Source organism: Pavona decussata, unplaced genomic scaffold (assembly GCF_977016875.1).
Source record: "Pavona decussata unplaced genomic scaffold, jaPavDecu1.1 SCAFFOLD_4, whole genome shotgun sequence".
NCBI lineage: Eukaryota > Metazoa > Cnidaria > Anthozoa > Scleractinia > Agariciidae > Pavona > Pavona decussata.
The window spans coordinates 966,474-1,038,562 of record NW_028145428.1 but is presented as its reverse complement, the minus strand read 5'-3'; the positions used below and the strand labels follow the sequence as shown (position 1 = coordinate 1,038,562).

The 72,089-nt window shown below is 39.2% G+C and overlaps 2 protein-coding genes and 4 pseudogenes across 2 annotated transcripts; 5 read left to right on the top strand and 1 right to left on the bottom strand.

Annotated features, from left to right (window-relative positions):
* The first annotated feature begins 1,797 nt into the window (after positions 1–1,797).
* Positions 1,798–4,930, top strand: LOC146489665 (uncharacterized). Its single transcript, XM_085104833.1, has 4 exons — positions 1,798–1,935; positions 2,077–2,264; positions 2,855–2,915; positions 3,440–4,930. The coding sequence occupies exons 1-4, from the start codon at positions 1,798–1,800 to the stop codon at positions 4,928–4,930; spliced, it is 1,878 nt and encodes a 625-aa protein (XP_084960959.1).
* Positions 4,931–12,264: 7,334 nt separating this feature from the next.
* On the top strand, positions 12,265–13,436 carry LOC146489664 (uncharacterized). The gene is made up of 2 exons (XM_085104821.1): positions 12,265–12,768; positions 12,876–13,436. Exons 1-2 carry the CDS (start codon positions 12,265–12,267, stop codon positions 13,434–13,436), a joined length of 1,065 nt encoding a protein of 354 aa, XP_084960947.1.
* Positions 13,437–17,330: 3,894 nt separating this feature from the next.
* LOC146489663 (uncharacterized) lies at positions 17,331–33,023 on the top strand (annotated as a pseudogene).
* Positions 33,024–40,513: 7,490 nt separating this feature from the next.
* LOC146489662 (uncharacterized) lies at positions 40,514–44,829 on the top strand (annotated as a pseudogene).
* An 11,747-nt stretch (positions 44,830–56,576) lies between these two features.
* LOC146489661 (uncharacterized) lies at positions 56,577–57,289 on the top strand (annotated as a pseudogene).
* A 3,676-nt stretch (positions 57,290–60,965) lies between these two features.
* LOC146489660 (putative ATP-dependent DNA helicase Q1) lies at positions 60,966–62,874 on the bottom strand (annotated as a pseudogene).
* Between the last annotated feature and the right edge of the window lie 9,215 nt (positions 62,875–72,089).

The window sequence follows — 72,089 nt, the reverse complement described above, 5'->3', positions numbered from 1 at the left end:
GTTGCTTGAGGCGTAGCCGAGAGCAACTCTAGCTTCTTGAGTGCCCTGCAAACCTCCCAAGTGCTTCATATCTCGATGAATGCACAGCTGACGCATGAATCAATTGTCTTATAACATTTTCAACGCGGTAGTTTTTAAACCCGTTGATTCTAGGTTGGCCAGAGGTTTCCCAAGCATTCAGCCAATGTGCAAAATGGTAATAAACAACCCCATGTTCGGTAAAAATACACATCTTACAGGGTAAAAAAGGCAACACCCCTTTAGTCTACAGTAGTTAAAGTTTCTAATTATGGAATAAAATACACTGGTTGCCAATTAAAAATTTTCCAAAAAACAAACTTGAAAATTTGATCCTCGCGTTACATGGGAGAATTCTTTCCGCTTGCGAGGACATGTCGGTTTGTTTACGCAAGATTTACGCAGTTGTCACGTCTCAAGAATGAAAATAGAAAGAAAACAGACAACTGAAGCTTCCCTAAATGAAAAATTTATTCAATTAAGTCTTTGTTCTAAGAAGCAAAGGCGTACAATTTTTAATCCGAGATGATGAACACGCAAGTGATTTGAAGGAACTGCAAGTCCATTTTGAAGTGAATTTATCGAACCGTGTGCACGGTTTTCAAAAGGTTAACAAAACTGTTAGGAATACGAAGAAGCTTTCAATTAGAAAAGTATTTAAGTACAAATTCACAATCAAACCTGTAATTTCTTGTGAATTGAATTCCCACAAGTACTCGAACGTTACCAAGAAAGTTCGTGGCGTATAATCAGCAAATAATGATCTGAAATGTCCCCTTGCTGATCGTCGGCTGGATAAAACAACAATATCTCCTTGAAGCACAATTTCTTCGCCGTTAATTATCGAATTTCCGCTTTTGAAACTAGCGAGTATTCCTTAGCAGTCTTTCTTTCAGTTTCTCGTTTCGAAAAGGTGTCTTTTCCCTCTGAGAAAGCGAAATTGGCGCCTGAAAATTAATAGTTTTGCGAGACACGATGTCACGGGCCTTGTTCTCTTTTTTCTTTTTCTTCAGGTTTTTTTCGGGAGTTAAAAACTCCAATCCCAAAGAAAAAGTGGGAAGAGCTTCTTCATCAGTTGGTTCCCTTGTTGTCATCTGTAGTTAAACGTTTTGCTGAAGATTTCTCCCGTTTTTGAATGCAAAATGGAGAAAGTCACTTACCGAGTTCTCGAGGCATTTGTTTGCTGACGTCATCAGCGTGCACAATAGGGATATGAAGCACCCTCGCGCAATTGAATTTGATTGCACGAATTTACTAGCTATGTTATAATAGAATATTAAAGACAATTTACCATATATGTACTCTATTTCTGACACTGCTCATAGATTGCACTGGGAATACTCAAGTGTGTAGAACCTGCGAGGAAAGCGGCCAATCCTTTGTGGAGGCTCCACTTTGAGCGTGTCATCGTTGCATTGCATTCAAAAAACAGTGCATTAGTCTGTTTATTCCAGTGTGTACTGCTGATTATAAAGAGTCCAACAAGCAAGCCATGCAAAGGTTAATAGAAGTGAAGAAGAACGGAACAGTTAGTGCTGAGTTGCAATTTCTTTTGCCTTTACCAGAGGCAACTCATGTTGCAAGTCCCAAAAGGTAGCTTTGCGAACTGGTTCTTGGTCAAAGCGGGAGAAAGATTCAACCTTTCCAACTTGAGGGTTTTGTCCAATGATCCAGATGTTCAACTGAGAAAAAGAATGTGAGCTGTTGTTACTTTGGCTGCTGTGAGAAACCGAGAACGAATGTCAGTCCCTGACCTGTGCGAGGTATCTTACAAGAGGTATGACATACAGTCCAAACCCTGATTCCCGAGCCCTACCGACTCTACAAAGGAAAGGCGAGAGGAGTTTTAATGTGGTCGCCGGTACTCAAATATTCACGGAGTGCAAGAGAGGCTTCAGTGTCATGAAGAACAACAAGGCAAATGTCTGAAAGAGCCTCAAAGAACACGATTTTATGGTCATCCAGCCAGAGTCACCAGCTATTGAAAGTTTTGATCCTACTCAGGCCATTCACTTTTGGAATCAACAGGTGACAAGAGCATGACGCCCTCTCCTCAAGGATGCTAAGACGCTACAGCGACAAGCTCCTGTTCTGGAAACAGAAGTGAGGGAGGCTATTGAAGTTGATGCTCCAACGGCTGCTGAATCAGAAGAGACCACTGCAATGCAAGAGCAAGAAGAAGCACGAGTTGAAGCTAGAAAAGGGACCGATTTTGCACACAGTGGGATGGAGTCAGCAGAGTCAGAGTGAGATGATAACGGAGAAACAGTTAACAGGAAATTGATACAATTTTAATGCTTTCAATCTTTAGTCTTAAACTATAGCTTCCCTTTTTTATGGGTTGTCTTCCATTAACCAATACATGGTTTCTGGAATCTGATTTGTTGGCTGTTTTTGCAACTGTTTCTAGTTGAAGTTCCTAGCTGATAAAATGAGATAATTGTTTCAGTGATCATACAAGCAACTACAGGAATGTTTTAAATACTGTTCATGTTCTGTTTTAACACAAATGCCTCCTGTAAAAATGATATACTCTGGAGCTCCTTAACGGCATCATATGTATAAACATAGTATTTCATTCAAACTAAACTATGTCAAGTGAATACAGTAGTTGAGTTGTGTTCTTCTTTTAACCCTTTCCCTACCAAGACCCTCTATAGTGGGTCCTGATCTCATAACTTGGTCAGCATTTGTTCAATTACAGTGAAATTTTGTCAGCAAATTGGCCTTGGCAAGATCTTTGCATTTCAAAGGAAAAAATGCTACCCTCTGGTATCTATGATGTGGTTTACCACCCCTATGATTTGTGGAATATTTTCATTTAATGCATTTACAGACTCTCGCATATCCCAGAGTGTTCTATGCATTCAAAGCTGCAAAACAAGCTACAGTTACGTGTATAGCTATCATATGAGTTGATCAGTGAAATTTTGTAGTTTTCAATTTTTTCGTCTTAAAACCATTTCTATCAAAGACCTGACTTCCTTCAGTTATCTTGATTTCAGGAATGAATTAAACTCATCAAGACCTTTTAAATGGTATATTACATTAGCAAGCTGGGTTTTTCTTTACTGTTTTGGAAAAATGGGCCAAAAAACTCGGTAAGGAAAGGGTTAATTATGTTCTTTAATCTTAATTTTTTTAAATCTTTATTAGCATTCAAATTCGGCACTGAGGTCAAGATGTCTGAAAACACAAAAAATGTAAAATATCACATATTAGTATCACTATCCTTTATAAACAGTTCAAGCCACGCTTATTTTGTGCTGTAGAAAGTAAAATAGATAACCTTTGTTTACCCTCGGCAGTGTTTATAGCACAAGTGCTAGTGGGGCCGAGCATTAAACTTAGTTAACCTGTAATTAAGAGCGCTAAGAAGACAAAAATTGATGTTTTATGAGTAGTGCACTTAAATGTGTAGGTTTTTAAAAGAGATTTTGAAAGTGTCCCTTGGCATGTTATTGAAAATGAAGATAACATTGACGATGCCGTATGCACTTGGAACAAGTTGTTTTTGGACATTGTGGATTCTCACGCGCCGGTAAAAAAATGCAGAGTGCAGGGCACATTGTTGCCTTGGATGAATACCAAGATAAATGAAGCGATGCAAGACTGTGATTATCATCACCGCAAGGCTATCAGATTAAGCTCGTCTTTCCACTGGACCAAATACAGAAGGCTTCGAAATTTGGTGAACCGTGAAATAAAGTCTGCTAAGACCAATTATTATTGTGACTTAATCAAAGAAGCCAAAGGAAATTCAAATAAATTATGGGCGGCTGTAAACGAAGCATCATCCCGTACCCTCAAGTCCTCTAGTCCACAATGCATTATCGCTGATGGAGCTCAATTTACATCTCCACGGTCTATTGCTTCTGCTTTGAATTCTCACTTTGCTTCAATAGGAAAGATTCTAGCTGACAAAATAAGACCTGCAGCTCCTGTTTCGATGTCCGCTGCTAACCATTCAGGATCGTTTCAATTAAAAGAAACTAGCGAAGCAGTAGTTCTGAAGCAGTTACAAAGTCTCAAGACTAATAAAGCAATTGGATTGGACAGTATAAGCGCAAGGCTTCTGAAGTGTGGCGCTCAATCAATTAGTCATTCTATCACGAAGTTGTTTAATTTATCTATTCGCTCAGGGAAATTTCCTGGGATTTGGAAGTGCTCTAAGGTGTCAGCCCTGTTTAAATCAGGCGACCGAACCAATGCAACGAACTACCACCCAATCTCTATACTGCCCACTCTTAGCAAGATTTTAGAAAGAGTGGTACACTCCCAGTTGCACGACTATCTGAATTCAAATAATCTGCTTTCAAACAATCAGTTTGGTTTTCGTTCGAAACGCTCAACAGCCACTGCATTGTCTAGCTTTGCTGATGAAGTCCTACTTAACATGGAGAAAGGGCACATTTGCGGTGCGGTTTTCCTGGATCTCACTAAGGCGTTCGACACGGTGGATCATGGAATCTTGATGTCCAAGCTGTCATCAGTTGGAGTCTCTACCAGTGCTTTGGAGTGGTTTACATCGTACTTGAGTAATCGGAAACAGCGAACTTCTTGTGAGAATGAATTATCTGAAGCTCTACCCGTCACTTTCGGCGTTCCACAAGGAAGCATCTTGGGTCCGCTGCTCTTCCTTGTATATATTAACGAGCTCCCTGCTGTTATTGAACACTGCGAGGTTTCACTGTATGCTGACGACACCGATCTCCACTGCTTTTCAAAAGAGCCACACCAACTGGAGAGCAAATTAAATGAGGATCTTTATAATGTAGCATTGTGGCTAAAGGAGAACAAACTTACACTAAACCTCTCAAAGACCAAATCTATGTTAATCGGAAGCAACAGAAAATTAGTAATGTTCCCTCGCTGTCTGTATCTATATTTGATTGTGATCTTGATAGTGTAAATAAGTTTAAGTATTTAGGGATTATGCTGGCCTCAGACTTCACATGGTCTGATGATGTAGATTATGTAGTTTCTAAAGTTAATCAGCGACTAGGTCTTTTACGTAGGATTAAACATTTGTTACCTTTCACCGCTGGTCTACTATTCTACAACAGTCTCCTTCTTCCAGTTTTTGATTATGGCGATCTTGTGTGGGGCGACAAGAACAACGTGACTCTTATGAACGACCTACAGGTTTTGCAGAACAAGGCTGCAAAAATTATTCTAGACAGGCCACTTTATTCGTCAGCTACTGATGCCCTGGTAACTTTAAAGTGGCTGAACCTAGAACAACGTAGATCTTACCATTGTTGTATATATATTTACAAGTGCATTAATGGACTTATGGACCACTCTATGAATTTACTAACAAACAGTGACATTCATTATTATAATACAAGGAACAAAGACATGCTCAGACTACCCCGTGTTACCAGAAATTGGGGAAAGCAGAGAGTTTGCCATCACTCTCTAAAAGACTGGAATGAACTAGAGAGAGAGAGACCAGAAATGCGCCGAATATTGCTACTTTTAAGCGAAACATGTTTGCCAGGTTTTTTAATTAACCCTATCGGTAAGAATTTTTGTAGTTTTAACTTTTTTGCTTTTATCATTTTTATTTTTTATTTTTTATCACTTTGAAGTTTTTAACCCCATCGATGATCATTAAGTCTTTGAAGTTTCAGCTTCAGTTTTCAGTTTGAATTGCTGTTTTTATCATTTTGTAATTTTGTCTTATGTATTGTACTTTTTAATCTTTTGTACATTTAATCTTTATAGGACCTTTCTGAAAACCACATTTAGTGAACGAAAGCTTCCTAATAAAAGGTTATTATTATTATTATTTTTCAAATGGGCAACCAAGGATTCATAAGAGCAACCAAATTCACCGGTTTGGTTGCCTGGCCTTTGAAATAATGACAATCTATTTTTTTTTTAATTTCGAGCACTGGGAGGGGTCCAAACTTGTGCCTATTAATCAGTGTGTAACTGTTGAAAGCTCACCTTAGCTGTACCTTTCTTAGTGGTTTCACATGTTCTATAATTTTCCCTACCATCATATATGGACATAAATTACTATTCATTAAGGAAACAGTTTTGAAATATTCCCCTCTTGTAGGTGATGAAATTTGTAGAGCTGAAAGCATAGATTAATTTCATAAATCCCTCAGATCTAATAGTGGGAGCTCCAGATATCACTGTTGCTGTCCCCAGTTTAAAAGCCCGCACTGATGATAGTGAGCTAGGAAAAAAGTCTGCGAGGTCAACAAAACATTGAAGAAATTTTGTCACCAGAACAGTTGGGGTTTCATTGATAACTCCAACATTATCACCGATAGACACCTAAACCAAAGCCTCTACATCTGAATAGAGCAGGAACCTCTCTTCTTGGTCAAAATTTTATCTCTTTTATTAATAACCAGTAGGGATTTGCCGTCGTGGAGTCTTTGATATCCTGCTGATGGGCGACAAGCGTAAGTTTGTTCATTTGAGTCCTGGCCTCGTTATTGCTTGTTTAAATGTTAACAGTTTTACAGGACACGTTGACGAACTCGGGGTCTTTATGAGTGATGCAAATATTGACATCCTTGCCATTAACGAATCTTAATTAGACAATACGATTAAGGATTTTGAAGACATACCTGGTTTTGAAATTGTTTGAAAAGATTGAGAAGTCAACAGTCGAATGGGTAGTGGGGTCTGCTTTCACGTACGTAGTAATTCTAATTATACAGTACAGGAGGATCTACAGAGCGATAGGCTTGAATGCGTTACTGTTGAAATAAGTAAACCTCACTCTAGACCCTTCCTTGTTTGTACCTGGTATAGACCTCCTAACTCTCCCGCAGACTTGTTCAATGAGTTTGAAAACAGTCTGAATCTAGAGCTTTATCTTGTCGGCGATATGAATGTCAACATGCTACCAGGCAAACTTCGTAACAGCTTTGATACTTACAGCTTAAATCAATTGATTACGGAGCCAAGGAGAGTCGCTGTTCAGTCTCAGTCTCTGATTGATCTATGTCTCATCAATACTCCAGTTAAAGTGCACAGTTCAGGAGTCTTGTGTAATAGATTGTAATACTGCGCATCGTAGTTAATAAGTGTGAATTCAAAATATAAAATAGACAGTGTAAAATATTTTAAACTCACGTTTTGGCGATGCTGCCTTCTTCAGGGCACAAAACTATACTATTAAAAAGTTCGTTAAATTTGCTCGCACGCCCAGATTCATGAAAGCGCGCGTGCAGACAAAACATGTGACACCGCATGCCAGCGTGCGAGCAAGTAAAAAACGGAGTCAGGAGTCTTGCCGCTAGGTATAAGTGAACACTCCCTCGTCTACTTAGTACGCAAAGCCCATTATTCAAACTGTTGGAGTGTTAGGACAATCACTATTCGAAATTTTAAGAGCTTCGATAAGGATGAGTTTTGATTAGACGTTGAACAAAAGCAATGGGATGCCATTGGCCTTTTCTCTGGTTCCAATGAAATGTGGGAGTTTTGGAAAAATAACCTTCTGGACTGCATTGACAAGCATGGCCCCCTAAAGAGAAAAAGAATTAAAAACAAAAACTCTCCCTGGATTACGTACGAGTTAGTGAAAAAAAATGCGTTAAAGGAAGGCCGAACAGAGTAGAGATCAGTCCTCCTGGGCCACCTACAGGAATGAAGTCAACAATTTAATTAAAGCTACTAAAAGAAAATATTTTGAAACTAACCTAGTCAACAAAAGTAATGATCCTCATAACACGTGGCAGCTAATTAATGAATTGAGCTCTCGCCAACACATAAGGAGGGGCATTCCTGAGATCGTAATTGGGGAAAGCAAAATTAATTCTGTGCCTGAAATGGCTGAGACCTTAAATCACCATTTTGCAAACGTTGGGCATGATCTGGCCAAAGGCATATCCCGGGCTGTTAACGAACCAGAATATTACCTCAACCCTACTAACAAAACATTCTCCTTTAACAGGTGTAGTGTTAGTGAAGTCCTTAAATTACTAGAAAATCTAGCTGTCCAGGCTGCTTAAATAGCCACATGCATTCTAGCACCTTTTTTGACATTTATTTTTAATCAGTCTCTCTGTTCTGGTATAGTTCCTTTAGACTGGAAACTAGCCAGAGTTACCCCAGCGTTTAAAAAGGGCAAGAGACAAGATGTCAATAATTATCAGCCAATTTCGATTATCCCTGCCATTGCTAAGGTTTTTGAAAGATTAATTTATGATCAATTCTACAAGTACCTTAATGATAATGATCTTTTAGCTAACTGTCAATCTGGCTCCAGATCTCTTCATAGTACACTAACAGCATGAGAGGACACAGGTAACTTCTACTGTAAGTATTGCATCACGCTGGGATTTTCCTCTGCGGTTGTTAAAGGCGTCATAACCTTCAAATTCTGCGTTGCTAATCTGTCATCTCTTCTGTCGAAGACATCTGGAAAACGTTTTCTTTTAATCTCTTCAGTAGTATCTCATTTCACGTAAAACAACAGTTTCTTATTTCACGAAGAACAAAAGTTTCTTGTTTCACTTCGTGATCTGACACGTGGCGAGGCGATCCGTTGAACAGGAAAAGAAAATGGCGCCAAGGAAGGGGTTTACTCCCTTCACTTGGGTTGTCAATCCGAAGCTACTTTCTGTGGGAAAGAATTGGTATGTTTTGAGCAAAACCGTTTGTCAGCGATAAAGCGATATTAACAAACTCTGCAGCAAGCACAGGGAATCTCTTTCAACAGTGCTTTCTTACATGTGTGCTTTTGGTGACGAAGATGCAACGGCCATCCTAAATGACGTTGTAGAACAGGTCTCTGTCAAGAAAGGAGTCAAGAGAGCTGTGGAAGATTTGGTGGGAGAGGACACGTATGTAAAAGTACGCGGAAAGTTTCATGTTCCCGAATGGGTATTGATTTACTTCAAAACCAAAGGAGACCACACCCTGTTAAACTTTTTGGGAATAAGCTGTTCACTTTGCATTAAGCTTGCATACAAATGGCATGTGCCATGTGCCATATCTAAACATTTTACCCTTTGTTTCTCTTGTTTTGCTGATAAAGATTAATTTGAAGGCAGAACAGTAGTTTAATTCACGCTTGGATTCCAGTGATTTCCAAAATGCAGCCTAATTTCTGCTTAAAAATGAAGATGAACTGTTGACTAAAATTGGAAAATCAGGGCAGCAGGCTTGACTTAAGTTTATCAATTTCCTGAACTTGTTATCTTTTACGTTTTAGAAATCGTCTGACATCCCTGTTCTTCTTAACACGAATCAAATGAAGGCGATCAAGAAAGTAATCTTCGGTGTCTGCAGGGACTACATGGGTGTAAAGAGAGTGGCCCTTCCTTTAAAAGGATTTGCAGTTGATATAGTCCCTGTTCTGGAATTGCTCATCGGGGAACGGATTTAACATAATGTATAATTTTGGGGCTCACGGATTTAGAGCCCCAAAATTATACATTACACACCTAGCGGTAGGATTTTTGTAACATCCTGCACATATGTCTGTGGGTGTTTTTGCTGTTCACACCCTAGTGGAACGTCATTTGTACTGTAAAATTTAGGTATAAAATAAGTTCCCCAAACTTCCTGTTCAATCCCTGACGAAGTGTGTAGTTATCACACGAAACCGGTCGGATAATAAAACAAGTTAACAAGATTCGTTGCTATGTGCTACTCACTAGTACTCATTTTTAAAAAATTAAAAAAGCACCTACGCCCGTGCGTACAGCTGAGATCTGACATAAAACTTTTTTTCTCATTCAGTTTGCTGGGTAATTATTTCATATTTTCACATTATACTGGCGTTTTTTATCAGAATTCCCATTATCTAAGCATTAATAATTCAGTGCTGGCCACTAATAATGGCAAAATGCATTCGAGTGGTAAGCAAAAATAGGAAAAACGCCTCACAAGATGGAGGCACAAATGGAGTGGCATGGATCCGAATACGACGCCGCAGACTTTGGTTAAGACTCTTGATCATGCAAACTCCCAATTTTATCCCGGTGTACTATGTTGCTCTCGTAACATTGTTAACTTATTCTGTGTCTACATGCACTGCCGCACGTGGCTCCAGTAGCATGAAGAGACTAAAATCTCCTCTGCGAAGTACAATGACCGACAAAAGATTAAGCTCCCTAGCAATCCTTCATATATATAAACATAAGAACGTGGATATTGACAGGTTGGTAACGGAATTTGCCCATCTTATGGGTCGACGCCTTGCCCTTTGCTTGTGACCTGTCTTCATTGTCTTTTCTGAACACTGTAGCTTACAGAAATCACCAGGGAAACGGTTAAAATAAACAACTTTCTACTGCATTTTTGTTGCATTACTAATTGAAAATGCCCCGCAGAAAAACCAGGAGATGGCATTTCCGCGACCCTTAATTTCAAAATTTTCTGGGGGAGCATGCCCCCAGACCATTTATAAATTATTGAGCATACACAGTAACACAGAGTGCTTTTATGAGGTTTGCTAGATTTATGCCCTCATTTTGCGGACTCTCATGTTGACAACAATAATTCCGGCCTCTGGGTACATGAATTTATGGACAATGAAGCAATAAAGAAAGAGCCTAATAATAATACAGTTGTGTGATGTTATGCCAAAAAAAGTACAAGCTTTTGGAGCTTTGTCCTATTCTTTCAATGGACTATTACGTTTTAAGTAATTGTTTATTGTTTAAAATCATTCTAGGTCGGTGCATCACTGCCACACCTTCAGGAAACAACTCAGGTACAGTTGCAGTAACATTGTGTGATTATTGCTTTTATTCTAATTGATTGCTGATTTGAATTCATATTTGATGTATATGATTGTCTATTTTTTAAACATACCTAAACTTTTAGACTTGATATTTTCTTAATTTTTTTGTTCATTAGCTCATTCCTCTAAAGAGCAATCCAGTGAATGTATAGCAGGTAAGTTATTAATAATGTTCATAATTAGCCATTGCATAATACAACACTGATTGTGATAACCCACTGTCAGTAAAATACACCCATAATTTATCAGTCAGTATAAAATGCAGACTGCAGATTGCAGACTGGGTATAAAATGCAGACTAGGTATAAAATGCAGACTGCAGACTGCAGACTGGGTATAAAATGCAGACTGAGACCAAAACCGCCTCTTCGTCAAATACAGGATACATTTTGAATTTTTCAACTTAACTTACGCTAGTGTCATACAATCGTCTTTCGAGATCATTTCCCATGAAATTGACAGTGTTATAAATTATTCTTTTCGAAAAGCGTCAACCTCGAAATAAACAACCCCAGAGCATGACGTAAGCAACAACGCGGACACATGACCTTTACTTCGCACGTGGTTTGGCAGGATCAGATATAAATCAAAAGACTGTTAAAAGATTAAATGAGACAAATAACAACCGGTACTTGTTTTGTAAAACAATGCATTGAAATAGCACAACATCACAATAAAGTGGTTAGCAATATTTTGGACTTACAGACATTTATTCTATTAAGAGATATGGCGGTGAATCGATATATGTCTACCCAGATTTTTTCTTAGTGCCAAGAACATAGGGTTTTTACCCTCCCGCTTTTTTGGCTTTGCATGACAAGAGAATTCAGGATATCATGACAGTTGCACGTGAGAGTGGCATGTCATTAAACATGTTGAGTGAAACAAGAGCATAGCATATTTGAGACCATGCCACATACTTCTTTAAAATTTTTCATTGTGTAATTTTTATTCATGCTGAACATAAACCTGCTGGTGATCTCTACAATAGAATAGAATAGAATAGAATAGAATAGAATAGAATAGAATAGAATAGAAACTTTATTCCACACCTTTTAGAACTCCACTTAATTGTATAAATGGGTAATGGTTAGCCTTAAAGGTGAAAGGGATCAAATGTACTTTAGTTGGTGTTGGTGGACACTCGATCGACAGTTGGTTAACGATCGACTGGGTGACAACTGACTGTCGATCGAGGATCAGTTGATACACCAGTAGCTATATCGACTGACACCAACTATGGTAAACTTGATCCGCGTTAACCTAACCAAATGCTGGGTGGTAGTGTTGCTAAGTATAACTATGAATCATCAGATGTTGAAACCAGATAAAATCGACACAAGTATGAATTTTAGAGAACCAGGAGTTTCTATGTTGCGAATATTATTTCATTCTTTTTCATCATATTACATTTTTAACATCCCATTTATCACTTTAGGAAGTAATGGGTATTGCTTTATTTACTCGTAGGCCATTCTTCCACACCCTCTTCCCTAACTTCTGAAGTTAAGTCTTTCAGCATGTTCAAAAAACTGAAAGCCCATCAGTGGAAATCAATTGTAAGCAAGAAGACTGCAAGTGAGAAAGAGATTGATGTCCAAATCAACATTGGACTCATGGCTTGGAATGAGAAACAGATGGGCATCGAACCCAAGAGACGCAAGCGTCTTGCTTTGAAAGTGTCCAACAAAGCCCCTTACAAAGTCATCTTGCAAAAAGCTGAGGAAAAGTGGAAAGCATTTCACAGTGACCTTTATGATGAAACGGAACAGTACGTTCTTGTGTTTGAAAGTGGTAACGAAGCACAGTTTCTTCCAGGTACATCTGTCAGTACAGATTTCTTTTCCCTCAAACGGTACAAAGAAGAAACCAGAAAGGACTACAATAAAATTGTGTTGTACCTGTGCACGCTAAGTGACTTTAACTTTGACAAAGATACTAGTCAATCAGATAAAGATATTGAGGAGCTGGTCGAGGAGCCCGAGACGAAGCATCTGAAAAACACAACAGATGAAAATCCTAAGGTATCCGATGTGGTGATTAGTGATGAGAAATTTGAATATGGAGGACAGAAAAGATGACATGTCAATTAGTACTACCCATTAAGACACCCCCTGTTTGATTTGGTCAGTTTTTTATTGTTTCCGGGAGAGGGTCTCCATTTCCAAGAGTTTTGTCCCTGTGGCAAAGAGAAGCCAGCAGATCATCTCCTGAAAAGGTTCTAAGGGTGCATTATAGTGGAGAGAATGGTGTAGACAGTGGTGCATTATCCCAAGAATTCCTGGCACAGGCGATCACTGGTATGGGGCTAGCAATGTTTCCAGATGGAGCACCCATAAATTCATTGTTCAATATTCATAACAAGAATTTCAAAACCTGTGGCGAAATCATTGCAGTGTCTTTGGCTCAAGGAGGACCATCGCCATCTTTATTGGATGAGAGTGTGTACCAGTTGATGGTAGACCCTGAAGTGGACATCAACAACCTAGATATTGAAAAGGACAAAGAGCTCTTCAATGCAGTAAGGGCTTGTGATACATTTGATGATGCTTTGTGTGACGTTATTTTAGAGCATAGTTACACTGGCGTCATTGGTATCGATCACAAAGAGGATATTATTGGAACAATGCAAATTAGCATTTGGAAATGCATAGACTCTGGACAAAGTGGGTACGAAATGATTTTGACTTGAGTCTATCAAATAATTTGTACTGACCGCATGTTGTTATCGGAGGAATTTTAAATGGCATGTAAACCCCCAAACACAAGTTTATCTCATATTACGTAAAAAGTGGTGCTAAAAACAGTTTTGCAACTTATTTTAGCCAATTCGAAATATTTAAGGAGAAAAAGACATTTACTGCGGGAAGTTCTCTTCCGGTTAAAACAATAGCGAGTGCTCGTGACGTCAGCGGTTGAACACAAACATTGCGCAATTGAGAATACCACTGTAATTATAATGGCAGCGAGAGAAAATAGTAGCAGTTTGGAGGAGATTTTATCCGATGAAAACAGCTCAAATGAATGTAATTTGTGCGACAGTGATGTTGGTGAAGTGTCAGAAACTGGCGTGAATGTCGGAGCTCGTCCATTTCGCTTTGAGCCACGCAGAGTTCGGCGTGATATGCAGCCTGAATCAAACGAAGAAGACGGTGAAAGCGAGACGAATCGTCTCGGAAAGACAGACTGGTAATTTTTTCGAGTTGTGATTCATTCGCATTTATATGATTTTTGCGCCTTTGAAAGACAGAAATTGAGTTTTTTCACTGAAAGTTACCGTGAATCTTGTTTATTAATGCTGTTGTTTTTCTCTTGTTATAATATGGTGGGAAACAACGACTCTCGAGAGCGTTCGCTGTGTAGAAATCGGCCAAATTTGGCGAAAGGTAGAGGACCAGAAACCAGCAGGGCAAATGCACTGTATAACCAAGCATCCAGGATTTCGGTACAATTGCCTTGATGCCTGGGTTCTTAAAACTGCGTATTACGCATTCCGACAACAGCATGCCGCAGACAATCGTACAGGACATGAATTTGTTTACTTTGTACACTTATCACATTACCTTTCTCTGTGAACAGCACACTGTAAAATCACAAAGTTAATAGGGAATCGCGCAGTTATCAGTTATTCCTTTTGTCTCGTGTAGGAAATTTCGTTACATTGCCGTTCGTTGGTGTTGGGGCTATCTCGGCAAAAATGTGATGGCTGCGCTCCTGTCCTGTGAGGTCAACAAAATACGGAGTACATTTCTAGCGGATTTGGGTTCTTCGTACACGGAGTTAACGCAACCAAACATACGAAAAAGACGAATAAAACCTTTTTTAGTTATAACAGATTGCCCTGATTTTATGCCGTTTTTGGGTTCGATTCCAACTTTCACTGAGGTTTCTTCGGTATTTCGACACATTAAAGAGATACATGTCAAAAAGAATGATAAATGTGAAAGTGTCTGTTTATAAATACAAGAACAATTTAATACAAGCGTCTCTTACTGTCTTGGCGTTATTTCCGAAGCGATTGCGAATTTTGATATAGCTCTGCTCTCTCGTGACCTTTCCAGCCGTCTGCTCTGTTTCCTCGCTTTCCATTGTTCGCTTACGCATTTCTGACGAGGCTTTCTGCTGTGGGGTTTGTTAAATTGTCGGTACAGTACTGGGAATTAAATCCTTCTACTTTTTAAAACCCATTTCTCATATATATATACACCCTCGAAGCAGTCCGATGGGAAATGAGCGCCACAAATTGCTGAATGTTTTGTCGGCTCTATAAAATCATCCCGCTTCTTGAACAAATTTAATCCACTGTCGCCTTGACTAAAGTCTCTTGGAAACTTACACGTGCAATATCCTGTTTTGTTTAAATGCCACAAAACTGGACGACACAGCGCTTTATCATATTGGAATAAGAGGATAAATGAATATTTGCTAGAATTTATGTAGACATCGTGTGTATTACAAAAGGTCGGGAAGGGAGAATGTTCACTTCCTGTCGGCAGAGATCCACTCGTGACGTCACGGAAAAGATGGCGTAATCAAAATAGCGGGCGCTTCGAATTTGCATCAGCCTTTTCCAACTGAAAACGCGCTCGTTTTAAAAAAAGAGTTACATATTCCGCATTCTGAAAATGTGTACTTTGACTATGTGACCAGAAAAATTCGCGTTTTGGAGGTTTACATGCCCTTTAAGAATATACATTCGAAACTTTTTTGAAAATTCCAAAGATTGCATATACCAAAGGCGTCTGACTCCTTCAACATAAGAATGGTTAAAAATGCCAGTAGTTTTGACGTCATTGATTTTCTCACTAGTAAGGATATGGGAAATACGCCACTCAGGACGCGGTGCAGCTTCATGTGAATTTTATGAGTGGTACATATTTCTCAGTAGAATATTTGTCTCTATCAAATTATAAAAATAAGTCTGCTTTCACTTCCTGGGTATAAGTAGAATTGTAATCCAAGCCAGAGAATCTTGCAAAGTTCACTTTGTGTAATTGGAAACTTAAGGGACAGGTTTGGAATCTAGTTCCCAATGAACTTTGCAACCTGACATGGTAAAGTAACATGAAAACAACCGTAGGCATAAAAATCTTGGTACCGACCACTCATCTTCACACAGCCTCTTACAAAACATGAACAAAAAAAATGGTTATAAGCTGGTACCACTAAGTATGCATTTTAGTATTTGGATAAAATATAAGAAGTCATTGAACATAACCCACAACCGCATTATTCTTGGAAGTTGAATTATTCTTTGGTATTTTGGGCAAAAACCAAAAAAGGCCCTTTATTTCCAAGTGTCATTTGCATGTAGATGAAAGTAACACAACTGTTTATAGGGTAAAGTTCATCAACCATCAAAACGACCCAGTCCTGGGGAGGTGCTAAATCTGTGCTATCAAGAACATATTCAAAATACTCTTGGTACTCATTTCCACATTCCTCCATACCAAGATGGTTCTCCAAAATATGCTGGCATTGTTCCACTGTAACAGGCTGCTTATAATCCTGAGAAGAATGCAATTCGGGCAAAAAGAATAGCTCATCTGGTCTACCAGGGACTGTTTCATGCCGTGAATGGGTATTCCAGTGATCCCTCACTGTATTTAGGTCGCGTTGGATCAGGCAGAGAGAAACAAAACTACAGACATTCCATTTCGAGGTCGTTTCCAGGAGTAAAGATTGACCGCTCCATTAAGTCTTTGAAGAAGTTTATCCACCAACTGGCTCTACTCCGTCGGTAAAATGACCACCATGCTTCAATTCTTTGATTATGAGGAGAGGTGCCATAACTGTGACTCTCCACATCATCCATAAAGAAGCATTGTGCAGCTGCTAATAAACCGTTTTCAGTTCCACAATCAGACCTAACTTTGGTAGGACACCCTCCATGTTCTCCAACCACTTCCAAGTATGATCTTGCAACAATCGCAGGGTTTATTGGACCTTGCAAGCTTCAACCAAAGTATTTTTCGGCTAAAACCGTCAATACACGCGTGTATTGGAAACCCATAAGGTTTCAACTTGTCATATCCATCTATGTGCCAGCAGTAGTGTGGACCTGGGTTCACATAGACTCGCCTCTGCAGTCGATGTCTACATCTCATCTCACAACCTTCGGGATCCATTTCTTTTAATAATCGCTGCACTACATGTCTGGGAATCGCATAGCCCTCTCTTCTCAATGTGTGCCACATGCTTCTGTAATCCGACAAACAAGCAGGCCCATCTATCTCCTGTTGCATCCTTTGTCTATCTCCTACTCCGTCAAATTCTGCAGCTTTGCGCTGAAGGCCTAGTGACCTGAATCTATTCTTCAGAGTCCTAAGACTCATTTCATTGGCATGGAACTTGGAGAGGAACATAAGAATCACATCGTATTGGTACCCCTGCCTGAAATAATATTTTAATTCCAGTTCCTCGATGTTAAGACTTGTGCCACAGGAAGAGCAGAAATTATGGTTGACTGACACAATTGCCTGGCAAGACTCGCACTTTAGTTCACTTTGGGTCGTCGCCATTTCTAAGCTTCCTGGGACACAGCTTGCTATAAAAGAGCAATATTATTGTTAGAAATAGAATTCTTATGGATGAACAGAAAGGTAAGAGCACATTTCATTCTCATTTTAAATAAGGGGACGAAATAATGTGCAACCGTTCAAGTCCATACATTACGGCATGAAAGGAAGGCTTGTATGCACTTACCTGTACTCAATTGAAGCACAAATTTGTAAAAAACATGGCGGGAAGAGGCAGAAACCAAGAGGATACCGGGATTGGTACCAGGATGCCTTGCGGTCATCTGACTGCTCGTACTCATGCGTCACTCGTTACGTAATTGTACGATTCGGTGTGAGTTTATTCGAATTTGGTGTGAGCTTACTTGAATTCGGTGTGAGTTTATTCAAATTCGGTGTGAGTTTATTAGAATTCGGTGTGACTTCTAGAGAATTTGATGTGACATTCTAGAATTCGGTGTGACTTCTGGAGAATTCGGTGTGATTTCTAGAGAATTCGGTGTGACATTTCAGAATTTGGTGTGACTTCTAGAATTTGGTGTGCTCTTGTGGGCCACAGTACCTTTGGCTATCGCTAACTGTAAAGAGAACAGGTATGTGATATGTGTAACAAAAGTTCTTCCTATCTTTATTTAACCCATAATATACTTGCATATAGTAAATTATCCAGTTCACGATTTTGCTAGCCATCAAATGCACACCTTGGGCTTTTAATTTTTGAAACATTTTTCTTTGTGCCTATATACAATATGTAAATTAAAGATGACAAGTGCTGTTCTGCATTTCATTGGAAATTACAACTTGTTTTGGTTGCAAGGCTGTCTCGTACTGTGCCGTTAGGAAGAGTTTCCATTTAGTGGTTTGCACTTATAGACTAACGTGCCAGTGATCCAGGGTCATCACTCTGTTTCTGAGTAGTGGGTTATAGCTTAAAAGTAGTTGGTACCTGCATGAGCTTGCAGTAAGCAGCAAGGTAAGGTGGGCCATGTTTGTGTACGTGTATATTATGGCAGAATAGTTATCACAGCATCTAAAAGTTACAGTGAACTTCATCAGCTTGTCTTGATAATTTTGCCCCTTAAAAAAAATTACATAATAGTCTACATGTATTTGTTTGTTTTATTTACATTAAGGGAAAATCTCACAATTCTTTTAGAGGATGTGAATGATCAAAAGAAACGTTTGAAGGAGGAAGGCGTTTTAGTTGATGGGAAGCATTTTAGTGTTGAATTTGTTGGTAAGATTGATATTTCAGTAACTAGTGTTTGCTTATATCCAATATTACATTAATTTTATTGATCGCCAGCTTAAAATCAGTGGCTGACTGAATACCTTACAACAGCAATACAGTCGAACCTTGATTATCCGGACTTATTTCTCTGGTCCCAAATTTTTCATGAATATTAATTACTTGAGATGTTTTGAACTCAAGGTCGCAAAAAGCCCAATAATCCTTTCAAAAGACTGTTGAAACAGCGTATTATCCTGTGCACTTTTCAAAATTTGCAAGCGTGACGAGACAAAGAAATATTCTGATATGTTCAGCTGATATCTGATTGGCTCAATTGTTTTATTGCCAAGGGAATTTCATGCTTGGTTAGTTCCTTCCGCGTCGGTTATGTAAACACACGAGCGATCGATCGTAAACTCAAATCAAAAACGTGTCTACAAAGCGAAAGCGAGCCGTTTTATCAATTAAAGATAAGCAGATTTGGATAAAGGAGAAAAAGGAACAAATTTAGCTCAAAAATTTGTCATCAGAAAGCAGCAGATCTCTGACATACGGAAGAACAAAGACAATATCCTAAAATTTACTGACAGCATCGAGACAAGCGAAGGATTAAAATTAAAGTCCCTGAAGCTGGTCAATGATGAGCAGTTGGATAAAGCCCTGTACGCCTAGTTTATTCAACAAATATCTACTGGGAAACCGATTTCATAATTAAAGCGATGTCTTCTTTACTGTAACCTTTTGTTTACATCTCATTAATATTCATATTTTCGATTATGCGGACTATTTACCGCGGTCTGGACGAGTCCATATAATCAAGGTTCGACTGTAGCATATTATAGATTAGGCAACTAATTCAGTGAAGGGAAAATTTGCACTGGGAATAAATCCACCCTAACACCACAGAATATTTTTACTGTATTTTCTTTGGTTAATTTTTTTCTTTTCATATTGTTACTTTTCAGTTACTGTGGATTACAAGACTCTGCTTCTTCTCCTTGCCAAAAGGATGACAATAAATTTTGCCTTGGGGGACGTGGAATTGATAAAGAATTTTGTTTTATTTGTGATCCAATCAGAGTGAGTGTTTGGAAAGGGTTTCTTCATGGTCACAAATTAATGAATGGGTTGATTAGTGTACATGTACCCCTGTAACACCTGTTTCTTTATGTATTTGAGAAAGAGAATCTTCTCCAAAACCCTTTCCACAACTTTCTGCAACAAATCCACATACATTACTTACAAAAAATTTCGGACGATTTTGATTTCATACAAAAGTAGTGTCCGGAAATAAAACCGTCCTGTCCTATAAGACATAAGGCCCAAAGAACGGGTTTACATCTCTATTCTTCTTTGGTTGATGTATTTCGACCACAGGAACATTATTTAAAACCAATATGGACAAAAACATTTTTTCTTGTGGAGTTTTTATTGATTTGAAAAAAGCCTTTGATACTGTTAATCATAACATATTACTCAATAAATTAAATTATTATGGTTTCCGCGGAATTATCAATGATTTTTCTCCTATTTATCACATCGTACACAAACTACTGAAATCAACAGTTGTATATGTGGCAGACTAAATATAAATTGTGGTGTACCCCAAGGCTCCTTTCTGGGACCACTTCTCTTCCTGCTCTGTATAAATGACATTCAAAAATGCTCGAATAAACTCCAATTCTTTCTTTTTGAAGATGACACTAATGTTCCTTTTGCTCATAAAGACTTAAAGTCACTAGAACGTATACTAAATGAAGAATTACGCAACCTATATACCTGGCTGACTTCTAACAAGCTTACTTTGAATATTAAAAAATCAAACTATGTTATTTCTCGCCCTCACCAGAAATAGCTCAGCTATAAACCCCAGATCTATATTTTTGACAATGAAAACAACAAAAAGGTTTCTCTTGGACGTAAAAACTTCATTAAATATCTTGGATTGTTAATTGATGAAAATTTATCCTGGAATACACATATTAATATTATTCTGTTGCAACAAAAATAAGTAACACAATTGGGCTAATCGCAAGATTACGGCATATTGTTCCTACTTGCACTCTTTTGAATATTTATCAGTCTCTTATTGTACCTTACATAGCTTATGGTCTCATTTCTTGGGGCAATGAATGTAAAACATTCCTTGATCAAATTCTTGTTCTTCAAAAGCGCGCATTGCGGCTAATATATTTTGCTGAAACAAACGACCATGCCATACCTTTTGTTGTTAAAGGAAAAATATTACCAGTACAATTCTTGTATTATGAATCCATTTGCAACCTCATGTTTGATATAAACGAAAACACTGCCCCAAGAAATATTTTGAATCTGTTTTCTCGAATTTCTAGTGTCCATTCCTATAAAACGCATTCCTCTACCTCTGATCATTTTTATACAAAGGAATTTTGCATTAATGCCACACGAAATGTATTCTCGCGTGCTGGGGTCAAGATTTGGAACGGGATACCTGCAACTCTAAAAACAAGTGCAAAAAAATATTTTAACGAATCCCTAAAAGGAATGTTATTTGACACACTTGAAACTGTAGACTCCTATATTGAAGTGGAAACGATAATTGACCAAATGAAAAACTGATCATCTATGTTCTTCTCTTTGCTAGTATAATCTGATTCTCCTCTTCCCTTTCCATCTCTTTTCTATTGTAATATTAATGATAGTAAAAAATTACATATAATTTACTTTAATTTTGATGTGTAGTCTTACCTAAAGTTAAGTTTTCCGTTTTCCAACATGTTTGTAATTTACTGTAATTTTTTTGTCTTGTCCCGCCTCCACTAGCTTTGTGGCTATTTGCGGGACAAGCCCTTTACATAATCTGAATCTGCAAATTGTTGTTTTTGTTAAAAGTTTTCCTTCCGCCATTATTGATCTTCAAAGGGGGTTCGCTTGAACCCCTCGAACACCCCCTCCTACACGCCTGGGCATCACATATTCAAAGCCAATATACATGATATGGCTAGAATTTGGATTAGGCGGCTTTGCTCAGTCGTTCTTTTCATCACTGGAAAGGAAAATATTTGAGAAACTGCTTGAGGCATAAGCTTGATTGAGTTTGTGTTATGTTCTTGTTGGTGTATCCAGCTGTAAAACCTTGAAGGTACAGTAAAACTATCATTTTCACAGATTTATCTCAGTCTAATTCATGTTTTTTAGTCGTAAATTTACTTTAGGCATGTTTCAGCGCAGTGTCCGAAATGTTTGTCCGAAAACTGTCCGAAATGAGGGAAACAGTGTCCGAAAATTAAAAGTCCGAAATTTTTTGCAAGTAATGTTTATAATTATGTTTATCTAAACGTTTTCTTCTTTGTACTGTCTATTTTCTTAATGAAACAACAACTCTTTATAAGTTTTGAATGTTCTTTTTGTGCATTGTATTTATAATTCACTGAACATATGTAGTGCACACCAAAGACGTCTTGACAATAGGGTTCACCAAATCAAAATATTTTTAGGGCTGCTCTTGTCATGATGTGGCACCAGATAAAACTTGTGTGGATTGTCTACGCAGCAAACCAGATATTGGAAGGTATATACAAAGACCATTGTGTGCATTTGCACTGTTATCTTCCCCAGAAACATTACATTGCTTGTATAAAAGAAGCTACTTTCAAGCTGTGGATGTAGTAGTTAGTAGGGTTGCAACGATACAACAACAACAACTACAACAATTTATTATAAGAGAAGACTTACTACAATATTAGATACCCACAATTAGCGAGGGTTATTCAAGGTGGGTAGCATTGATAGTTGTTTACACGCTCGAAAGGAACGAGTAGCGGTCAGAAAATTGCGGCCATATTGGTCAACTCACCGCTGACCAAACTTGACCAATCTTGATAAAAGTGGCATGATATGATACAATACAGAGTCAATACACTATTGCACGTAACAAATGACCAACTGATCTTACTTACTCATTGGAACCACGCCTACGTTTGTTTGTCCACCATCTTGAATAATACGTAGTATGCAAATGCGATGCAAAAAGGATGGATTTTGCTTCTCCATTATTTTGTTTAGTAAATCACTATACAATGGCTAAAATGACGAACTTGGGTAAGGACTGATAAAATACAACAATTTTTCATTGCTTAAACAGAATACTTCATATTTTATCGTAATACCGTGGTATGCTGTTTAACCCATTGACTCCTACACCGGTCAAAACTGGTCGTCCATTGCGCATGCTCCGCTTGTGAAACACGACACGTTCTCCCTCCCCTCTTGGCGCTTTTTTTGTCCTGAAAAGGTCACAATAGCTAGTAGAATGATAAACCAATCAGAATCTGTCTTTTGCGCATATTTTTAGGCATTTTAGGGGGTAGGGGAAAGGATCCTTCTGAACCTACCGCATGGAGCTGAGCAAAATTACAAAATGGTGCCGCGTGTGAATTGGTCCTGAAGTTTCAAGACATGTTTTTTTCATCTTTTAAAGCAAGTACATCATTTTTAAGCTCACATTGGAAAGGAATAACCGTGAACAATAATCTACCACCAGAAAAAAAGCACTCAGAGGCCTTCAAAAACAGCGAAAAGCCGTTTCGCGTTGTGATCTCTTTAATTTCCACGCCACTAGCGAAATATGGCTCAAAAATTAAAACTGAGCCGCGTGCTTCAAACGGACTTTATAAGATCAGGACAATGGTGACAACACGGTAAATGATGTTTTCCGATGTTGATTTACTTTTTAAAAATAGTTTAAGTGATGATTTGACCCAGAATTCTGTAACTTCTGTAATTTTCATCGCAAACGTGCCCGAATTTACTGCAAGTGATTGCTTTGAACAAACACAGAATGTCTTAAAATTTTACATGCGTGTTTGCACGCACGCAAAAAAACTGAAAGTTTTTTGCCTCTAATAGCAAATGTATAATTTATTTCAATAAAATGTTTTGTTGGAAAAGCTTTTTGTTGATTTTTGTGTTTTTGTCAATTCATATTTGCGTTTGAGAAGCGACAGATGCATAATCAAGGACAATTTGCATAAGCGGGTTGAAATTTGATATGCCAAAGGTCTTCATCAACAGGCCGTGAATTTTAGCAATTTTTTGCGTTCAAGTGTGTTTTTCGGCAAATTAATAATAGGTAACCATATTATTTTACGTCAGAAAACATTTGTTTAATCATTCCAGTTTAATATGCAGTTAATTTTGGAAGCCAACAATATTTATTTATTTACTGCGCATTTTACTGAGTTAAACCGCTCTTGGAAAAAGCTTATTTATGCGAAATCTATGGAAACACAGAGGAGTCAAAGGGTTAAATGTTAATATTCATATCGTGACAAGAAATATCATGGTGTACTGGTGTACCGTTGCAGCCCTAGTGGTTAGAATGCCAAACTTAAGCTTAGGTGCAATTTAATTATAAGGCAGCTGTTCTTTGTCCAATACATCAATCATTTTCCTCTGATCATATGTTTCCTTGTGTAGATTGTGTCTATGGTTTATGTTTATTTTACCCTGACCAGTGCTATAGTTATCCAACCCTAAAGTAATTTTGAAACCCCAGTTGAGTGATGGGACCTCAAAAGAAATCTGCATGTAATATAATGCAGAGGGTAGTCCTTCTCTGGGCAGGCATTCCATTCAAAGACGTGCTACAGAAACCAGATTCATTGGTATTGATCACCATTTTGAGCTTTTTTTAGGTAACTTATAGCAAGTTAGATCACTAATCACTTCATTTATATTTGTCTTTAGGTCAACTGGTATTAGGGATGATTTGCTATTTCTCTTGGATGAGGACCTGAGCCATATTCAGCTATGTGCATTGCATATGGAAATGCGTAACACAGACCAGCTTTTAGCTTCTATTGGCCTCCTTACATACAAAATTGACTCATTAAAGGAGGCCAATGATGCCCTTAAATATTATGGCCCTGAGTCATTCCACGGAGACCGGATATCAGTAAAGAAGAAGGCCAGGCAGCAGTCTGCTATTTCCAGGCATAACATTCATGTTAGTTCAATGGCAGGTCAGTCCAGTGTTAATTATTGAAGTTTGGAATGTCCTAAGAATTGAACGGTGTTAAGGATAATTCATGTTTAATAATAACACTGCATAAAGCATGTCATGCACTTGAATGGAAAGCTGAGTTTCTGTTAAGAATCAAAGATACATGTATATGGGTATCCACACACCAGGTAAAAGCGCCAACCATTGAGCTGCTGAGAGACCACTGACAAGATAGAGCTTTTGTTAAGACACTGTATAGTTGTGTGACTGTATTAGTTATTGTTTGTAGACTTTTCTAGTTTCTCTCTCACTGTAATGTACATTTATGACGTTAAATATAGAGCGTTGACGATATACATTAATTACATTGTGGTCTGTGTGATAAGCAACTGCCAACCAGACTACATTACTTTTTGTTGGTCCAACTGAGTTTGAAATACTTCAAAACCTTGAAGACATCGCAGAGCAAGTACTTCCCCTGGAAAAGCTGAAGAAACCCTACACTGACCTCAACACTGCAAAGAACCAGATCTTAAACAGAGTAACCTTTTGTCAATCCCGTGTTGATGTAAGCGTATGTCATAATTAATAATTCACAGAAAAAACAAGGCAGAGTAGGCTGGTCCTTTATATGGTGTGACCAAGAGTAATGATAACAAGAAAAGAGTAATGATAAAATAAAAATACTTATCATCCTGTGAACTTGCATATAATACTTTTTCCATCATAATTGTTGTTAATCATGCTACCAGCTTGCACTTAATATTAACTGAACTGGTGGGTGACACACCTGATACAGCTCATTGTAATTTAAATACTAATCTTGTTGCCAGGTAGCACTTAATATTAACTGAACTGGTGGGTGACGCACCTAATACAGTTCAGTGTAATTTGAATACTAATCATGTTGCCAGTTTGCACTTAATATTAACTGAACTGGTGGGTGACACACCTGATTCAGTTCAGTGTAATTTGAATACTAATCATGTTGCCAGTTTGCACTTAATATCACCCTGAACTGGTGGGTGACACACTTGATACAGTTCAATAAATAAGATATTTTAACAGGGAGCCCACGTCACAAAATGTGGTTTTCAGTGAGGCCCTGCATAAATCTAACGTAAGAATACAAAAAAATTACAAATATAGCTATCTAAAAAGTAAAAAGTAAAAAGGATAAGATCGATAAAAAAGTCTACATGTTTCTAATAAGACGTCTAAAAACTAAAAAATTGGAAATGTTCCTAATGCCGTCTGGGAGAGCGTTCCAGTCATCTACCGCATGACAAATAAAACGATGCTGTCCCCATGAGCGCTTTGATTGTGGTTTACAGATGTCAGTGTAATTTAAATACTAATCATGTTGCCAGGTTTCAGTTAATATTAACTGAACTGGTGGGTGACATATCTGATACAGTTCAGTGTAATTTAAATACTTATCATGTTCCCAGTTTGCACTTAATATTAGCCAAACTGGTGGGTGACATATCTGGTACAGTTCAGTGTAATTTAAATACTAATCATGTTGCCAGCTAGCAGTTAATATTAACTGAGCTGCTGGGTGATGCACCTGATACAGTTCAGTGTAATTTAAATACTAATCATGTTGCCAGCTAGCAGTTAATATTAACTGAGCTGCTGGGTGATACACCTGATACAGTTCAGTGTAGCTTGTCAAATACTAATCATGCTGGCAGCTTAAAATGCACTTAATATTGTTTTCCATCTAAAGTGGTGGGTGGCAAATCAGCTTATACAGTTCATTGGAAAGTGCTTATGATGCTTCAAGCTATCATTTGGTTATGACACTTAGTTTATTGGATTATTGTTCTTTATTTGTTTTATTGTTGGTGTTCATTTCAGTGTTATTTAGAGAATTTTCCAGCGCCCAAATGATTCGTCGGAGTGCACTTGGTTGATCAAGAAACAATGTGAGTGACAATAACCACTTAACTTACTTTTATGAGTATGGTAATAGTAGCTTATATTACTTCATTGGTACCAGACGTTTGGCACAGTGCATTGTTAAAAAGCTCTGCTATTGAAATAGCTTCCTTCCTGTTATCTGTTCGTTTGCTCATCGTGTAAGTAAAGGCAAATGATCAGGAAATATTATTACAATTATTATTTACTTTTAGTCATACAATTTGAAATTCTTACAAAGGTATGTATGCTGTATATTGAAACTATGTATCTATATATCATCTAATTTTATGTTTTTCCTAATTTTTGTTTTAGTATTTTGAGGATGTCCTCAGTTCTGGCCAGTTTTGTAATTCAAGCGTTTCTTTAACACAGTTAGAATGTCTTGATCCTGATATTAATTTCAACACAGGAAAGACTCCCTGTGACTATTTCATTGAAAATCAATTTAACGAAATACTCTCACACGAAAATTTTTCTGGCACTGACTTCTCTCTTCTTCACCTTAATATTCGTAGCCTTTCACTCAATTTAAACAGCCTAACGGACCTTTTATCATGTTTAGACATTAAGTTTTCTGTCATCAGAATTTCTGAGACCTGGCTAAGTGAGTCTTCCCATCCAACCGATATTAATAGTTTTAAGTTTCATCACAAACATAGGCAAAATAGAATTGGAGGTGGGGTAGGTTTGTTTGTTTCAAACGATCTGCAGTTCAAACTTCAAGAAGATTTGTTCATTAGCAATGTTGACATTGCAGAATCACTATTCGTTGAAGTGATAAGACCTCGGAAAAAAATATAGTTGTTGGTATTGTGTACAGACCTCCTAATCAAAGAGTTGACGATTTCGGTCATCAAACAATGAATCATTAGATAAAATCTCTAGAGAGAACAAAATATGTTTCCTCATGGGGGATTTCAACGTTAATTTATTGAACTACCAACATCATCAGCTTACAGTCCAATTTCTAGATGGAATGTACTCTAATATGTTTTTACCCTTGATTACTCGTCCCTCGCGAATTACCTCTCACACCGCTACGTTAATTGATAATATTTTTGAGAAAAATTTTTTCGAGCGTTCGAGAAGCGGCTTAATATTTACTGATATTTCAGATCATCTACCCGTCTTTTCAATCCATTCAGATACCACGTTACTAAATCGATGTAGACAAGATCCCGTTTTTATGAGAAACAAAAACCCAGATAACATTCCTTCATTTGTTGAAAAACTAAGAAATGTTGATTGGTCTTCGCTCAAAGATTTTGACGAGCCAAATACTGCGTACAAACACTTTCTTGAATTGTATTCAGGGATATATAATGACTGCTTCCCTCTCAAGAGAGTAAACCGTAAGCAAAGGGCACTTTAAAAAACCATGGTTAATGAAAGCACTTCTTAAATCAATCAAAAGGAAGAATAATCTTTACAAAAAATATCTCCGTGTTCCATCTATGGTCAATGCTTCGCTCTATAAAACATATAAAAACAAATTGAATCACACCTTGCGTTTGGTTAAGCGTTTGTACTGCGAGAAGAAATTGCAAGATGTTAAATCAAATACCCATGCCACTTGGAAAATTCTAAATGAAGTCATTAATAGAAAAAAGTCAAAACCTCAAGTAAATACGGTATTTAGATCCAATAATCTAGAAATCTCTGATCCAATAGAAGTCGCTAATAGGTTTTCCTGTTACTTCTCTAGTATTGGTCCTAACCTTGCAAGAAAAATTCAGTCTCCTCCATGTTCACATGTTTATCCGGAACCTTCTGAGATTTAATCTTCTTTAACCCAACAACCAAAGATGAAATTATCACCATTGCTCAGTCTTTTACATCCGGAAAGGCGACTGGCTATGATAGTATCCCAATGTCTATAATTAAAGAATCCATTCTAATTATTTCTGAACCCCTGGCTCACATTATGAATTTGTCAATTGCTTATGGTATTGTACCAGATCAAATGAAAATAGCTCGTGTAGTACCTCTGTTTAAAGCTGATGACACGTCATTGTTCACTAACTACAGGCCTGTTTCGATCTTACCTAGTTTTTCCAAATTCCTAGAGAGAATCTTCTACGGTCGCATAATTGATTATTTGTCTAATTTACATATTCTCTGTGATAACCAGTTTGGTTTTAGGAAAAATCACTCTACCATGCTTGCTTTGATTGATTTGCATCACAAAATTTCATCTGCGTTGGATAACGGTGAATTAGCAGTTGGCGTCTTCTTAGACCTCTCGAAAGCTTTTGACACAGTTGATCATTCTATCTTATTTGATAGACTTGAACACTATGTCATACGTGGCTTGGCCTTGAAATGAATAAAGAGCTATTTTTCAAACAGACTCCAATTTGTTGAATACAACGGTCACGTTTCTTCACGTACCAACATTTCATGTGGTGTCCCACAAGGCTCTATTTTAGGACCTTTATTTTTTTGGCTTTATATCAATGATGATAAATGATAAACAATGCATCTAAAATATTACAGTTAATCATATTTGCTGATGATACCAACGCTTTTCTGTCCAATAAGGATGCAGATTGCTTAGCTAACATATTGAATACTGAGCTAAATAAGTTGTCAATTTGGCTTAGAGCTAACAAGCTCTCATTAAATCTGGAAAAAATTAAATTTATGGTATTTAAACCAAGTCAAAAACGTACAAGTCATGATATTCAACTTTTAATAAATAATTATAAACTTGATCAGGTAAAAGAAACAGTTTTCTTGAGAGTAATTCTAGATGAAAATTTCAACTGGAAGTCCGAAATCTCACATGTGGCTAACAAAGTCTATTGGAATAATTTGCAAATCTAAATTCTACTTGTCGACAAAATCACAACGAACAGTATAAATTTTCACTAGTCTACCCATACTTTTTTACTGCAACTTTATTTGGGCCTCCACTTACAAATCTAACCTTGTTCGTCTTGAAATTCTTCAGAAACGAGTGGTGAGAACTATAGCTAAAACCCATTTCTATGGACATACTGATCCAATCTTTAGAAAACTTGGTATTTTAAAATTTCATGACATACACCTATTTCAATTAGGTTTATTCATGCACTCTTACCAAAACCGTACCTTTCCTTTAAAATTTGACAGTAAATTCACCTTACAGAAAGAAATTCGTATCATACAAGAAACTCTCATTTATATCGTTTGCCTCTTTGTCGAACTAACATCAAACAATTTTCCGTTTTTTACCAGGGACCTAAATTTTACCACTCCTTGTGTACTGAAATCGTCAACTAATCCTCTTCTATCTCCTTTAAGAAATCAGTGACGCGTTTTTCTATAATAACTATCAGTAGTTTTCATTTTCTTGTAGCTTTTCTTGTCGTAATATATCCTTCCTCTTTTTGGCATTGTAATTGTATGAAATTGTAATTGTATCCATCGTCGTTTTCTCATCTTCTTTTTTGATTTCATCTTGTAAAATAATAACTGAAGAGACCTAAGTAATATAAGCTTCATAGTTTCCTTTAGGTCTCCTCGCCATTGTTACATCTAATTTTTTCTATTTTTTTTTTGTTTTTGTTTACATTGTATTTGTGGTGTGGCAAAATAAATAAATTACTAAATTAAAAATATCCATGAGAGGGTAGGGTATAGATATTTTCATGAACTGTACACTGAGTACAATAACTTGTCATCAGAAAATTATTAAAATTTCTTTGTGCCATTAACGTTGTTAAGGATGATATGGAGGAAAGGCTGAAAGCATGGAAGAAGGAGCAAGATGACCTTTCTGACATTTTCAGAAAGCTATGCCGCTGCCGAAAGAACATTTTGCTTAAAGACAATGGGGGCATTATTGAGCATGTTGCGAAAAAGCAGCTGGAATTTTTAAAGAAAGTAAATATGTGAATCATCTCTGATCAGTTCCATTGGCAATCACTGATTACAGCTGTTTACATGATGGTGTGTATTATAAACAGAAAATTACATGTTTATGGTGCTGAAGTTACTTAAGTGTTATACATAAACAGACATCGAGGTCAATATGAACTGCATTCTATGAAAGAGAGCTCTTACTTAATTTAGTATCTTCTGATTTCTTGGGATCACATGCATATTACAACAAAATGGAAAGATTCATAGATTCTTCTTTGTTTGCCCATGCACACATACCATTTGGGATCAATTATCAGGGCTTACATGTACAGTACATCAGGCAAGGCCTTGCATGCACTGTCAAAAGTAAACAATCTGACAGGTGTTTTGTGTCATGTAGAAATTTTACGTAATTGGTAAACTTTGGCGCCAAGTCATGGAGGAATTAAGGGGCAATTTAATGTCCTTTCTACATGTATTATATGGAAAGCAAAATGTAGGTGACCTGACAGAAGTTCAGACATCAAACTCAGTCAAAGTGCATGTACTTATATAGAAGCTATATCCTAGTTGATTGATTTCAACCCAAATTATTCACATACCATGGACAAGGATGAATGTAGCTTTACTGGAACACACACACACACTAACAAAGCACACTGACGACTGAGTTTGTTAATGGTCAAATCAACTTGTCCAATGCTCAGAACCATTAGATGTGTTGTGGTACATGTACTTCTAATATACCTACAAATACTGGCACAGTACCGTGCAAATGTAAGTTGACAGTCTCGACTCGAAACTCGATCCTCGAAGCCATCGAGAATCGATTATCTAGGTTCGAGGCTCGAGTTTCGAGTATTGAGATGCTCAAAAAATTTTTCGAGGATCTCCTTCGCAGATTTTGCGGAAACGATTAAGTAATGTTCCATGCAAGAACTAGGCCAAAACCAGCGGGAGTAGTGCAAAATACACCGTTGGAATAAAAGGCGACAACTTTTTAATTATAATGAGAATCGGTCCCTTTGATTGGCTATCCACGTTGAGCGTGCGAAATTTGAATTTTCTTACACTTCAGAAAGTTAAACACGCTTATTTTTTAAATTTTCTCAAGCTCCTTTCTGTTAAGTAAGCCAAACCCTATAAGCTTGCCGAGTTCAATGAAAATGTGAAATGGGGAAGTATCATTTCTGACACATTTTTGTTGCAAGATGGGGCACATAAAGAAACACAACACTCAAAACATGACTATATGCACGGTTCTTGTTTTATTTCTTACGTCAACAACATATCGCATTTCACTGTAATACAGCAAATTGACTTCTAAAAACATTGTTTAGTTCTTCTGGTATACCTTAGGCAGTCTACAACAAAATTCCAATCACCAATCACAAAAACGGAAACGAAAACCCAGTAAAACGACAATAGGAAAAAGCTAAAACAACAGTTTGTCCTCAAACACTTCTTCGGCAAACATATTCATTGCGTTCGAGGCATAATAGCCATCCTCTGTTTCTATCTCCAATGTTCCGGTGGAAACTGAGTCAAATGTTTTTGTTAGGAAAAGCAATTCCTCCGGACTTAACTTCAATCCATAAGTTACAATGATTTGAAGATTTTTGCAAGAGCAAAGACATGCAACCGCAAGAATTGCAAATTGAGGGTTTCCAGAGATATCCACGTGTCTTAGCTGGTTCAAATCTTGCTTGATTTGGAAGATGCAACTTTGGTCCAAACCAGGCCAGTTCGAAATGTTCAGCCCATCCAAATTCGCAGCAACCCGTATTATTTGCTGCAAATGAGGATTTGAGATCGCTGTGGAAGACAAATTTAGGTTGATCAAAGCAGTAAAAATCCTCAGTGGGACGAAACTATACAAACTTCCTTGCCCCGAAAGATCCAGTTCCTCCCACTCTAAATCCATCAGAAAGGACTCTCTGATTCTGAAGATCATTTCCCGCCACTCGTAACACATGCCAGCAGCACTCACTAAGTCGTTTTCGTCCAGAAAAGCAAAGACATAAATCCAAAGCTTCGATGAAACTTTCATTCCGGTCTTGTGACCAAGTAAAAAGTTTAGGGATGCCCTACCAGTCCAGTAGTATTCACAACTCAATTCACACCTTTTTTTTTAATTCAGCCAAATTTCATCCCGACATTGTTTTCCGAAATTACACAATTTCAACCTAATTTCTCTGAGATCTCAAAGTAGCAACTGGGCTGGATATATCTGACAAACCTCTTTCACTGCGGAATTGACAATTCAAAATCAAGAGTGAGAAAGCTCAATATTGTCTTTTTACTTTCCAAATGAAAGAACTTATTCTCAATTGACCTTTGTTTATTCTGGACAAAGGTGATTCATAACTGGCTATTGTCCTACACAATTTGCCACCTCTATAACTTACATGTGAGAACATTTTATTCTCATATGAGACGCGCTTCTAATTCATTCATGAAGAGCACACGTACCGGCAAGGACGTCAACAATTACTCGTCAAGATGGAAAGAAAGTACCGGTAAGTGGCGATTGGTCTTTAAAGAATTTTCAAGCAAAATGTTGAATTTTTCTTTACTCATCACACTTTCTTGTGCCATTGTAGGAGCCTGAAGAGACCAGCTGAAGAAGGAGAATGCTCTCATGCCGAGTGGAAATACACCAAGGCATCTCATGTAAATGTTGTTAGGAGGGCATGTATGGTTCCTAAACATCGCCCTTCTTACTTGGTAAAAGGTACTCAAGCACAGTGTTTGCTGCGTATCTGTTGCCGTTAACTATTAGATTTTTACCTTTAATGAAAGCTCTCTTGATGTTAAGTTCTTTAGCTTTCTTGTAGGCAGCACGTAGTTTACATCATCCTTTAGCTGATTCTGCGAATAAATCTTTGTCGATGAAAACTGTACGAAAGCGTTGACTTTTCAAGAGTTCCTTTCTTTTTGTCCACACCAAATTGGCGTCCATATGTGAAACAAATCGCACAAGAATTGGTCGTGAACGACTTGCAGAACAAGCCCCTTCTTCAGATGATTCATTTGCATCTGGTTTTGGTCTTTCTGCACGGTGCATCGCGTGAAATTTTATATCTGGGGGCACACTGAGTTCAGAAAGTATATCCTTGACCTTCTTTACACATTCTTTATTATCCTCTTCCGCCTCTTCAGGAACGTTGATAATTCTCAAGTTCTCTCTTCTCGAGTAATCTTGTTTAACCGCCCGATCTTTAAGGATCTCGACCTGCTTCTTTAGTTGGCAATTTTTTTTAAGAGCACCTTCCACTTGCTCTTCTAAATGCTTGTTCTTTGCTTTTAGCAACTCAACCTCCTCCCACACGGCACTCAATGATTTTGTTGCTTCCTTTAATTTCTCTCTCATTTGACATCTGAGCGCTTCCATTTTGCTGTTTATTTTTGTAAAACCATTTTCTATCCTGTCTTGTATGCTGGTTAGCTTCTCGAAGATTCTCGAATCGTCTTCCCTAAGCAATGAGCTGCAGCCACGAGGCCATTTTTTATCTTTGCCTTTACTATTTGACATACTTTTCATTAAAAATGACATCTATCGGACTCCATCAATACTTCAAAAACATTCAAACATAACCAGACAACCGCACAAAGATCATAAACTCGCCATTTTGGAGAGCTTCAACGAAGGCGTCTGACTGCCATCTCACCCAGTGCCAGTCCCCCCCCGTTGGGACGGTGATGGTGAGGGCGGTAAAGAAAACCTGGCCGGTTTGGGGGTACAGGCGTTTGACTTGATGATAGCATTAGTTGCGTCGCTCTTTCAACATCTCTTGTCTGTTGAGACGCCAGTTCATCTCATCTTCTTCCCTATGGATGATTTGTTTGTCTTGGTCGGGAATGTAATAATGTAATCGATCCAATTCATCTTCTTGGGTTCAGATGTCGTCGATGTTGTGATTGACGACGGGCAAACGTTGTTGAGCTTCTTCAATGTGGGTGGCATCGCCCGTTTTCATGGCAGCCTGCAGATCCTCTTAAGAGCAGGTTTGAAAGGACTCCAAGTCTTGATCAATGCGGCAGTGACGATCTACGGCGTCTTGGTAGGACTGTGGACGAGGAGGACGGGTGGAGGTCACACGAGATGGGTGAGAGGAAGAAGAAGCCCCTTCTCTTTTTGTACAACGTCGCATGCCCCATCCTTGATCGCTAAAGGAAGATTTGACATCGAGAGGTTGAAGTTGTTGTAACTGGTCTTGGGAACGAAAGTAGTCGCTGCTCCCGGCAGTGTAACCAGTGATGGAGGGACGCCAGGCCTGTCCTTGACTGTGTAACATGTTGCCCATGATCTTCATCATGTGGTCCATGTGAGGGGCATTGGCCAATTCGTCCACGAACATGCGACATTTCCAAAACTGTTCCATGCTATGATCCATGCCTTCTCCTGTATGAGTGTCAGGGTACCAAGATCATCTCTTTGGCGTATTTTTCTTTCATGTTTTTTTCTTCCAGGCGTCCAAGCCAGCACTTATGAAGGGCACCAGGTCTTTCCCCATGAGAAAAAAAAGAGAAGAAAGAAGACTGCACGCCATTCGTACAACCGGGTACTGAAGACACTCAACCGTCTAATCTCTCTTTTATGCTTTTTGAGAGGGAGTTTAATGTCGGTGGGTACGAGAATCCCGGCATCATACACGTTGCCTATCACGTCTGTCAACGCTCTTAATTCTTCGGTGTTGGCCCAAGCGCGAAATAAGAGGAATAAATGACATGTACACAAATATGACTCTTGCCTTCGAGCAGTGTTGTGTTACAAAGATTCGACTTACAAAGGTTTGTATGGGAACTTTACGGGTTTGATTTAAATACCTAAAATTTAATGTTCTGTAGATAAAACTGCCTTACCTTGTATCCGTGTTGTACTCTTTGTTGTTTCCAGGCGTTTGAGGCCGTTTTGAAAGATTTTCAGCGAGTTAGCACTGGTGATGGTGATCCACTAGAAAAAAAAACCCAAGGCTAGCTGGCTCAGAATCGCACCATCGTACTGCGAAGGCCAAAATATTCCTCAGGAATAGACGTAGCTGCTTCAAATCACGATCAGCCGAAGCATGAATAACTCCCTTCACTGTCCGTTGGTCGCTGGTTCACAAATCCTATCGCAACCGCCTGAAAATCACTCGTTTACCAGCTCAAATCTACCTCTCTTGCTGCTGCATTATGCGTATAGCCAACGGTGAAGATACCAGATTTGAAAATCAAAGCTTAGCGACCGCGTCCGCTCAACAAAAACAGCACTTGGACGGGGTGGGACAGCACTATTACCTACCTGCAAATCAACACCCTGCCAGGGTACGCTGCATCACATTTCACCGGACACTGCGAATACTTGATGGGTTATTTGAAACCCCGCGAAAAGCTGGAAACGCAAAATCGAATTTCAGTTTTGAACTTTCAACGTTCATTTTGTCTTGGGCGCCAGTCTGATAAGCAGTTCGATGAGTTTGTTGGTGAAATTCGTCACTCAAACAGTTTAACAGTTCTTTTCAGAGCTATCCTTCAGTGGTTCTATTTAGATTTAGAACAGCCAACAGTTCTTCTCAGAGCTAAATTTCACTAGCAGAATGCTGTCGAAAGTGGCGAGAGACGAGACGGAGTATATTCCTCCCAAGAAAAAAGCAAAATCACTTGGTTATTCAGCTGAGTACAAATTACGGCAAGCTTCTTTCAATTATCATTTTTTCGCGATACAAAAAAACCCGCTTATTTCATTTAAACCTGTAAATAAAGACATTCACGTCATTCATAGGTTAATGGCTAATTATGCATACCAAGAGGGTGCTGTGACGCCTACACAGGATATCATTGACCACGCAGGGCAAAGAAAGGAGAACAATAGCAGATCATACTTGAGTTATTTGTCGTTGGGTCTTCTTGTACACAATGTTTGGCCTGGTCAATTCAAAAAGTAAAGAGAAGTCCACGTAAACAACAACAGAATATTTATTTAAATGTGAGTAGAAATGACCCAGCTTCGAAACAACATCAAGATTGCATTCCAGTGTCAAATAAACTGGATGGTATAAGCATTCCAAGCGACTGGAAAATGATGACGGACAAAACTAACTTTGTATCCTTCGTTCGCCCAGAGAAATAGGAGTTCAACAATGTAGAGTAACTTTAGTGGCTGTGTCAAAAACTGCCAATTCAGCCAACGCTTTTATCACCATAAAGGCTTATGGATGCCAAAAGGATTTAAGTGATAGCCCCGATCTTTCCTTGTTGTCCGTTCAAGGTCAAGTTAGTCTGGCCTTAGAGTACATCCAAAAATCCTCTTTTTGCAATGGGTTTGCCCTTCCCGAAGGAGAAAGTATTCAAGCCTTTGTGCCACATGTGTCAGGGTTGTACTACGACCTGTCAAATGATGGCCAAGACAACATCAGTTTGGTGTTTTCCTCTAAGTGCAAAACTTTCGCCGTTCCCGGGGCTTGCTGCTGAGAGTGCAACAAAGTATTTAAAATCGCATCAGGATTAACCCTAAATGCAACAAGCAATATTTGGCCAAGGAAGAAGTTGTCCTGCAACTAAAACAAGAAAGGAGCAACAGGATCAATGTGGAGAGGAGAGAAAAGTACTGGAGAGACAAATTCGAGAACGAGTGTTTCAGAATGGATGACGAGGATAAGGCGGATCTTTCAACAATGCTTCAGAAAGTGGCCAAGGAAAGGTACCTGACAAGATGGTATGTCTTTGGGAGCAACAGAAGAAAGTGATGCAAACAAAAACCAAACATGGATACAGATGGCATCCTAAGCAAGTACAAGCTTTTGGGATTTGTTCTATTTTATTGACTCTTAGCATGGAAAGATCTTCAATGTTGTGACGACGCAAAGTAAGCTTTAAAAAAGTTGTCCTCATTGAAAATGAAATAAATTTGAAAATGTACCTATGGTGGATATAAAACTAGAGCATTCTTTCAATGGGTAATCCAAGAAATTAAAAAAGGATTGGAAAAGAAGATCATGTATAACGCATTTCTTGTTAGCTCATTTATTTGAACAATTAAACACAGTACTCGCAATAACTATCAACTGATGGAAACGGCAAAAGTAATTAGCAAATGGTTTGCGACAAATTGCAGTTTTGCTCAATACAGGTTGCAAGTACAGTAGAACCCCTATTAAATGATGTGAAAAGGAATCACGGCATCTTTCAGTTGCCACTTTCTATTTTACACTGTTAACTGTCATGGGCTGGTTGAAAGCAAAGTCAAACTTCGAACTTAACATTCTTGTTGGCCGATAAATAAGAGGTAAAAACAATAGAAGCCTTCTCGGGACTGACAAAAGGTGGCCATGGTGCTTAATAGGGGTGGCCGCTAAATAAAGGGTTTATTCACCTTATTGCATGAAATTTTGGCGACACTTTAATTCAGAGAATTTCCTATAAATCGCTAAATTAGAATGGACCAAAATTAAGTGTCGCTAAATTAAAGTGAGTACAATATGAAATTCCGCCATCACGTCAGTTTTACATGATCATGCTGTTTGACAGTCGATTATGACGTGTCTTGGATGTTTCGTGCATATTTCAGTCATTTCATGATCAACTTCATAACTGAAATAAATTCTACGCTAGTACTGATATTACCCCATTTTGCTTTGTCAAAATTAAGTTTAGAATGTTGTATGATTTTGATATCACATAAATGTTCAATTGTCGTCGTAAAAGTTTTGAATACCTTTAATAATTTGGCAAAGTTTTAGTTCGTGAAATCGCGAACATTTAGTGACTTATGCGCCAAAATTTACGAAACATCGCTCAATTAAAATGCAGCTAAATAAGGATTATTCAAAATCGCAAAATTAACGTGTCGCCAAAATTTCATGTAAGAAGGTACAGTATTATACTGAGAATAATTTTGGGACTTTGATAAATGGCCGCCAAATAGGGGTATGACTGTATTTATAATGGCTCCAGGTTAGGAATTATCTGGATGAGAAGTTTGGAATACAAGTGAACTTCAGCAATAACCACAGCACCTACTACACTGCTTATCGTTACAACACTATACAGGACAAGGACGCCGTACACTCCAGGGATCATCCAGACCTTTTGAATGCTGTTCTGCAAACTGAACAGGTGATGACTTCCCAAAAAAAGGTGGCAAAACAAAAGGTGAAAGGTAAAAGGAAAAGAAGAGCTAAACACCTGAGTATTGATGTCGGTACACTCCACTGGCGCTCACAAACCAGCGCCAACCAATTCAACTATGGCAAGAATGCACACCAACCCCACCAAGATCAAAAGAGTCAGAAGACCAACAATTTCTGCCGCTGGATCACGTCAGGAATAGAGTTAATTCCTAGCCTACTGGCAAGAGTATGTCAATGCAACAAAAGTCTCAGGAAAAGACAAAGTGATACAACTCCTGGAATGCTGCGACGAAAATCTATGCAAAGATATCACCAGAAATGCAGGTGGATCACTTGCTAATAAAACAGTGGGTCAAGAACTGGGAGCTGTAAACAGGCTTGCTGTTCAAGAAGAGAATGCCATGGTCGCCAGAGTCCACCTAAGTGACATGAGGCAAGATAGAGATCAGGCAATTCGCAATTTTGGGGCTCTCCTCTGTGGTCAGGCTAGCGTTTGCAAGTTCACCATAGCCTGCCCATCCTGTAGCAATGACGTGCCTTACACCAACAATATCCTCAGAGATGTCCTCATCAAAGGTCTGGCCGACAATGAAATACAACTCGACCCCCTGGGTGGCACAAACCAGGATATGTCTCTAGAGGAAGTATTCCAGATCGTCAAGGCTAAAGAGGCAGGAAAAAGGTCAGCCGGGCATCTCCTGCAAACCCAAGGCATCAAGGCTGCCCGCAGCCAATATTGCAAGACAAAACAAGACGAAGTAAGGCACAATGCAGGCGGAGCAGACCCACAGAAGAACAAACATGAGACCTGCTTATATGGCGGCCAGTGCGGGCATGGAAAGAATGCCCCTAAAAAAATCAGAGAAGCCGAGTGTCCAGCTTATGGCGAATCTTGTGGCTACTGTGGTAAACCCAACCACCGTGCAATTGTTTGCCGCATAAAAGACAAACAACAACCTCCCTGGACGTACCCCGCCCCCGGACGAAGGGGAGAGCCCCGTATTTGACTCACTGTGCAATACGACAAACTTTACCCCACAGCCAACCCAGAACACAGATGCCACACAGCTAGATCACCACCTGTACCATAGCCTGAGCGAACGCTGGGTCTGAAACCCTGCCCAACCCCAACCATTTCTAGCCATGACGACCTCTGCCTACCCAGACGACTACGGAGCCTTGGGGTTTAAACCAGTAATCTCCCAGGCCCACACGGCAAAGCTCACGACTATGGCTGACACCGGCTGTCAGAGTTGTCTTGTTGGAATGAAGGTGATGCATCTCCTTGGCTTACACAAGAGCAATCTGATCACCGTCACACTGCGCATGCACGCTGCCAACAACAATGGAATTAAGATCCATGGTGCCCTTGTCCTCCGATTTTCTGGTCAATCCCACTCAGGAAAGATCCTACAAACACGTCAAATTGTATATGTAACCAGCAACACACACAAGCTGTTCCTAAGCCACAAGGCCTGCACCGTCCTAGGCATGATCACCAAGAACTTCCCCTCTATTGGGGAAATGACAAAGGAGGACAAAGCCATGGGCCTCACTCAATATGCCACCATGATAGCTGTGCCTCTGCAGCATCCCAAACATGCACCCTAGGGCTGCCCACGACAGAGCAAGCCCCTTCTCCAACCCACCAAGCTGCCATTCCCAGCAACAGAAGACAACAGAGAGCCAGGGGAGGGTTCCAGGGATTTCAGAACTCCCCTTTTGAGCTATGACGATGTTTGTAATTTCACTTCTGAAGAACAAGAAACAAAAATTAATCTGAAAAGGCATCACATGCTATATTGAGGGTTACAAGAGGTTACAATTAAAAAAAAGATGGGTATAAATTGGACAGATCGTACGACCCTCCTTCAACAGAGCGACAAACACTCTCAAAGAACACCACAAGAAGGAGTACCACATCACTGAGTGAGTGAAGGTAGAGAATTTCATCAAAATCATCTTCGTCTTGGTCCATAAACATGCAAAAAAAAAAGAACTTGGCCAATATCCCACCATCTTGACTTCTTTGGGCCAATAACCCATATATATTTTCCTGAAACAATTTTTGAAATTTGTTTTTTTCGCTATGATTTAGTTCTGTCTTACATAGATATGGAGGTTTTATGAATCCACTTTTTAGTTCCAAAGATGAGTGTAAAGACAATTGGATTCGAAACTGGTAATGCAATATAGCAAAACAAAGCCGTATCTGCATATCGGATGTGTTTATAAGCATGTGCTCTGTAATGAGAAATAAGAGAAATATAAACTGCATTTCTTTGCAAAATATACAAACCTTCCTCTATCCATTTATTTTTGTGCACTGAAATTTGAAAATTGTCACTGAGCATGTGAGACAATTTATGCTTTTGTATAATCATAGTGAGTCAGCTTCAGTTTTATTTGCACGTGCAAGTGAAAATTTTGCTCAAATCGAATCAGGATGCAACTTTTTTGCTTTGCCTGCAAACATTTGGTTATTTAGTAGGTCACACACAAATAAACTTGATAAAATGTGTTCCTGCATGGTATTCCGGTTCTCTACCAACTGAGCTAACTAGTCGGCAGTTTTTTATTTAATACATATTTCTTTATTTTTATGCTAGACGTGTCAGTGGATTGTTATTCTGCTGTGGAGTCAACAGACAGCTTGGAAGACTTACGTGTAAGTCAATCTTGCATTCAGTGATGGTTCAGCCAAAGCTACAGTGTACAAATGCACTTAAGTTAACAAATCCAAGGTCAAGTTTGTCGTTCTGATTTTTTTTAGTTTACCTCTGGTTACAGTTTGGTAATGTAACTTATTGTGATTGGCTGCTGATGTTTGACTAGAGTATACTTCATTTTAGCTCATCAAGTCGAAGCAAAAACAGTTACAACATTTGTATGTGGTATTAAAAGGCACTTACATAATTTATTATTGAAGCTACAGTATGAATTGAAAATGATGCAAACTTAACTCAACAGATTTACAGCTCACTAACAAAAACAAGGAATTTGAAAAAAGCAGAGAATAGGGCTAATGAGGCTAAGCTGATATTGTCAACAGCCCTTGCTATTAATTTTGAATGTAGATGAATAATCATTTAAGCAATTAAAGTTTGGCAAGAATTGCTTGAACAGTTTCAGAAAAAAATAAAACAAGTGATAACATTTACCAACCAAAAATTAGAGTCTGGCAACCCAAACTTTTTTGGTTAGTTTCCAGTTGGCCTCTTAAGAAGAAAGTTAATTTTTGACCCTGGCCCAAGTTAAAAAGTAAGGAGACATATTTGGGCGATAAATTATAGGTTGTTTGACTGGCTAATTTATTTATATGAAATATTTCTCTTCCCAGGGAGAAACTGATGACGAGGCAGAATTCCAGTTTCAAAACCTAATGACTTCCTCTGATGAGGATCCTGCTGCTGATGAGAATGAGTCTACACCATCCAATAAATCATCTTTATTGAGCACTTCAGTCATCAAACTTATAATTATATTGATTATGACTTTCACAACTTGCCAGATGTGCTGCAGTGACCACTTAGTTTTCTTTTTTGAAAAGACTGCTGCACCTTTCTCAAGATTACTTCATTGCACTACCCTCAAACTAATATCAGACCTGCTTCCTGAGTCACTTTATATGATAAGGAACTTCTTTGGAGTAAATAAGGATGACTTCGAAAAGGTCAATGTTTGTCCAACGTGCAGTTCGTGTTACAGCCCTGAGGAATGTGTACGTACTAGGCAAATGATATCAATAAGGGCAAGCATTACAGTTTTGTGGAGTTTCCAAACCGTTCACAATTAGGGCTCAGAGAAAACCTTGTGGTGCATCTCTATTTAAAGCTACAAGTTCAAAACAAGGAGAGCTGATTTTAAAGGCAAAGAGGGTTTTCTGCTACCGTTCAGTGAGGAAAACCTTTCAAGAGCTCCTTAAACGGCCTGGTTTTGCTGATAAATGTGAGTTGTATAAAAAGCACCCTAGAGATCCCAACCTTCTTGGGGATGTTTATGATGAAAGAGTCTGGAAAATTTCAAGGATGGAAAAAGAGAGCCTTTCTTTAACGCCCCTAACACTTTTGGATGTATGTTAAATCTTGATAGGTTTTAGCCATACAAGGATTCTGTATAGAGTGTTGGGGTGATTTATTTAAGTTTTATGAACTTGCCACCACATGAAAGCAATAAAGAAGAAAGCATTGCAGTTGCATGTTGCGATTATTCCTGGACCACAGGAACCAAGCCGAGATGTAAATCCATTTTTGGACCCTCTGATGAATGAGATATTTGACTGCTGACATGGTGTTTGGTTGGATTGTTCCTCAACTGGACCCGACTTTTGTCAGCTTGCTGTACTTTCTGTTACTTGTGACATTACTGCATCTTGCAGGAATCTTGCTGGGCAGACTTTGTGGCTTGTACGATTTTCATCTTTGATTTACCTTCTATATTTTGATTTTACTTCTGTTCTCATTGATCCTATGCACAACTTGATGCTGGGCACAACAAGAAAAATGCTTAAGGTGTGGAAAGAGTTTAACTTGCTGGATGAAAAATGGTAATGGTAATGGTATTTATATACCGGATTTTCTATATGCATATACATGTGTTCAAATGCGGTTTACGTTGCTACTAAGACTTTAAAGTGCTTCAAAAAGGAGTAAACAAGCTCAAAGTTGCTTCTAGTATTGGAAGAATACCGTCAAAGCTTGCATCCAGCTTTAAGGGCTTTACGACTGACCAGTTTAAGAACTGGGCATTGGTATTTACAACCTTTGCTCTAAAGGATGTTCTACCAGATAGACATCTCCAATGCTGGAGATTATTTGTGAAAGCTTGTCGCATACTGTGTTCAACAGTAATTGACACTTCTGAAGTAAAACTTGCAGACTTCTATGGTCCATCTGTTGTAACGCCAAACATGCATCTTCATTGCCATTTATGTGAATGTGTTCTTGATTTTGGTCCTGTGTATGGCTTCTGGTGTTCTGCTTCTGTGTCATCTGAACGTTACAATGGCATTTTGAGTGCTGTGCATGTGAACAAACACCAGATTGAAGTACAACTTATGCGAAAATTCATGGAGTGACAGCAAGTAAGGAGCATGTTTTGGCCAAGTGAATTTGCTGGATTTAAAGACATGTTAGTGTCTGCAGACAGAGGCTCATTGGTAATGACAAAGAAGAAGGCACTAACTCCTGACCAATACAGATAAAGTATTTTGCTTAAAGCTAGGACTGGGATGGACCTTGTTCATTTGTCATTCATTGAAAACAGTTTCATTCTACAAGCCTTTTTACAAGTAAACAATCGAACAACCATATTTCCCCTGCCCCCTCCCCCCGACTCAATGTTGTTTGGTGGGTCACAAACAGTTTCCCAGCAATCAGCACTTCCCAAATCAACACTCTATAGGGGGACAGGGAAGGGAGAAGTAACTTGTAGAAATTCGAGAGGAGGAATAGTGAATAATTGTTTTTTTGTGAGGCAGCGTTCAGATTTCTTAACGAAATTTGTCCATGATTGTAGTAGTTTCCCCAGTAAATGAAATTTATGTGAGTGATGAGGAAGTTAGATCCTTGACAGAAATGTACACTTTTCTGCATAAAAAAGATCTTATTGTTTGGCATAATGGAAGAAACCGTCAAGTTGCAAAACGGCCACTATCAAATAGCTCTACCATGGAAAACTTATCTTGTCACCTTGAAAACAACAAATCCTTAGCAGAGAACTGACTGAGAACACTGCGAAAACGACTTTTATGATTACCTGTGGTGCTAGAAAAGTACAAGGAATTCATGAATGATCTCATTAGTAAGGACCATACCAGGAATGTCGGAAGTCAGGAGCCTGGTCCATCAGGAACTCACTGGTACCTTCCTCATTACCCAGTATTCAACCCACAGAAACCTGGTTAAATCAGAATAGTGTTCGACTGTTCAGCCAAGCACCGCGACACTTTGCTCAACGACCAGCTTCTACAGGGGCCAGACCTGACCAACGCTCTGGTCGGTGTGCTGTCCAGATTCAGAGGGCATCATTTCATGCTTATGTCCGATGTCGAAGCCATGTTCCATCAGGTGCGCGTCCGCCCGAGCGATTGTGATGTGTTAAGGTTCCTATGGTGGCCTGGCGGAGACCTTGAAAGTCAACAGGATGAGTACCAGATGCAAGTACACCTATTAGGAGGAGCATCTTCCCCAAGTTGTGCAAACTTTGCACTAAAGAAATCGTCGGAAGACAACAAAGCGGACTTCGACCCTGAAACGGTTGAAACCGTCAAACGAAACTTCTACGTTGACGACTGTTTGAAATCAGTTGCTTCAGACAATGCTGCTATTCAACTAGCAGGACAGGTACGCTTTACAACTTCACGCCGATTTAAGAGTGTCATTGAGAAATGGGTGACTGCTGGATTTTGTTGCGTGAAAGCTCCCTTTATTCCTTTGGGCATTCACTTCGGCAGCCGCGAAGAATGATGCAAATTAGCTCGTTTTTACTCGGTTGAGAAAAGGTGAGAACTTGGCAGGAAGACCCTGAAGCGAATTCAGAAGACAGGAACAATAGCCTAATTCAGCAGCCTTGAGCCACGAAGTTGCGAGAGTATTCCTTTGTTCTTGATATTTTTAGGAACTCTGTGGAATCACTGCAGACATTTGATGGTTTTGACTTCTTCGCAAAATATTTTAAGCTGTTATTTATAAAAATGAACGAAAAGTCTTTTAGTCTTTTGAGAGCTTTAAAAAGAGATCTCAAACGTGGTGTTTTGATCACTATAAGCTGATTTTCGATATTTTTTGTCAAGCGGTGCTTAGAACAGCAAAGTTATTATGCTTAATTAAATTTGTGAAAGGCAGGATCATCTTCCCGATGTGTGTACTGTATTGAAATCAAATAGCGTCTGTTTAATGAAACTTTTTTCACAAAAAAGCTAAAACACTGATTTGTATTCCCTAAAGAAAGCGTGAAAAGGAGAAGCTGTGAAAAGAGTTGTAATCGTAATTCACTGTAAGCAAACCGGCATTTGATGTTGGGCGCTTTGTTTGTTACGAGTGAAGACGCGGTCGATAATAATTAAGTTAATGTCTCTAAAATACTTGCTCCTAGCAAAGAGATTCCAAAAATATCAAACCAAAAGAGCAATACGAAAAGAAAACAGGGAACCTCAGCGTGGAAGTCGCATTCTGATAATAGTTAATGATGCATTGGCAAACAATAACATTAGCTCTTTGGCCGCGATGTACCATGCGCTCTTTTTGACCTTATTTACATTTTATATACAGTGATTGTCTAAGTAATTGAGAAGCAAAACAAACTTCTTTTGCAAGCAGGTTTCAAGCTCACGAAATGGCTCTCAAATTCAAGAAAGTTTATGTACTCTGTGCCAGAGTGCAAAGGAGCAGCGCTGGTCAAGAATTTAGACCTCGATCAGCTACTTGTGGAGAGAGCACTTGGCGTTCAGTGAAACGTATCTTCAGACAAGTTTGGGTTTAGAATCATCATTAAAGACAGACCAGCGACCAAAAAAGGCATTCTGTCCATCGTCAGCTCCGTCTACAACCCTCCTGGGTCTTGGTTCTCCTTTCTTACTACATGCAAAACTGATTTTGCAAGACCTGTGCCGCAATAAGCTTGGAAGGGACAAGAAAATTCCAGCTAAGTACATGCATCGCTGGCAAGCTTGGCTGCAAGAGCTTTCCAAGCTTAAGCAACTTGTAATAGACTGATGCTTCAAGTCAGCTGACTTTGGAGAGATTTCCTGAAGCCAGCTACATCACTTTTCCGATGCATCACAGCAGGGGTACGGAGAAGTCACCTAGTGGAGGATCACTGATCACCATGGCAACATGAAATGTTCTTTCATCATGGGGAAATCAAGACTTGCACCACTCAAACCTGTCACAATCCCGCGAATGGAATTATCGGCAGCTGTCATATAAGCAAGGCTGGATTACATATCCTGAAAAGAGTTAAGCCTACCAATCGATCAATCATTCTCTTGGACTGACAGCACTTGTGTCCTGCGCTACATCGAGAACCAAGACAAGCAGTTTCAAACCATCGTTGCAAACCAAGTCGCTACTAATCATGACGCATCTACACCATCACAATGGCATTATGGTGACACCCATTCCAATCCAGTGGACGACGCATCAAGAAGCGTGTCAGCAGTCTCTCTCCAATGCTGGATACATCGTCCAGAGTTCATATTTCAGCCAAGTGAGGCATGGCCCCTGAGACCAGCCGACATGAGTAATAACGTTCCCAATGACGATTCACAAGTGAAGAAAGATTCAACAGTGCACATGACCAAAGTTTCTGCACCAGACCTCATGCAAATCATAGAGCGATTCTCATCCTGGGATGATCTGAAGAGAACAGTGGCTTGGTTACTTCGATACAAGTCAACTCTCCATCGCTTCAACAAGAAACGGAGGGCACAAGAAACTGTCCTTATAAAAACAACCAGTAAGATCGTCCCCATCACTGTGGCATATCTCAATATCTCATCGTGTTGGAGGTCGTCTACAGCAACCACCCATCAACAAAAACACAATGAACCCAGTTATCTTGCTAAAGAAACACCATGTGGTCACCATGTGGTCACCATGTGGTCGATGCAAGATCGACTGTGAGAAACATTCTTAGCAAGTGTTTCAGCTGCTGCAAACGCCAATCACCCACGAAAGTCATCTCCCTTTGAATTTCGTTTCACTGGGGAGGAAACTAAGACATTTTGTGATGGCTTTATGTATCTTGTTGAAGCTCAAATTGAGCAGGGAAATATTGACCAAGCCAAGAGCTTTTTTGTATTGTCTCTTGGGAGAGTGGGTCTTCACCTAAGGAACGGCTTGCCCTTTGCTAGTAGAGTCTCCAATATTAGCTCCATTCAGACAATATTTTAATTTGACATCATTATTTCACTCTGCAAATCTCAGTGTTTGGGCAATGGGCTACTGCGTACCCTTTCATACTAAACAGCTTTTTGAAGATCTTGGTGTGGGTTTAGGAATCAGTTCTATACCGGGAAGAGAGTCGAAACACCAACAACTTGCTTCGTTTGCCAGTTTTTCCCATGTAAAACACAGATGGGCTAAAGTGTTTAGGCATGAGCATATGTCAACATTTGGATAAGGCAAAAGAATCCATTTCATGATACCTACCAGAAATGTAAAGACAGGTATGTTCCAAAGCGGTGCAGCACTGCAGGATATTGTTCATGAGGTATGTCTTTAAGCACTGCAGAAGCATGCATGTACTGCTCATGTAAAATTTCAAAAGAATTTATTACTTGTGGTTTAGCAGAGAAAATAACAGTAAAGATGAAAAAAATTCTTGCTGAAGCTCAAAAATGAAAGGCTTCTATGAAGCTCGGCTGGATAACATCATATTGAGGGTGTTCAAAGGTGGAGGCTAGAGAATTAAATATTGAGATAATAAGAGGCTTTTCTGAAGAGAGCTCATTTGTAACAAAAGCGTAAATGTTATAGTGTTTAAGGTTATGTTGTTCTTGTTAGTTTCATTAAAATTACACTTCACAGAGACCTTAAGTGCTATGATTTTGTGTGATACATACCGCTAAAAGAACAGTTACATCTCTTTTGACAATAAATCTAAATTGGCCATTGCAATAGACCGCTTTCAATATATTAGAATTTAGCTTGGCAGTGAGGCTTAGAAGACACAAACAAAAGAAAATTGTGTGGCAATATTTATTCATTTCTGTTGTTTGTGTCCTCTAGTCCTGAATTTTAATATATTGAAAGTGGTCTATTATAATAAAATAATAATTTCTCAACTTGTATGCTATTCATGGGATAAATTTTGAAAACTGAAGCAGGAGAGTATTTCATCTTCATGTGCTCTTCCATAAAGATCCATATCTCTGTAATGGAAGGTCTTGGAGTGGATTGGTCTTGGATTGGACCTGTTTGACATGGCGGCGTGTGGTTCAACTCCACGCATCTCCCTCTGATTTCCCGTTTCTCAGCCTTCTTCGAACTTGCTTTGAGTTGAGAGCAACTCCCTATGGAAGAGATCCAAAAGAAATATGTTCTCCATGCGTTAAAAGTATGAACAAACAAACAGAAAGCACTAAAATTTGAAGATATTGATTAGGACGTCTATCGGCCCTCAGCACGCTGCGCCCCCTTCATCACTTTGGAAGAGCGAATCTTCCACTGGATAAGGACATTCCAATTCTGCTATTATGAAACACTGAAGGATAACGATGAGTACCTGGTACAATGGATTGACCGTCCAGGCTACGATGATGGCTCCACGTTTCAGGAGATTGAAATCAAGATTTACAAAGTCGATATCAATGAAGCAGCACCGTCACCCGATCTGTCGCAACCTACTGCAGACGATAACAATGACCCCTGCATTCAGCAACAGCTATTGATCACCATTCACCTCTATCTAACCACTGGCGTAATAATATTTCAAGGATGTGCGTTCAAATTCTGGGCTGAATGCCCTTGGCTCTCTACCGTGCAAGAAAACCAAACCAAAAGTGAAGAAAGCAAACCAAACGAATGAAGGTAACAATCAGGATCCATGGAACGCAACTACTTCAGCCTCTTTTGGACTCAATGTGTGGCCTTTCCGTAAGAGAAAGTCACACGTTTGCTCAAATGAAATCAGTTGTCAGTAACCTTGAAGTCCAGATAACAGAAATAAACTCCCTCTTAAAATCACAACCAGATGAAATCGTCTTTGACAATAAGATCTCCGATGTACAAGACAAGAAAACGCAATTCGACAACCTTGATCTGATGTTATCCAGCCGATCATCATAGACGACAGCCTCAATCTAGTGATAGCATAAATTCAGGCCAAAAATCCCCCGTGCGAAGAACAATTTATTTCAAGCAAATGCTATTCTGCTATTAACCTCCCTCATAGAACTGGTTTTGTCCTCTTTTGTTTATATTTGAGCCATTCTCTTTCAAGCAATCAAATAGCGGGGAGTGCGCATGTACCGGGTGGAGCTCAAGATAACTTGAACTCCAATGTTGATAACAACGAGAAAGCATTTACTAGAACTCCAACAGACCAGTCCTTCTTTCTTGATATATACATTTAATGGCTTGATGGAATACGTAAAAACTGAGAAGAGAATTATAATTAAAGCTTGATTACAATACATTCACATGAAAGATTAATTAATCACTCGTGCGGCGAATCTTTGTTACGAAATAGGTGCTTGAAATGTAACAAAATAGACTACGAATCACTACGGATGCAAGATAGACAAATGCTGTGAAAAGACAGGGATTAACAAAGTCTAATTTCCTGACATGGACAGGTCTAAGACAATCAATTCCACAAAACTTACGCACATCAACTTCGCCTAATTTTAAGGTGGTTCTTAATTTGGAAACGTTTCAATGCCGCAATTATTACAGCTATTTGATAAAACATGTATATGAAAGGCCTAGGAAATGGGCGAGGTTGGGTGTAGATTTTTATTTGGGAGATGACCAAATTTCTGTCGTCTACCTGCTGTCGATAAGAGTTGCAAATGAACCTTACATAAGCTCCTTTCAATATAAGGTTTTAAATTCTATTTTGTACACAAATGATATACTTTATAAAATAGACTACGTTTCAGCCCCCAACTGCTGCTTTTGCCATGAGATACTCGAAACTCTAAGTCATATCTTATTTAGTTGCTCTTTTTCAAACTCCTTTTGGAATGAGGTTAGTGCTAACATTTTAAATAAGCTTTGTGGGGGCATATGTCTGTCGTTGCGTCAAGTTGTTATAGGATTTCTAAAGGAGGAGATGGATCTGGTTAATTATATAATTACTCTAGGTAAAAACTTCCTGTGGACCTGTAGGTGTAAGAACATAAAACCTTCTTCCATCCACTTTAAGAGAATCTTACTTGAGAAATACGAAAAGGAAAAATATATAGCTTTTAAGTCAAACAAAATGAATATGTTCAACAAAAAATGGAAACCATTTGAGGAACTTATTTTATTTTAGGCAGTTAAGTTTTTCCATCCTTATTGTGTAATATTAACTTAACGACCAATTATGTAATTGTACTTTTCGGTGTCAAGCCAAGAATTTTAATCTATCAATGTTATGTTAATCAAATAATATATATATTGTATTACTTATAATTGAGAAATGTTCAGGACTAAATTATAATATCTGAGGTATTTTGAGTGTTAATAAAGTTGTTAAAAAAAAAAGATACACACAAAACGTCATCATACCTCTTTCTCCTCTCCTGTACCTTAAATAGACGCTTTGATTCATTCACTATTTCTAAAAATGTGTCTGCCTATTTCGAAAACGACCGGAAAACTGAACTGCAACACAATCCTATCTTCTGAACTCACAAAACGGAAATTACACAACAACCAAGCTAATCATTAACAGCGCATAAATTTTCCACTTGTACACAAGTACATGTGTTGAAACGCAAACAGCTTGCACGAGTGAATCAAAATGGCGTCATGTTATGATAGTATTGAGATCACTCAGGCCAAATACAGTGAACTTTTTGGAAATTCTGACACTGAACTTGAAAGAGATGTAGAAGTAGTGTCAGATATTGATTTTGACGGCTTAGGAAATGAAAACAGTGAAAGTGAGAACGTTGAAAGCGACTGCGAAAATGTGCGAGAAGACGAGGCGCCGCTTGAATGAACAAACATTCTCAGGCGCATCGCTATTGATGATTTCGCTTCCCTGACGGGAATCATGTTCGAGCTTGGAAATGATGCTCAACAAATTGACATTTTCATTAAGTTTTTTGGAGAGAAGATCGTGGCCTAAATTGTTACCGAAACAAACCAGTACGGCCGCAGTTGGCAGAGCAAGTTGAGAAACTTGCGAAATGGATCGATGTGACAATTCCCGAAATGAAAGCTTACTTCATAGTAAGCATCTTAATGGGGATCAATTCCCTCCTTCATTGTCAGATTACTGGTCCAGTGATCCCTACATTGGAAATGAAGGAATAAAGAAAGCGATGACAAAGAATTACTTTGAAGAAAATACTCATTTTATTCACTTCAACGATTCCTCCGTTGAACCACCGCATGGCGATGATTTACATGATTGCCTTTACAAAGTGAGGCCAATTTTAACTGCTTTCAATCAGAAAATGTTGGAACTTTACAACCCAACGAAAAACATTTCTGTGGATAAATGATCACATTCAAAGGCAGATTGTCATTCCGGCAATACATGCCAGCAAAGCCCACTAAGTACGGCATAAAGGTTTGGCTGGGAGCAGACGCATGGAATGGCTTTGTTTTGAACCATAAAGTCTACCTCAGCAAGGAAACAAATGCCGCTCCTCGAAATGGACTTGGCTACGAAGTAGTCATGGATATCAGCCGCCCTTTCTTAAAAAAAAATCATCATGTGTACTTCGACAATTTTTTCTCTTCGCCAAAACTTTTGGATAATTTGATGGCAGAGAAAAACTTGCACTTGTTCGACAGTGCATGTCAACCAGAAGGGATTGCCGCCATGTTCTTCTCGGAAACTAAAGAAGGGGGGAAAAGGTTGTTGCCCAGAAAGGCAACCTGGTTTTCACAAAGTGGCATGACAACTGAGATGTTAGCAACTGCCACCCGCTAGATACGCCAATGTTCTTGAGAGGCGAACCCGAAGAGGTGGAGAGCATGTTTGTGTTGAGAAGACCAAACCTATTGCTTTGTATGACGAGCACATGGGGGGAGTTGATTGTTCTCATCAACTCCGTTCTTACTACAACACTTGTCGACCCTCTAGGAAGTGGTATCGGTACATTTTCTGGTTTATTTTTGAAGTAGTTCTTGGAAATGCTTTTATCATTGACAACGAAAATGTCAATCGTCCAGGGCGCAGAACAGTGCGAGAGTTTCGTTTGCATTTGGCCAAACAACCAATGTGTGCCTTTTCTAGTCGCCCAGAAAGCCGAAAGCCAATGCTGAAAGCAGCTTTTAAAGAACCTTGCGTCAGCCCAGACAATGCTGTCAGACATTTTATTTCTAGAAGGGAGGGAAATACGGGCAAAAGACAGTGTGTGCAGCGCAAACGGGATGGACAAAAAACTGAATGCAACCGCGCGAAAGAAACAATTTACGAATGTACACAGTGTGGCGTTGCCTTGTGCAAACATCCCTGTTTTATCTACCTTATGTATGAACAAGAGTCAAACCAGCCATTGTTATTAGGCTTTCCAAATCTGTGAGTTTTAATCCCTTTTCTGCTCTACAAATCTAATGAGCATGTATGTTTTGATTTTGTGTATGGTGTTCACAGGGTTTTCCCGAAGAGGCCAGGAAATAAGAGAAGTTCACATTTGGGTGGGACAAGTAAGCAAAGAGTTAAAAAACACTCTAAAGTACCTCCATGGCAATTTGAATTCTTTCATACCAAGTAGAATTCAGTCTACATAATGGAGCTATGTTAGCTAAATACAAGAAAAATGATAATCTGAGCCACTGAAACAGCGTTCAATGGCATTGTTCACATTACTGAGGTAGATTGTAATAAAACACTGCACCCAGAATAATCAATAATCTTAATACATAATTACACTATTTGTAATATACCTCTGCTGATTTTTTCTTGTTCTGGTATGCAGTACCTTGGTTAGAATCAAGGTTGTACAATGATTGTTGTAAGGATAGAACCTCCATGTGTTAACTTGCTGTATGCATGATAATTTTAGTTGTGGCATTATTTATTTAAAACCAAAACAAAAATTAAACATGTGTAATTATAATATTTGAATGCAACGTACTCGAAGGAATTAACTAGCCAACTTTCCTACCCAAGAAGCGCACCAAATCCATAATAAAATCCAGTCATTAAAGTTCCTGGAAACAGTCCTTAGTTGTTTGGGGGAGTGGGGACTGGGACCTAAAATACCTCTTTACTGTATATGTACAGAAAATTAAATCAACAAAACTGATTAAAGACATATCTGTGATGAACACTTTCTAGGTTGATTGCGATAATTTTTTGTGCAATTTGTCTATTTTATAGTCCAATTCTGAACGTTAGCCCTTGATTTCCTTCTGTTTCCATGATAACCAATAATTTCTCTCAATAAATTAAAGTAGTTTCACAACTACTCATGTCTTCTCCCGTGTGTAAAAAGGGACTTGAACAGCTTTACAAGTATATCTAATCTGCAAGTTTAATAGTTTCATTCATGTAGCAGGAGGTTTGGGTCTGAAATCCCCAGCCATAGCTCACAAACGAGTATGGGCACTCCCTCTTTTTTTTTTATTCATTCATTCTAATCAAGTACCAATGGCCTTAGTCTGAAATGTCAGCCGTCTTCTCCCCCTAACCCACAGGGGGCGCAGGAGAGAGAGACATCTGCATTCCGAGCGTTATAATGTCGTCCGTTGACGTCACACAGTAATTTATGCAATTTTGCATCAATGAAAACCTTTTAAACAAAATGGCAGCCACGAGTCATGGAAGCATGCGGCCTGCATTGTAGCATGCATAATGTAAGAGGTTTTGTGCGTTTTTTAAGCCGTAAAATTTGAAGACAAAGCATCAAGAATGCATGTACGGGATCGCACTTAATTTTCCACCGAAGATGAATTGAAAAATGTTCCGATAATTGCTATTAGTGAATAAAATGTTGACAGGCCAGACACGTCTCAAATTAAAGCTCGTGGAAAAGTGGTATGAAATGTGACTTCTCGTTATGGTTTTGCTTTTTTTGACTGTTTTTTTTTTTGTGTGAAATAAGAGTAGGTCCTTCAGAATATTACTCGAGGCAATGGTTGGTTTTGAATTAAAAGTCATTTGGTCCTCAAGATGTTTTTGAGGTTAGGCAATGCTGGGTGGTAAGTTGTGACAAAAGAAAGAATTTTGTTTCGCACTTTATTGTTTTGTTGTAAGGCCGACTTCCGTTCATTGAAAATCAGAAGTTATTTTTTTCAATAAGATTGTGAGGGTAGCCTCTGGCCCAAAAGTGCGTTTTGAAGGGGATGATGTGATAGAATGATTTTGCAGAGGAGTTGTTTCGAGGAAGTGTCAGGGCTTCATTTTTTATGAGTCCTTTTCTGACCCCGGTGGGTGGCAGGAAGAAAAATGTGTACTGGAAAGTCTCTGTAGGTTTAAAGTGCGTGCGAATGTCAAGGATTCCCGCTTGATTGTAGAATTGCTGAGACTTCTGAGAACCAACTACTCAGTGAAATCATTCTATTGCAATACCACCAACTTCAAAACGCGCCTTCAGGCAAGAGGCTATCAACACAATCTCATTAAAAAAATAACCTCTGAGATTAAATTCACTGAACGGAAGTCGGCTTTAAAACAAAATGAGAAAGTGCGAAATAAAATTCTTCTCTTCTTCACAACTTACCACCCAGCGCTATCTAATTAACCTCAAAAACACCTTGAAACCAACCATTGGCTCGAGAAATATTGAAAGAGCCTCCCACTTATCTCATACCAAAAAGGAAAGTCCCTGAGAGATACTCGTGAGACCAAAACTATGTTAAATGAGAAGTCACTTTTCACACAATGAACTTATGAGTTGTGTCTACCCTGTCAACACTTTATATTCGCCGCCGAAATGAAATGTCTGTTTTCGCAAGTTCGACCAATAAAAAACCGTTATCTATTTCAATTAGATAAGAACCAATCAAAAACTACCTACCATATTCGCAAAAGTACGTGACGTCACCGGATGGCATTAAAACGCTTGGAATTCAGACGTCTCTCTCTCCCGCACCCCCTGTGGGTTAGGGGTACGAGACAGCTGACATTTCAGACTACAATAGCCTTTCAATAAAAAAAGAATGATCACATTTCTTTTGTCAGAAATTAAAAAATAAGGAAAATAGAGTCAAGTGTAGTTTTCATGTTTTGCATTTCGGTCACCATGGCAACCAATCATTGTATAATAGTTTTCCAGGAATAAACGTTTTCTGTCTAAATCAAGTATAAAGAGATTACCTGTATCCAACACAATGTAATTACTATTTTGTCAAGCATATCATGGCAAGTTTGGAGTTGCAGGGATCCTAGAATATATTACAGTCCACCAACCTTGTTCCCAGGGTCGTCTCCTACTCGGCCCCCGTGGCGAGAGAGAGAGAGAGAGAGAGGGAGGGAGAGAGAGAGAGAGAGAGAGAGAGAGAGACACCCTGGTCTGGTCTGGTCACGTGTCTTCTAAATTTTAGCAGATGACAAACAAACAGATGGAGAGATAGGAGGGAGGGTAAGGTATTTGCCTCCACTGTGAGTGGGTGGGAAAGTAAAAGTGTTGCATATGAAAGTAAACATGATAAACGCACGTGCATCAAAAATACTGTCACGGTCTGAGGTCAAATGTCTGTGGAAATCCCTCACAAACGCCAAAAAGGTGTATAAATCATCGGGTAACACAAGCTCAAGTTGTTGCCGTCTACATAAATTGGTTGGAGACACTTCATGTTGTAAGAATCTGTTTGGAAAAGGAAATCAGCGTTTGCTCTTAATGGCAGAGAAAATTTATGGCAGTCCTTTGATCCAAGACAAAACCCTGCCCTATCTACTGTGCTGACCTTGCGAAAGACAGTTAAAGAATTTTGAAATCTTCAGAGTGCCGATAAAAGAAAGTCAGTCCTCATTTCAAAGATTCAAAATATGCATAGAAATTTCGCCATCAGTCACTTGTACTTTGTTCAAGAACGCTAAGGGCTCTGCAAATGGTCGCCATCGCGAAACTTGTTTTAAAGCAAGGACAGACAGAGTCAAGACACCACAGTCTTCGTCTGGAAAAGAGGTAGATGAATGCTTACTTTCGTTTATTTATCTGCAATGTGTTTGCATGTGTGCACAACCCCGTGTTGTTCAACATACGTGCAATAATAAGTTTAATTCACAGGGGACAAATTTTCTTATTTACAAAATAGCCGACCAAATTAGTCTTTGATCGCCAGAAATCTCCAAGAGGATGCCCAAGTACTCGCCAAAAATCTCCAGGAGGATCCCCAGGCTCAGGATGGTTACAAATGATTTGTCTGATTCTACATTATATAAAAGTGATATTGTACCATGGACCTGCAGTGTTTATTTTCAATAATTTTCCTTTTGTTTTTGTGCTTGGGTGTAGATGTTTGTAGCTTCGCTCAGATAAAATGTTTATCATAAAATGCCAAAAATCGAGAAACTCGAGCCCCATTCGACTGTAAAAAGGGATGGCATGTTACTGTAAACTTCACTATAGTTTAGCTGAAAGTGACTGCTTAAAATTGACATGATGGTAAGAACTGTAGCTAATCATGGCTGGATTTAGGGGTGGGATGAGGGGGCCGCGGCCACCCCTTTGCCTTTGAATTTTTTTATTATTTTTATAGAATTTCCATCTCAAAAAAAAAATTATCTAGCATAGAGCTGTTAAGTGTCCCGTCCACCCCTTTCTGAATTTTCTGGATACGCCCCTGCTAATTGTAATCCTTTCTTGTAATTTCCTTGTTTGAATTCCTTTCCAGCTTGTTGTCAGGTTACACAAGTATGGTGTGTGCCTCTCAAAGTCAATGAAATACACAATCCAGGAAGAAATTGGGAAGCAGTTCTTGGACTGTGCAGTGCAGCTGTTGAAGGAGGGCAAAACATTTGTATTTGTATTGGGCAATATTGACTGGGATGTCAAGGCCCATGACATGCGATCTGACCAACAAAACAGAAGCGTGCATGCTGTAGCCACGAGCATGGTGTTTGATCGAATCAGTTCCATCAACCTACCAGACAATGTCTCTAGGAAAAACTTTAACGACTGCAACTTGATGGATTTGCTGATTCTGTCTGATCAGGAGATCCAATGCCTGAGAGAACGATATAAAATCTTCTTCGAAAGAATTTTATGCGAGTCCTACTTTCAATTTTCTTAAAGATGTTCTGCCAGCCCACACAACATGTCAGTATTCAGCAGAAATGAGCACTCAGTCTGTTGTCGTGCCTCTCGCGTGAATTAAGGAATGGGGCAGACAAAAAATAGCAAAAACTACGAAAACAATTTTAAAAAAGCATCAACTCTATCTTTGAAGTCTCTTTTTACGTAAGCCTACTCAACCCCTCGTGCTGAAAATTTGGGATTGAGTCACGTGACATGTCCGTTGTTTTTAACGTTAATTTCGCGCCATTTTCGTTCTATTTCTTCCCCTCGAGTTTACAAGAAGTTGTTACGTAAACTGACAGGGAAAATATCGAAACGTGTCCTCAAATTGACATTAATTTTCCATTTTATTCTGGGAATTTGGAAAAGTATCGTCAAAACCAGTTAAATTTGTCGTTGTTTTTCATCAAGGGACACCTTGGTCAATTAGGTTGCCTGTCTAGCTTCAATTTTATTAAGAGCCAAAATCCCCGGTTTGATCCGGATATCTGGTGTGGTGGTCTTGCTTTTATGATGGAGAAAATGTCCTCGTAGCCGCAAAAACTTCGCGTATTTCACCGACTTAATCTTCTACTCTTTAATTGAGGAGTCCGCCATGTTTGAAACGCGCAGCTCGAATTTGGGGAGACTGAAACCTAGCGAATCCTCATGCTGCCATAGCAACTTATTCTTTCAACTGATTGAAAGGGGTTGATCCCGTGGCTGCGAGTGCAAAAGAAGCTTCAAATTTAAGACAGAAAACGAAGGATGTAAGACCCTCAAAAGCCACAGTCCGCAACACTGCTAAGGAAATTTATTTAAAAATCAATCAGCCATTCAAGGAGCTCTACAATGTTGACCTTGCTGGGGCCTTGACAAAAATTTCTGAAATTGGTATTACACGAACAAAAACAAAGGGGCAAAAACAAAAAAAAAGGAGAGAGACTCTAAGGCATGTTAAAAATAAAACGGAGGAACAATGGTCTAAAGTTGATTGTGATACAATGCTAGGTACCAGGCAATCCTTCCAGCAGAGATATCTGCAGAGAAAATCTCTCTACTTCGAGTCAACTGAAGAAGCTAAGGTCCGAACCATGAAGAGGAAGGTACTTGAGGAGGCCGGGATACGGAAGAAGAAACGCCACTCCCCAGATCCAACTTTAGTAGCATTTGACAAAGACGGCCTCCTGCAAGAAGTAAATTCAATAAAAGAGGGTGAAAAGGTGGGCAGAAATTCTCAATAACAATACTTAATATCAAATTAGTCGCAGAATAATTCAAACCCAATTTTTTACATAGTGACATACTTCATTACCAATATCTATTGCAACATGATAAGAAGGCTAGAAACCACCATAGCAAATTTCCATAGCAAAAACATTTATCTACATAGTTTTGAAATCAGTATCTTGATCTTTTAGACCAAGGTACTAACCCAAGTAATTGACTCATATAAGCCTTCATAGAAAAGACCATGAATCAAAACAACCAAGCCCTGATAGAATCTGTCCTCCCAAAAATAGCTAAAAAGTAACAATACTACAATCATGATTATATGACTTATTTTTTCTCTGTTCAGATCAACTTTTCAGAATTGTCCAGGAAATATGGGGCAGCAGAGAAAACAAAGGTGGTGAAGGCATTTCTTCTTCAAAAAGGAGTGGATTTGGAAGGTTCAGAACCTCAAGAAAAAACGCTGACCCAGCACCAAGGGGGCGGCTGAATCGAATGTATGGTGGAGAGATCACAACACCAGTCCCTCGCACCAATGCTTCCCTACGAGAAACACTGCGGACAAAAATCATGAATGGAGAGTACCGCCAAGGGAAAATCATCACACCACGACGCTACGGAAAGTTAATGCTACTCCCTGATGGTACCCTAAAGGAAGAGTATTTTATAGTGAGTGGGAGGAAAATACTACTGCTAGAGATTCGAAAATTGCTTTTAGAAGAGCACAAGAAAGAGGGGCTTGTTAGAGAACACTCAGATGCTCACTACAATGCCATGACCACTGTCAAGTTAAAGATTCACCTAAGAGAGATTGGAGAGTTGAAAGGAGATGCCACAAGGGAGGAATTACTGGATTTGATGAAATTCTACGAGAGGACAAGACATCTGATGATCTGGTCTGACCATTCCAGTATTATGAACCATGGCCATATTCTGCTAACAGCAAATGCCATCTATGATCCTGCCTTTTACTATACCTCTGAGGAACTCCATGGGAAGAATGTGCAAGAGTTGGTAGAGAAGCCTCATATCTACATTACGGCAAGATGTAGGGACACAACTGAGGATCAACTCATGTACAGTGAAACCCGTCTTGAAGATATAAGGCAGCTTGATATCCAGCTCTTGTCCAATCAAAAGGCCAGCATAAGGGATGTCTGTAGATTTTTTCATAGTGACCATCCCTCATAAGAAGTTGAGACTGGAGAGCAGATTGGAGGTGGTTATGGTTGTTGTGGATGCACTGGAGCATCAGCAAACTACATGAATCACATAGGATCACTAAGAGCACCACACATCACTCTGGAGGAACGAGGAAAGAAAGTATTGGCAGGCCCAGCAGGGATGGAGAGAAGAAATGGTGGCGTGCATCCTTTCAAACACATGAGCAAACAGGAATTGATAAGGGAGTGCAAAGGGCGCCATCTACCAACTGATGGTTTACTGAAGCCAACACTCGAAACTCAATTAAGCAAAGAAATAAAGGGCATTCAGCGAGTTCCAGCTCTCAGCTTCCCTGAACAAGATTCCTCGATGAAACAACTAAACTTAGAACAGTATGAAGTGGTTCCAGTAGAACCTCTTCATGACCTCAAGGAGCACATCAACACGGTTTTCAAAGAATTGAAAAAAAAACATCTCAATGAGGAAGAAAATAGTCTATTCAACAAGGCAGTTGAAGCAGTACTTTCAACAAAAGAAAAGCTGAGAGGGTCAGATTACTGCCTTCGCTGTGTTGTTTTGGCCCTGCACCTTAAAAGAAATTGTCGTTTGACAATCAGCAGGCTTCTGTATACCCTTGCAGAACTATGTTAACTACTTTATGCTCGTGCAGAGAAACGCACACCTAGATTTATTTTGCGTCTACATAATGTAACATTAAGCCATGTGATTGCAGTTCGCAAAGTCTTTCAAATTCCACAAGTGCTGACATACAGAAAGTTGTTTGGAATCTATTACCACAGTATCACATGCCATGCCCCTCTCATATCTCGCCTAATTTCACTTAGCTCTGTGGACACTGAAGAAGAAGAAAGAGAATTCAGTACAATTAATTCTAACAGCAAATCAACCTCAAATGGCCATCCTGAACACATCACTCCCAACAGCATCATGAGTTCAAGCAGAAAGAAGTTTCAGGTCAAAACAAAGTTCCCTTGGTGACCAACAGTCTAAGATTGGCAAATTTGCTCAGAACCTACCAGACTTCCCTGACACCTCGATTCCCAGTGAGCTCCTAGACTCTGAGGTCTACCAGGTCCACCTGGAACAGATAAGTGATTTCCTTCTCTGTGGCAGGGGAGTTTGGTGGCATGCAGATGAAGACAGCAAGGAAATCATATTCCATGACGGTAAAGACCAGCCTGAATTCCGAGAAAAAGGGCCTCCTATTCATCACTTTCGTTCCTCTTCCTTCTAAAGTGAAAGGGTCTATCTCCATCAAAAGTGGGAGGAATGCCTTGCCCAAAAAAATTTCTCTCTGCCAATTAAAACGGTTAAAGTCTACGATTCCGGAGGATGCTTGGCATACAAAGAGTACTACAGAGTTTTCCTAGATGAACCATGGCCCATGACTGGAGATGAACAGAGCGCAGACCAATCAACTGATGGTGGTGGGATAACGACAGATCCAGGAGACATCATTTCCCTGGAAAATGATCCAGCTGATGACCCAGAGGAAACACTTTGCCACATTGCCTGCATTTTAAAGTTCTGCTGGGGTTGTGATGCAACAAAACCCATGATGAGCACCTGGATCCGCCCCTGCAGAATGTATTTTTAAGAATTGTAAACCAGTATATCTACTCATAAAAGGCCCTTTGTTAAGACTGGCTCTCAGTACGATAACAATATTATAATGGAATTATTGATTCCACATGACAATGTATAAAGGAACATGTACCACTACTTGCAAGGCAAGTTACAGACAGGGCTCGAAAAAAACCCTCCAGGACAAGTAGATTATCATCATGAGCAGGTAACGTTTAAAGTAATGGGTAAGGGTCTAGGCAAGTGAAAAAAAAAGGATAAAAAGCAGCTTGCTGTAAGACAAACAGGAAGAAGCCCCAAGCTAGCAAAATGTGAGAGCTGCTTGCCCAAAAGGACAAGCTTGAATTCAATTTTTCTCAAGCCCAGACCTGTAGGCCTTTTGAAAAACTTAGCATAATCAGGAAAAAGCAATTATTAAAGATTCCTCATTAAGTTACTTTGAGACAATCCTGGTACCTACATGTAGACTTACAATATGAGCAACAAGAGTCTCTTAGTCCTTTGAGCCCCCAGTGGGGCATAGGGCCGTAAAAAATACCTAGTTACGGAGCAACAAGAGTGACCTACAGTATTTGAGTAAAAATCTACTGCGTCTAGACACTTCAAAAGGAATTTCCACAAGCATTCACTTTCTAGACGACAATATTACCTGATATCACTCATTCCAGGTTTGTTCTTTGCAATGTCATAATATAGTGTAGCAGTGGCGGGTTTCCCATCTTGGCCTGCTCTTCCTGTCTCTTGAAAATATTCATGAACGGACCATGGTGGTCCTACATGAATAACACGTTGTATTTCAGGAATGTTGACTCCCATTCCCATCGCAACTGTGGCAAATATGACCCTTACTTTAGAGATGGGTGAGGCAGGTTCAGTTAGAATTTGATCCTTCGTTGCCTTTGTCTGTGGAGCAGCCTGTTTTCTGGTAGTGCTTCTGCAGTAGAAGTGTAGTACTGTTCAGTTCCCAAATTATTCCCGAATTACTTGCACGCAAAACCACACCACTTCAAAGGAAGATATAATATAGTTAGTGGATGTTACTGTTTTCTCTTTAAGCTGTGTTACAATGGGGTCCAGAGTTTCTACCATAAAATCGACATCTTCTCCTTGGCGGACGACTTTTTCATAAAATATGTTGCTCCTATTTGGATGCGCAATGACTTCAAGAGATTTTAAATTAAGAGATGCTTTGATCGCAGAGACATCTTTTTTGCTGGCTGTAGCAGTTAGGGCCACCACAGGGACAGAATATAACATAATTTGAAACAACCTTACCATTCTAAGATACAATGCGCTTCATCAACCACTATTGCTTTCACTGCGTGCTGATAGGTTGGACTCTGAAAGAGGCTCATTCCTTCCTTGCATGATAAAAATACTTTGGGGTGACAAAACACGAGGTCATAGCCAGCATCTTTCAAACGACTGCAATTGGCATGGCATCCAGTTCTAAATCCATCCAATTTCTTTTCCTGCTCACACTTAGTGCTGCAGCCTTTAAAGATCCTTCTGAACTTCTTCTTATTTGATCTTTGATCAGAGCGTTCAGTGGAAAAACCCAATAACAACAGCATAAACTTGCCTCGAGACACTGAACGGTTAGAATCTGTTTTGCTTTAAGACTGATATTAGAGTGACTGCTGCTGGAGATCGCAAAGTGAAGGCTACTGAAAAACATTTGCACGTTATGGCGGATGGCAGTCGAAATGCTTCGTGACTCCAAATAGCCTCTCTTTGAAGTTGTCACAAATGTTGCTGACAAAATATTGGAATCGAAAGACCCCTCCCTCATGATATCAATTGTCCAAGGGACACGTGACCAGACCAGACCAGGGTCTCTCTCTCTCTCTCTTTGTCTCTGTTACCATGGGGGCCGAGTAGGAGAGGACCATGGGAACGAGGTTGACAGTGCCCTTCTAAAATACATGGTTAATAATGTGAAAATGGGGCATATTCATTGTGACATCACACCTTAACCAGCTTGAGGTCCCCCCTTTTTTATTTCAAATTTGGAGTTGTCATATCATAAATATTTAGTAGACAAAGTTTGAACTAAAACTATTGTCGGTTATATTACAAACGAATGACCTTAAGATTAGATTGCCATTGTAGGCTACAGTAAGCATGAACTTGGCACAATAAACATGTCAGGTACTTCCTGAAAAATGATAACGGCCACCTCTCCACAACAGCCTCTTTCTTCTGTCCCTAAGGTGGCCGTTGCGGAGAGGTTCAACTGTAGTGCTCTTAACCGCATCAACACATTTGAGTTTTACTTCAAAGAGTCTGTAAATTTTCATTCCCAGAAGCTTAGTAAGTCTAAGGCCATACAGTTCAAAGATATGTTGATTAAACTTTAAGAATGCAAGACTCCGGAAAGTTACCACGCCTTTAAACAGCAATTATCCAAACTGATATCAGAAGAAACAAAGGAGAGCTAACTAAAGGCATGGTTACAATGGTGGGACTTGAGGAGAGGGTTCATTTTCGTGCGTTGGCCTCTTCTGGACCCTGAATGAACCAGGCCGAGAGCATCCATGGAGGCTGGGCACAGAAAGACCCTTCTTATATGACCCTTTTAAAAAAAACTGAGGTGGACGTCAGAGAAAGCAAATTGTTAGACGTACAAGAATAAAGGCATACGGTATTTACCCGTGTATAAGTCGACCTTTTAGGACTGAAAAATCAGTCCGAAAAATCGCCCTCGACTTATACACGGGTCAAAACCTGACATCCAAGCACCAGTTAAATAATTAGCACAATAATTGTCTTTCAGTGCTAACCAACATGTAATAAATGGCAGCAAAGTTTACAACGTACGTTCACTTACTGATCTGTTTCTCTATATCAGAGCCGCAAGTTGAAATACCTCAACATTTATCCACTAAATGTTAACCTGAATGTTGTAGATACTCACTGGCTCAATTTTGTCATGAAAAACCGAAATATTTCCTGGAAATAAAGTTGTAAATCCGCTTGGAGAAAACATCTTTTGTGATACAGTCTTGAGTGAGCGTGAGGACTTCTGTTTGTTACGCGCACGTGTTCTAATAATAAAGTGTTGGGTGGTAAGTGGTTTGTTTTTCTTGTTACACGAGTGGACCAATTAAACTGCTGTCGGTAAGTTAGATATTTGGTTTGTTATGAACGTTGCAAGTGTTGGAAAGATCTTTTGTTTTCGTTTTGCACGATGACCAATGAAAGTACTGTTGTTAAGTTGTTTTGTGTTGTTTGATTTTAGTAACTAGACAAAGACCAATCAAAGTGCTTCTTTCTTATTGATAGAAACAAACTTACTTATTAGGGTGTTAATCATCTCTAACAAGGTCTTGACCATGTCATACCAACTTTTTACGAAAATGCCTTCCAAGCGAATGAAGTACACGGCAAAGTTTAAGTTGCAAGTTGTGAAGTTTGCTCAGGAATCAAACCACTGCACAGCAAGCCGAAAGTTTGGTGTCAACAAAAAGTTGCTTCGTGACTGGCGAAAGCAAGTTGAAAAACTCAAATGTATGCCCGAGAACATGTGCAACAACCGAGAAAAATGGTGCCAGTGGCCGGAACTGGAAGACAAACTTCAACTGGATCGAAGAACAGCGGCACTGTGCATATGTTGTGACAAGCAACATGATCCGAATCAAGGCACTTGCAATGATTGATAAACTGAACATCACTGGCTTCCAGGCATCCATCAACTGGTGCAAACGATTTTTGCATCGCAACAATCTAGCTTAGTCCTGCGTCACAGTCGTCCTTTCCTGCCTGGCAGATGGTAAAAAGTTAAAGCCCATGATCATTTTCAAGCGAAAGACCAAGCCTAAAGAAAATTTTCCGCCAGGTGTAGCTGTACATCATCATCCCAAGGGCTGGTTGGATACAGACAGCATAGGTAGATGCACAAGTAGCCTACCAGCGCGAAGTAAAAAGGGAAAGAATTTAGAAAACCAGTAAAAAATCCGCACTTCTGGCATTACAAACAAGGAGTATCATGCGCTATCATGCCTTTGGTACAGTCCCGAAATATCGTGCCTATATTTCATTCCCTAATCGTGCCTATTTTGCATTCCCTGATCCTGCCTACTTTTCATTCCCTGATCGTGCCTTCATCATTCCCTAATTTGCATTGTACCTATCGTGCACTTTATTGTTCTTATCGTGCTTCTTTCCCGCCATGAAACATTGAGAAAGAACGGACTTCGCGCGTTGTATAACAACAACTACGAAAACTTGTCCCTTAGTGCCATGAAAGGGCATAAAAATAAAAATGTGTCAATTGAAAACAACATCTCGATGCTTTATTTTGGGGATCCTATTCAACATGTCCATGAACTTTTCCCTCAACTAGCAGATTTAAATGGTACAGAGCTGTAGTATATAAGACTGAACACTGTTAAACTCAACTAGATGCAGCAAGATTTAGGAGACCAAACCAAGTGAAGATTCTTCTTGTTAAAATCTTACTAAGAAGATTCCCTCTAACGTTTTAATCTATCTTTGCTAAAATAAATAAATCAAAATAGTTTTTGTATGTCATCTCAATTACATGCTGGCGCTGTTACGTCTATCTAGAAAGCCAATTTAGCACTCATCGGGAAATAAGGTTAAGTCTTCTTCCACGACAATCAAATTTTGTTCTTGGGTTGAACGGCCTGTGTAAGCTGAGCTTGTTAACACTGACCGAGGAAAAAACTTAAATTTCACCTGCACTCCTACCGATGATTTTATTTTTAATAGGGGTTAAAATAATTACAGTCCGTACATACTTCAATGTTAAGTATTACCTTAACATATTATTAACTCGGTTATTATAAAGTGCTTCATAAGCAAGACGACATGCCATCCAGCCTCAATTTACAATAAAAATCACGCGAAAATAAATATAGATTATATACTGTTTTGGAATATTACGGGAAAAATGTAAACCAGTACCAAACCAACAGCTCGCTGTTCATGTTTCCAAAACATGGGGCAATTCAAACGGTTGTGCAAAACGAGTTAAATTTTTGGCCATTTTAGACACCAAAAACTGTCGATTCTTTCCCTACAAATCGAGGGGGAAATTAAAGCATTTGATGTTTGTCCCAAAAAACGTGAAGAGAGAAATCTGAATTTTTCGAATTCAGCTTTTTTTACTGACTTGGAGTGGTGCCGTGCTCCAATCTGGCGAATTAATTAAAAATAACACTCAGTCCGAGTCTTAACAGTCTTAACGATAACAACAACTATCTTTTAAAGCAGCAATCTAGAAAAATGTACATTCCACGCGGCCGAAAATAATACTTGATTCGGCGATCCAATGTTTGCTTTTTTAAAAACGTGCATGAACAGTGGTTCTCAAAGGAGATTTAACGTACCATGTTTTGCCTGGTTTGCTGGCTTCTTTACAACAATCAACTTATGCCCAAGAGAAAGTAGGAGAAAGAGATAAATCGCAATGGTTAATAGGAAATCACCATTTCAAACAATGGTTAGGTAGCTTGAATTTCCAATTCAAGTAGCTAAAGCTTGAAGCTCAAACAAGATTCAAATTCTGAATTCTCTGAAGGAGTGGAGGGGGGATGGGGGGCCGGTTTTGCACGCGCTTGTCAAAATTCTCGTCCATTTTCAGGCCTTGGCTCAAAAACCCAGCTGTTTACAGATTGCAAACCAAAATCATTTACATATTGTACCAATTTGGCTCAATTGCCACACTCTTGTACCGCTCAAGGTTATCATGAGGACAAGAGGACAAACCACCTCTTCCTCAGATGGGTGGGTGGGTGGTTGGTGAAAGTTCACTGGGCGGTGGGCAGTGAACCTATCCCAGCCAAAATCCTACAGATGCACGGTACGGAACTTTGATATTTTAACAGCCATTAAAACTGTTACTTAAATTAAGTAGTCTGACAGTGGTTTTGACTATATGACGCTCTCCTGTTTACTCAGCAATTTGCAAAATGTTGCTTTAATCATGTAATAATATATTAAATCCATAGCTGTTTCAAAACTTGTCAGCATAGCATGATCTTTTTGTTTTGATAAGCAATTTTCAGCAGAAGAAAACCATTTCACACCAAGAAATGAATATTATATATTATCAAAAACATGACGTCACTACTAGTAATAATTCCATGTACAAATATATTATTGCGATTAATTAAGCGATCAATAATATGTTACCATCAATTTTAGCAATTTACAGTATTCCAGCCTTTGCTTAGCCTTGAAAATACGTTTGAATACTGATACAAGCTATTTTAACTTCATTTGGGAGAAAATGTCTCCATCCTAACATAGAACATTTTAGAAACAACACCAGTGTCACAAAATCTTTAAAATTCTATTACATGCAAATAACCAATTACTATATATCTGCTAAATACGATTCACAGCAACCTTTACCAAACATTGACAACATCTAATCTGAATATTTTCAGATGAAATCAATGTGTTCTGGGAGGAGGAACGAAATATGAACATTACAAACTTAAAAAAAGAACAAAGCACAATACTGAGGTCATTCAAACTTCAAAGAGGGCGGAAGAGAGCACTCCCTCCAGATTTGGAAACAAGCACAGCAACCCCCCAACCATGGCTATCCTTGTACCCCTCTGTACCCTAATACCCTTCCTGTGTTGGCCCCAATTACTTCCCCCCAAGTACTTCCCTGAGTTTCTATCAGCTCACCACTCTCCACCCCTTTATCCCCCAGTCCTCTACATACAGTAACCACTGTTTCTACCTTTTCACTCCCTCCCCCTAGTTCCTCCATGCCATCGCCTACACTCCTCAATACTACGGCACCCTCTACCCCTTTATCCCCCAGTCCTCCCCATGCAGTAACCACTGTTTCTACCTTTTCACTCCTTCTCCCTAGTTCCTCCATGCCGTCGCCTACACTCTTCAATACTACCCAAGTATTCCCCTTAATTACTACCTGTGCGGTACCCTCTATCCCTTTATCCCCCAATCCTCCCCATGCAGAGACCACTGTTTCTACCTTTTTACTCCCTCCCCCTAGTTCCTCCATGCCATCGCCTACACTCCTCAATACTACCCAAGTACTTCCCCAGGTTTCTACCTGTGCAGCACCCTCTATCCGTTTATACCCCAGTCCTCCCAAGGTAATACCCCCTTTCACTCCCTCCCGACAGCAGTTCCTTCATTATTCCCAATATGTCACCCTCTCTATTCCCCAGTACTTCCCAATCACTGCATCCAGTTTCTGCCCCTGCATGGTCTAGTGTTCTGGAATTGCTTCCCCCTGTGTCTGCCTGTCAGTCACTCACTGCCCCTGCAAGTTCTGGTACTCTCTCGGTGTTGCCTTCATTTTGCCTGCTTCACTACCTCCAACCGTGTTTCCCAGAACACACCAAGTATTGCCTTTTATCCCAACCTGCCTGTCACCTCCCACCTCTACCCTGCATATCTTGCCCACTTTCCCCAATTCCTCACGCCCCAACCCTTTGGGTTTGGTTGGGTCTCATCATTCATGGTTTATGCTTTTCAGGTGTCAACATTTTTGCAATCAAGTGTATATGCAGTGATAAATCGAGTTGGATAACCACTAACATGGATCTCTCCCAGCAAGTCAATTGCCAAATTCCCCCTGGCACACACTATGCTTGATTGTTCCATTATTAAAATGATATACAGTGTTCAACCTAGGCCCAATTTTGCATCAATGATGCAAAATGTTCTATTCTGACGCAAAATGAAATTATCGTGGAGTCAAACCGACGCAAGAAAGTTACCTCATGTATAAGTTCTTCTAAAGCCGCAGGCAATAATAAAAGTAAATTTAAAAAATATGTGCTTACTAGCCTAAAATGGGCGTGCAAAATAACTGTCATTTCAAACGTGTTAACGATTAGTTTTTGTGTCACGCGTTCCATGCAATTCCGAGAGAGACTGGAGCGTACATTTCAACATTCTTCATACGTTGCTTTGCCAATCGATTTCTGCTTCATTTGTTGACTTTGTTCTTTTGTTTTTGTTTCTTTTTAAACCGGCAACAAAAGCTAAGTTCCTTTTTTTACGCAAAAGACTAAGAGAATGGCAGTTGTTCAAAGTTTCAATATCATAGTTTGACCCAGACCAATTTTGAAATAAACCCAATTGAAAATGCCATGTCGGTTATATGACCCACTTTGACTAATTTCCAGATTGGATACTGGATATATATACACCTGCAGATGTTTTGAGAGGAATCACAACATCTTGGAATTTCAGAGTAAGATATTACAATGGTCAAAGAAAAAAGGTGCTTCCCGTTAAATTTTTCCTCTCTCGACTGTAAACTAAGTATTGTAAACATTGGTAGTACTGTCACTTGTAGGTATTGCGTTGTAATATGTATAGCCAATATTGTTAGTATTGTTGTGTTATTGTTGTTATTATTAATAAGCCAGTGTTATCAGTATGTGGCCATTACTATTAAAACAGCATTAAATGCGACAACAAGTATTTGATTGTAATAACTTGAGATGGAAGTGGAAGTCTCTCAGGCTAGTTAAACCTAATTTATTTTGCAGAGAAGTGTTCATATTTGTATAAAGGTAGTTTCACTTCAGAAAGGAACAATATGTTTTACAATATAAGTATTTATTTAACGTACCAGTTGTTCCTTGGTATTTTTACACTTTTTATTAAAATATTAAACATTGGCCTAAGACCCTGGTTATTTACAGTCGAAAAATGGTGGACATACCCTCAGAAAAACTTATCATGATGTCATTTCTAACAAAGACTCACTTTGGTGGTAACGTATGGCATGCTAAAAATCCCATTTAAGCTTACTCATATAAACATATGTAAGTTAGATCGAAATTTCAGGTCATTCAATACAACAGATGATCACTAACCAAAACGACCACTTCGTCTGTTTGCAATAGGCCCAAAACCCTGGTTATTAGAGTCAAACAATGGTGGACCTACCCTCACAACAGCTTACCATAATGTTATTTCTAACAAAGACTCACTTTGGTGCTACCATATGGCATGCTAAAAAATCTATCTGTAATTTACATCGAATATTTCAGGTCATTCAATACAACAAATGATCACTAAACAAAAACAAAACGAACACTTTGTCTGGTTGCAAACACTTAACCTTATGAAACACACCGTAAAGTAAATTCCTTACGGCGCAATGGTGTCAAGGGACACTTCAAAGTTTTCCTCAAATTATCTACTTACTGCATCGTGACAGCATAAGTCTCCAAAAACGTTGAATTTACTGCACAAACCCCCCAAAACAGATGCAAAGTAGCCGAAAACACAAGAGCATCGAATTCCATGCTGCACTTGTGACACCAATCTCGAATGCTACCAATGACAACACAGCCACAAACAACCAGCAAAAAACAGACGTGGAAGAGACAACATGAGTGACCTTCGTTTCATACCATACTGCTGACCAAGAGGACCGCAGACATCAAAACCTTTTTCACAGGACACCCAAGCGAAGTGAACCCCACTGGCGTCTTCCTAACCATGTATTTGCACTCGGGATACTAGTTTTCTGTTTGATCTTTAGTTTTGAGAATGGTACTCGAGAGCAACATGAAAACGTTTCCAGTATGCAGGAATCTAGAAGGTAGATCATGCTAAATACAGCTTGGTGACATTTGGCAGGAAACAAAAACAATGCTATATTGCTGGTTTACACTTTCAGTGAGAACCTTCAATCCGTCAAAGGACTCAAAGACTTATACAGACAAGGAAATTAGAGGCTGTACACTTCCACAGTCCTTCCCTGTTAGCAGAGGCTCTTTTCCTTGTGTCCCGTCAACGAACACCAGGAAAAGAGCCTCTGCTTGCAGGGAACCACAGCCCCTGAAAATTCAGAAAATTTCAATCGTTCCTTTCTTGTGTTAATCAATGCAAAGCAACCTGAAAACTCAAAAATGAGCATAACATTGCAAAATCCCAGCCAAAAGAATTGGAACAGTCGAAAAGCAACTTGGCTCCTCATGTAATCTCTTTCCTAAGACAAAGACTAGAAGCAGGAGAACAGAACAGATGTATCTTGACTGCAGCTGTTTATCCTGTAAGAGAAAAGAGATGGAAAGACAAATCCTATGTACAAAGTAAGCGTTTTGGGGGGTTTCTATCTCACCTGAGTTGCCTCTGACAAATGTGCGCTGCGAATTTAGTGGTCAAATTGTTCAGTTCTACATAAATGATATTAAATCGATTGTGAATATTAAGGATAAACTTAGAAAATCTCAATGTTTTGAAGTCGTCAAGACGCCATTAAAGAAAGATAGTTGTTCAAATACTGCGAGAAGATCAAATCATTCTTGATTTGAATTAATTGTGGCAACTATCTTTAAACACGGACCCGCACTATAAAAGGTTCCTTGCCCTGGCTAAACTGGCAAGAATTTCATTGTAAATGCTGAGCTACGAACATCGCGGAGTCCATACGGCAAGATACATACCTCTTGCTAACCGAGTTCGAGGTTCGTAGAGTAATTTAAGAATCCTCATTTTTCCCCCGTTGATTTATTTGCGCTTGGGTCGGCTATATAGTGCGGCTCCCTGTTTAAGGAGGCTCGCAGCATTTTTTTCTGGACTTATGGTGGGAAGTTTTAAAATTACAATCTCGCATGGAAGATAAACTTCGATCTCCTTCATACTACGTCATCATTTCAGCATACAAGGAAAATGCGATCTTGAATGGCCAAAAAAGAAAATTTTTGCTTGCAAATAGGATTTTTATGTCTCTTCTTCCAAGTGAGTATTGTTCAGTTCCCTGGGGGCCTGGGACTTGGGGTGGCAGGAATTCACATTTCAGCCGATACCCTTTAGGAGTCTTAAGCTGGCCATGTGACCAGGCATCCACGTGAGTGTTACTTCAGTTCATCTTGACGGTGGTTGAAGACACGCTTTTTCATTCGAGGTGAGTTT

Excerpts from the sequence above, each read along its gene's own strand:
- LOC146489665 (XM_085104833.1), top strand. The coding sequence starts at position 1,798 with ATGACATACAGTCCAAACCCTGATTCCCGAGCCCTACCGACTCTACAA. Across the intron at positions 1,936-2,076 it reads GTGTCATGAAGAACAACAAG|GATGCTAAGACGCTACAGCG; the intron begins GCAAATGTCTGA and ends CCTCTCCTCAAG. Across the intron at positions 2,265-2,854 it reads ATGGAGTCAGCAGAGTCAGA|ACTCTCGCATATCCCAGAGT; the intron begins GTGAGATGATAA and ends ATGCATTTACAG.
- LOC146489664 (XM_085104821.1), top strand. The coding sequence starts at position 12,265 with ATGTTCAAAAAACTGAAAGCCCATCAGTGGAAATCAATTGTAAGCAAG. Across the intron at positions 12,769-12,875 it reads CAACAGATGAAAATCCTAAG|TTTTTTATTGTTTCCGGGAG; the intron begins GTATCCGATGTG and ends TGATTTGGTCAG.